This window comes from Saccostrea cucullata, unplaced genomic scaffold (genome assembly GCF_032062105.1).
Source record: "Saccostrea cucullata isolate Sc308-1 unplaced genomic scaffold, CSIRO_AGI_Scuc_v1 ctg25, whole genome shotgun sequence".
Lineage (NCBI taxonomy): Eukaryota > Metazoa > Mollusca > Bivalvia > Ostreida > Ostreidae > Saccostrea > Saccostrea cuccullata.
Genome location: NW_026937967.1, coordinates 725,940 through 798,028, shown reverse-complemented (window position 1 = coordinate 798,028; position 72,089 = coordinate 725,940). Strand labels below are relative to the sequence as shown.

General features: G+C 32.5%; 3 protein-coding genes, 1 long non-coding RNA gene and 1 pseudogene across 5 annotated transcripts in view; 1 reads left to right on the top strand and 4 right to left on the bottom strand.

Moving 5' to 3' along the window:
- The window catches only part of LOC134249164 (transcriptional regulator ATRX homolog), a 15,549-nt gene extending 1,648 nt beyond the window's left edge, over positions 1-13,901 (bottom strand). Inside the window, exons 1-6 of the mRNA XM_062731539.1 lie at positions 13,745-13,901; positions 13,415-13,593; positions 8,789-8,907; positions 8,123-8,360; positions 7,604-7,720; positions 210-362 (exon numbers count right to left, since the gene is read on the bottom strand). Coding sequence (XP_062587523.1) covers positions 210-362; positions 7,604-7,720; positions 8,123-8,348 — 496 coding nt within the window. The 5' untranslated portion in view covers positions 8,349-8,360; positions 8,789-8,907; positions 13,415-13,593; positions 13,745-13,901. The remainder of the gene's footprint in view (positions 1-209; positions 363-7,603; positions 7,721-8,122; positions 8,361-8,788; positions 8,908-13,414; positions 13,594-13,744) is intronic.
- Positions 13,902-14,338: 437 nt separating this feature from the next.
- On the bottom strand, positions 14,339-16,176 carry LOC134249180 (uncharacterized). The gene is made up of 4 exons (XM_062731555.1): positions 15,887-16,176; positions 15,331-15,504; positions 15,119-15,205; positions 14,339-14,528 (listed from the first exon to the last, which is right to left on the bottom strand). Exons 1-4 carry the CDS (start codon positions 16,174-16,176, stop codon positions 14,339-14,341), a joined length of 741 nt encoding a protein of 246 aa, XP_062587539.1.
- Positions 16,177-23,633: 7,457 nt separating this feature from the next.
- On the top strand, positions 23,634-24,909 carry LOC134249196 (uncharacterized; annotated as a pseudogene).
- A 32,159-nt stretch (positions 24,910-57,068) lies between these two features.
- On the bottom strand, positions 57,069-61,736 carry LOC134249162 (uncharacterized). 2 transcript variants are annotated; one of them, XR_009988229.1, is made up of 4 exons: positions 61,339-61,736; positions 60,131-60,274; positions 59,290-59,370; positions 57,069-58,750 (listed from the first exon to the last, which is right to left on the bottom strand). It is a non-coding gene; the product is annotated as an uncharacterized LOC134249162 (long non-coding RNA). The 2 variants fall into 2 exon arrangements; XR_009988228.1 differs by having other exon boundaries at positions 60,131-60,256; positions 61,323-61,732.
- A 1,625-nt stretch (positions 61,737-63,361) lies between these two features.
- LOC134249179 (uncharacterized) lies at positions 63,362-71,685 on the bottom strand. Its single transcript, XM_062731554.1, has 4 exons — positions 71,533-71,685; positions 70,171-70,500; positions 64,690-64,927; positions 63,362-63,850 (listed from the first exon to the last, which is right to left on the bottom strand). Exons 1-4 carry the CDS (start codon positions 71,683-71,685, stop codon positions 63,396-63,398), a joined length of 1,176 nt encoding a protein of 391 aa, XP_062587538.1. The 3' UTR covers positions 63,362-63,395.
- Positions 71,686-72,089: the final 404 nt, after the last annotated feature.

Below are 72,089 nucleotides of genomic sequence, written 5' to 3'. Positions count from 1 at the left end.
TTCATTCAGGCACATGTTGTGAAGTAGAGAAAATGTTATTTCAATAGTTTTATTTTGTTTTGTTGAAATTTGCTCATGAAAGAAAAAAATTGCATATGAAAATCTTAAAATAGCAAAGACTATCCAGTCATCAAAAGACTTATTGTTCATTTGAATGTTCTGGTAAACATGATGAATGAATACAAAACTAAACACATTTTCTGACTTACCACGACCTTTCTTGGGAGATTTTGGGGATGGTCCTCCATTTTCTGACTCTGCATCTTTTGAATTCTCTCCTTCCTTTGAATTCATCCTTTCTTTCACCTCTATGTTTTCATCTCCCCCACTTTCTGTCTTTCTGTTTAATTTAGGAGGTCTTCCTGCGAAACCATGATTATTCAGAAATACAAGAGGCCCAAGGGCCTTGAATCGCTCTTCTGATAAATTGTACAATCTATCACTTCTATTAGAAGCCTCCAACTCTATTAGTATCATAAGACCCAAAATGCATCAACTTACAAAGTTTGATAATATTTAGCCAGTTAGATTGAATATATTATAATATAATTATAAAATACCATAAGTACGTCACAGTGACCTACCTTTTGATTGAAATTTTCTGAGGACTCAAGATACATTAATTGACAAAGACTGATGATTCTAATTAAATAAGTACTTGAGATATGCAAAAGTAGGTCACCGTGACCTACTTCTTGTTGGACATTCAATGAAACCCTAATATGCCTCAACTGACAAAGTTTGATGATTCCAAGCCAATAAGTACCAGATATAATTAAATATAGCCATAAAATGTCAAAAGTAGGTTACAGTGACCTACTTTTTGGTCGACGTTCTCCGAACACCCAAGGTGCCTAGACTGACAAAGTTTAATGATTCTAACCTCATATGTACCTGAGATATTCAAAAGTAGGTCACCGTGACCTACTTTTTGGTCGACATTCTCCGAAAACCCAAGATGCCTCAACTGACAAATTTTGATGATTCTTAGCCAATAAATGCCTGAGATACCTAAATATAGCCATAAAATATCAAAAGTAGGTCACTGTGACCTATTTTTTGGTCGACAATCTCCGAAAACCCAAGATGCATCAACTGACAAAGTTTGATGATTTTAGGTTAATAAGTACCAGAGATACTTAATTATAGCCACAAAATGTCAAAAGTAGGTCACCATGACCTACTTTTTGATCGTCACTCTCCGAAAACCCAAGATGCATCAACTCACAAAGTTTGATGATTCTAAGCCAATAAGTACCGGAGAAACTTAAATAAAGCCATAAAATGTCAAAAGTAGGTCACCGTGACCTATTTTTTGGTCGCCACTCTCCGAAAACTAAGTATGCATTGACTCACAAAGTTTGATGATTCTAAGCCAAAAAATACATAAGATACTTAAATATAGCCATAAAATGTCGAAAGTAGGTCACCGTGACCTACATTTTGGTCGACATTTTTCCAAGATCCAAGATGCATCAAATGACCAAGTTTGATGATCCTACGTCTGAAGGTAATCAAAATATGCGTTTTAAACAATTTGAAAACAAATGTCGGCAAAATTCAAAAAGTAGGTCACAGTGAACTACTTTTTCATAAATATGTTGTAAGGTCCCAAGATGCATCAAAGTACAAGATTTGATGATTCTAAACTCCCAGTTTCTGAAATGATGGGATTTAATGTTTTTAAAAAGATAAGTCATAAAGTTCAAAAAGTAGGTCACGGTGACCTACTTTTAAGTTGACATTGTTTGAGGACCCAAGATGCATCAACTGACAAAGTTTGATGATCATAGGCCTTAAAGTGTCCAAAATATGCCTTCAAATCAATTTGAAAACAAATTCCCGCAAAATTTAAAAAGTAGGTCACCGTCACCTACTTTTGAGCTAACATGATGTGAAGTCATAAGATGCATCAACTTACAAAATTTGATGATCCTAGTCCTTATAGTAAGCAAAATATACACGTTTTTATTAACTGTAAATTTAGATCAACTCTGAAGTGACCTTGAGACCACGCCCTTTGCCCCAGGGTAATTCCCCGTGCAAATTTTAATCTTCGACATATCCTGATCCTTGTCTGTAAGTTTGGTGAAAATCTGCCTGGTGGTTATGGAGATGAAGATTTTTTAGCAACCAGAACTTTTGGTTTTGTTTTCCTGATTATCTCCCCTTGTTTAAGATAGGATTCTTCTCTGGTTTCTGACTAGATGAAACACTCAAGTATATTTGCTTATATGTATTATATATTGAGGTGTAAGGAAATTAAAAGATCATATTTTTCTTTCCTCATCACAATTGTACCACTTTAAATAGAAATGGTAAACTGTATTTGAAAACTAGCAGGGACTATAGTGGCGTATGAAAATATCTTCTTTTCTGCCTCTCAAAATTATAATAGAACAATGAATTTAGTTATAATTTTTACACAATCGAAGTCTTGGAGAAATTTTCAAATGTAAGTTAGATTAATAATGAGGGACTAAACTTTCAAAATATATCAAATAAATATGATTTTTCTAAAAAAACTAGAACTTTATCAGCTTTTAAACGCTTCCTATCAAAGTGCAGATTTGAGCCAAAAATCCATAAAAAGTATTTTTTCTCTCTTAGTAAACGATCAAAACTTTTTGTTTTTGTATCATTTTGTAAATTTATGAGACTACTTTATTATATGTGAAAATAAGAAAAAGTTAAATATAGGAAGCATATGAAAATAACTAATATATCCTAAAAAATTAAGAAAAACAGAGAAAATTCGGATTAGCCAATATCCAGTTAAGTTAATTTATTTGTGTAAATTTGGATCATTCTCTATAAGGCCGTTTTGCGGCCTACAATGACTTCAAATTTTCAGAGAGTATTTTTTTCCTTGAAAGATTGCATGAATCACTAGGCTTATGTTCCAATTTAATAATAAATATTGGTTGGTTAATGATACTTTAGTATTTTTAATGATATGGAGTCATAAAGTAAGGTACTATCGGTCCGTATAAGCATTAGAGTAATGGGAAAACTCAAGAGGGTGGCTGTGTTAGATAACTCCTACGCATGTCTTAACCACCTTTAACCAACACCAAAATTTGCATGTAAATTTCTTATAAATATAAAAAGTAACTACCAAATTATGAATTTGGTTAAAGGTGTTTATGACATCTAAATAAAAACTTTTCACTTCATTTTTACGATATTTGCAGAAAAAAGCCAACTACTGACAATGAAGGATATCAGCTAATGTAGATTATTTCTTTTTATAAACTTTTGGTTAGAGTACAATTTTCTGTTGATTTACTAAGATTAATATCATCCATGCATATTTACAAAAAAATGTGAACTTCTTACTTAAAAATCTAAAAATCAAAGGACTGTTAAGACTGGATGTCATGAAATTCCAAGTGGAGACGTTTCTTTGAAATGTCTGAAAAAAAAATTAAGAAATAAAAACATTTTATAGAATATTTGATGTGAATATGAGTTATTTTTTATATTTATGATGATAGTTTAGTACATCTATATTTGCTACTTCCTTGAATTTCGTTATGAGTATTCCATATATTCTTTGTATTTCCTTATTGAGTACTGTATATGTTCTAGAAATGATGAAAGCAATCTTTGTTGAAGCGGTAACATGCATTTATTATTTGTGTTATAGACACTTTTCGTATGGGTACACACATAATTTTTATATGGACCCTTCCGTACGAGTTTCATGTGATCCATAATTTGTTAAATAGGTCTTAATATTGAAAGGACTCAATCTATTCATCACACTTCTTTGATAGCATCGATATAAGCTGTCTTAGAAAATAAACTGGTAGAGAGGAGAGGGATTCATAAATGTAATATGTCATTGATAATGAATGTTGCTTTACCCTATTTAAGGATTTTTCAACCAGATAAAGAGATCATCCACTTAAGGTCAAGTAATTATGCATAATTGCATTACTAACCAACGTCCAACGCGGGACAGGACCTTTTTTTTTTTTTTTTTTTTTTTAACAAAAAAAGATAATATCCAAAAGACTGATGGCATTTACTTTAAAAGCTATTAAAGACTTAGGCAGGGAACTGTAACTATCCGTGTTCAACAAGTTTTTGACGCTGCACTGGGAAAGAGACTGAATTTAATCTACAGGTTTCAAGAGTGCGAAAGGAGCATCAAACCCTTAAGGTCCATTTTGTACCTGGGATGTTGTAGAACTCTTAATTCAGATACTAGTTTATACGAATAACTTCAGAATCTGATATGCATACTGTAGTTGAAGGAACTGCTAAAATTCTGCTCCATCATTTTATGTTGTGCCATAAGACACGAGGGGGGGGTCTCAACTTTTGTACATGTAAATACATACAGTTTAGATGGCATTTTTAATTGAATATATCGTGGAACACGTGAAATTAAATAAAAGCAAAGCCATTTTACGACGCTATTTCATATTACTTAGAGATATATGTTTTAATGCAACCACTCTGAGTTAAATAAATTGACTATTTACATGTATATGGATAGTCAACTTGTACTTGCATTGATATTCTTATGCTGTTAATTCTTATTTTTTGCAAAAGTTAAATTTTTTTCTGAATTACAACTTCAGTTTTATTTAATCGCAATCAAAATCCATTCAGTGCTTTCAACATTTGATACATAACTTTTAGAGTTCAATAGAAACTTAAAAACCCCATTTCTAACATGGTTATTTTATGCTAAAAATAAGTACCACATCTATAGAAATGATATACAATTACAAAATAATTATATATGATATAATATTTTTCAAAAAAATTGCAAATCAAACTTTTTTCAGCACCACACAGTGTGAATTTCGTAAAGATTATCGTTCAAAATATCCAAAATTTGGATGCATCGGAATTCTTGTCATAAAAATATCTTGAACCTTAAATTTAAAAAAGTCTTCGAATTTATTACTTAGGTCTGATGTATTTCCGACATAAATAAACAATTTTTGATTATTTACATTGAGAAACATGCATCGAAACTTGATTTAAATAGACGCACCCTCAATTTTTCTGTAACTGACAGCCATTTTTTATCCCTAAATCACGTGACCTAGATGATAAATGTTGGAAAACAAAAATCAAAATCATAAACTAAAATGATTATAGTTATATAAAATCACATTTTAAAGCAATTTTATCGTAGGCCGGAAAATGGCCTTATAGAGAATGAACCTTTGGTAATATCATGCTATATACCCGATATAGTAATATGTTTTTATGCAAAAAGAACAATCATTAAACTTTTGAAATAGAAGTAGGTATCACATGATTGGCAACAGTTATTTTTTATTCTTATTGTCAAGGAAAAAGATAATGACCTTGACCTGACCTTGTCTTTAATATAAAACGGTCAAATTTAATTTCATTGATAATATCACTTACTGGTATTGTCTTCTTAATTCTGTGAAAATCACAGGAAGAAACAAGACCTTTCAGTTAAAACTGAAAGGCGGCTTTCAGTAACTTTTCAGTGGCCATTCAGCCACTGAATGGCACATACATTTCAGTGACCTTTCAGTTGCCTTTCAGTCACATTTCAGATACCTTTCAGTCACCATTCAGCGGACACATTTCAGTCAACTTTCAGTGGCCTTTCCATCAACTTTCAGTGACCTTTCCATCAACTTTCAGTGACCTTTCTGTCAACTTTCAGTGACCTTTACGTCAACTTTTAGTAACCTTTCCGTCGACTTTTAGTGACCTTTCTGCCAACTTTCAGTGACCTTTCTGCCGTCTTTCAGTGACCTTTCCACCACCTTTCAGTGATATTTAAATCGCAATTTAGTAATTTTTTCACTAGCGTATTATTTTATAATCAGATATTTTATCTTAACAAGGAAGCCATATTTTAAATAAAGATTTATTATTCAATCTTACTTGTGTTTTTTTTTTTTTACTTATCGTGATCAAATTCGGGTACCTTAAAATATGTCTAGGTAATTATTATTGATAATTACAAGAATAAATAAATCTTTTATACATGCCTCTTGTAAAAAAAAAAATAGATATAAAGGAGATTTTAGCTTTCTAATGATATGCTTTAAAAAAATCATTCTACTAAGTTTTAGATAGAGAATTTACAATGATCTTAAATCTTTGACACAGGAACAGGTGCCCGTCTCTGATAGCTGTCATCATCCTTATAGGAGATGTGTAATTAATTTGTCTATCCCCAAAATAAAATATGTGAGACTTATTCAAAATGATTTTTAATTGAATATTTCTAGTTACATTAAGAAAATAAATTCTTCAAGTGATAAAAAATGATGATCCGATAACCGATTCAAAATTTAAACAAATGCATAACATTCTATACTGCTTATACGTGTATTTTTTCATGGAAATAAATAGTTCTGATCAATGAGACAGAATTAATATTATTTAAAACATTTCTGGAAGATCGCAAGTATTACTGATCAATTTGTCATTGTCAAAACTGCAGGATATTTAGTTTTACAAAGACATTATTTTAAATTAATTTTTAATTAGAAGAATAAACACATCGTTTATACATGCCTCTTGTAGAAAAAAAAATATATAGGAGATTTTAGCTTTCTAAATGATATTGCTCATTCTACTAAGTTTCTAGCTAGAGAATTTACAACGATCTTAAATCTTTGACACAGTAACAGGTGCCCGTCTCTGATAATTGTCATTATCCCGATAGGAGATGTGTAATTAATTAGTCTGTCCCAAAAATCCGCGCAACTAACATAGAATATACAAAAGATATACAAGATATATACACATCGCAGCTCCTCGACACAACAGGTGAACTGATTGTTCCATCGATTTCAATAAATTAATTGATTTTAAATCTTCATTTGTCAGTAAGAAGTAATAGCGCAATTGATAAAGTCGCGGATACCTACGCAGGAGACCCGGGTTCGATTCTGGGCATGGGAGCAATTTTTTTTTCTTGTATTAATTTTTTCCTATTTTTTTTTATTCGGAATTAGATACATTTAATGCTATTATACCAAGAAAAAGTGAAATAAAATTTTTAGGTTAAAAAATAAGCCGATTATTCAATAAAATGATTCAACTGAATGATCACGGAAAGGTCACTGAAATGTATGTGCCATTCAGTCGACTGAATGGTAACTGAATGATCACGGAAAGGTCACGGGAAAGGGTCTTTTCAGTGACCTTTCAGTGACCATTCAGTGGCCATTCAGTTACCATTCATTCGACTGAATGGTGGATTTTCATCCTGTGAATTTCATTAATTTTTAAATATTAGAAATATGAGAAGAATCCTACCTTAAGGGTCCCAACCCTTAATTTAATAAAAATGGTAGCCCTTAGGCCAAGGACACCCTGTGACAAATTTGGTACTGATTGGTCAAGGGGTTCTTTAGTTATGGCCCATATTCTAAAAAGTTTATGCACACCGCACAAATGGCCATAGCATTAGCTCTTTGAGCCTTTGGCTCAGAAGAGCTAAAAAGTCTAAGAATCTCATTCTTTACATAATACAACTGCAACAAAACACATTTATTTATAAAAATTTCATGTCTTGCTGATGATTGCATGATAATTATTTCATAAATAGATAAACAAAACTAAATATCTTCCTCTTACTTACCACGACCTCTCTTGAGAGATTTTGGGGATGGTCCTTCATTTTTGGAATCCCTGTCTTGTAAACATTCTTCATCATTTATGTCTTCATCTCCATCTTTGTGCAATTTAGGTGGTCTTCCTGTAAGTATTTTTCAGAAATGAATCCCTGTTAAACAATTTAAAAGACATTCACTGGTTTACATACACTGTATCTCAATCTTTCATTTCTCAAAAAAATATTTTAAAACTACGAGAAAAAGTTCAAAAAAAGAAGAAATACAGTACATGTATAAGTAGAAAGTAGAAATTCTATCAAGATGCAAATTTAGCCATTTGTTCTTAGAAAATGGTAGTTTATTTATAGCTAGAAATGATTTTAGTGATTTTTATATGATCAGTCAAGAGGCTATGACAACAAAATGGCAATTAATTTTTAGAAATATTCAATTTTAACAATCTCAGCACCCTTGCTACATTGTAATAATGCCAAAATTAAATCATCACTACAAATTATGGTAAAACTGAAATGTTGTTGACTTACCACGACCTCTCTTGAGAGGTTTCTGGGATGTACTTTCATTTTCTGATTCTCCCTCTTTGTCTTCCAATCTCGTCTTTTTACTGACAGACAGACTGGTAGTTTTATTGGTTGTATCAGGGTCTACTTCTTCCTCTTCCTCCTCATCACTTGAGAAAGCAGAAGTGTACCTCTTCCTTTTTCCAGGCTTGTTTACATCTCGAGGGGAGCTCCAAGTGCCTCTTTTCATTGGTTTTTGTTTCTATTAACACAAACATTTAACAATTGAATTATTATTTTTTGAAACATGTTTTCTTATAACTGCAACAGAGTATGAAACAAATTGAGTAATATGCTTTAGCTATCACAAGTAAATGGATACATAGACAGACACCCATGCCATTATACACATGTACTTTCATTTGTATTTTTAAAAAAATCCTTTATTTATAACACAAAATCACTTCGGCAATAGTTCAGTGTTGAAAATGTAATCGTGGTATTTTCCTTTAATTTTATAGTTTCAAATTTAGATTTTGAATATCTCAAGTTGAAAGCTGAAAATGTGTATGATAATTAAATACATGTACTCACTTAATACAAAAGAATAAATTCTGAATTATTTCAAAAGTTCTCACTAATTTGAAATTTTGACTTCAGTCTGTCTCAGATAATGCCTATGAGACTTACTTTTATTTTGAGGTTATTCTCATCTGAGATATCCCAGTCTGTGTCCTCTTTGTCCTCTGCCTCAGATCCACTGTCCCAGCTATCACTGGAGTCCTCAATGCAGTCCTCAACGTCGGAATCTACAGACAAGTCATCAAGAGCAGTTACTGTTAAACATGGTCAAACTTTGATAAATCAAAAACTGATATCTCAAATATAATGAATATCTTGAAAAGATTTAGAAGTCCCCAATCACTTATTCTTTAATAAGTATTTTACCCTCAATGTCTCTTATCCTCAGATATCTCAAAATATTTCTCTGTCCAATCGAGTTTGAGAAAATGAGGTTCGACTGTATATACGAGGGTTGATCCAAAAGTAATGTCACAGTGTCCATATCTTTCATATTTGGCATCATATTATCAAATACATGTACAATATACCAAAAGATGCAAAATACAAATCAAATTAACATAGATATTTTCATTTAATGAGGTTTATTTGAGTTTATTTTATATATGTTCAAAACATAGAGCATAGGGGGTGTCGCCACTTCAAAACTGAATGTCACATTTTAAAGTGTATTTTTTCTTAGAATGAAAAAGACAAACACATTAAAAAGATTCTAAAAAAGCACCTAATCTCCCAATATTTTTAAAGACACTATTCACGTCATTTTCTAGTCTTTAATTGAAAATTAATTGACGGCATTGATATTTGTGATCATAAACTTTGTTGCTTTACTCTGTTTAATTGAACAAAGGGATTGTCAAAATGAGAAAAAAAGCTTGACGAGTTGTAATGCATTTTTTCTTCAAAATATGGGAATCATCACTAGCGACAATTAAGTTAATTAATCAGACTCACAGAATAAAGAATGTAACAGAGACTTCTTTATTAAGTTAACTTTATAGATAGTTTTGGCAATTTTGGGCGGGTGATGGGTCATTAAATGATCAGCAGAGGACAAGAAGACCGAAAGATAGGAGATCGGATGGAAATGTTCAGTGGTGTCTGACACTGTGAAAAAAGACAGTCAGATAGAGTGACATGTGAATTTTCAAGTTTGTCTTATGCTACTGTTCAAAAAAATTTGACAGAGGGCTAAATTATGAAAAGAGTGATTGTATAATGGTACCAAGAATTCTTAAAGAAAGTGAAATTGATGAAATTGTTTGCGAATCACAAATATGTTTAAATGAAAGAGGAAACTATTAAAAACATGAGGGCGCGTATCCGTCATATGACATCATACATGTATTTAGGTCCTGCGACTACCATAAACACTCATTGTTTAAAATCCGATATTTTGGAAAGTATACATCATATTCCTTTGAATTTTTCAGGTCTGATTTGAAATAAATAAAGCTTCCATGATGTATAATTTTGTTGTTTTACGTCAATTTATAGCAATTTTATCAAAGCTGTGACATTACTTTTGGATCAACCCTCATATAACATTGATTTTGGAAACATTAAAGATCTTCAACTTTTTATAATTGTCCTTTATAAATTATCTATTGTGAACATAACTTATTACAATGTATTCATATTTTCAGTACCTTGTTTATCTACTTTGGACTTCACTGCTCTTCTCTGTGGACTGGCAGGACTTTTATTCACTATATGGGGTCTACCCCTTCCTCTTTTCATCTTCCTTGGAGACTTCCTAGTGCCCTTTTTAACTGGTTCTTGTATCTATTTTAAATAAATATTTTGAAGAATTAAGAGGGTTTTAACCTAATTTCATTACAATTTTCATAGTGTGATAATAATTCAACATTAATAACGATATTCAATCACAATAAGATCCCCTCTACACCAAAATATTACCTTTGCTCAAACCCAACTGTTTGAATACTCAAACTTTATTTTTAATTGAATTGTTACAACTTTTGAAAGAACGACAAAAAAAGCCTGTCCATTTCTTGACAACAGATTTATTTTTTCATATTATAGTTTATTCTTATTAGCTTGAACTATTTTTGTGTTATTCTTTGGTCATGTAGTCTATTTTAATTTGACATTTCTGAATTTGAATTGCTGCTTATCTGACATTTTTTTTTAAATTCTATATTTCTTTTGTAATTTCAAGAATTCTTAATGTGTTTAACCATTAAAAAAAAAAATAATAACACAAAGGTAAACCTTTCATTTCAGGGTGAAGGAGTGGTGGTGCATGGCAGGGTATCACACTAGTACCACACTGTTTTCAGAATTTACATTGTGACACGATAGCGGTGTTTTTCTTTGAAGTTTACTGTTCTGTATTAGCAATACAGAACGGGACTGTGGTGGGCGGAGCTACTTTCCGTTCTGTATTAGCCCTGTATACAGTATTGTATTTGCCAACTATTCTGTATCTAAAATACAGCACGGTCTAAAAATAAATCTGATTCAATTTAGCAAAGCTAGCACGTGCACATAATAAATACTGATGTTTTCCTATAATTAATTTTTAAGAAATACCCGGTATTTTCCTGAGAATGTAGAATGTCAAAATTTCTCAATCAATTTCTAAAAACTTATTCCACACAGAATCTACACGTAATTTCGATCGAAAGTAAAAAAAAAATCGCAATAACGGAAAACATCCTCTGTACCTAATTTTGAACAATCCACACGAAACGGAAAATTCGCTATCACGGAAAAAATCCTTCTCGCTGACGACAGCCACACGTCTGTTTCACTTCGTTTTTAATGTCGCAATTCAATTTGAAAATGAAAATCCCTGACATCAAAGTCCATCGAAGAATTTTCTGTAAATCCTGTTTTTGTAAATCTAGTTAAACCGGGATTTTAAGACCCCTGAAATAAATTATGATAAATCTCCATCTACAATTATAACAATAGATCACAACAATTACGGTTAAATCCTCCAATTCATCCATTAAGACTGACTATCACTCGATTACGTCTACCCCGTTAAATTGTCAAAACAAATCTGACCGAATTTTACGTTTTCCGTGGAAATATATATACTGCGGATGCGTACTCCCCGTCAGGGCCTCATCTACAGTGGATGCTGCAAAGTAATAAAGTGGGCGGAGCTATTTTTGATTGATCGTGTCACAAATCATTTAGAGAACTCGACAGGTTCTGTATCGTAGATACAAATTTGGGGGCGGAGACTCGTGCTTTCGCACTCGTCTGCCCCCAAATTTGTATCTACGATACAGAACCTGTCGAGTTCTCTAAATAATACTTTAAGTTCAAATCATACAGCTGATATCTACAACATATCATTTATTTTCTTGCTAGCTAGGTGAGGACAGATTATTATTTAAAATTTCAACATTTTTAGGACAGATTTTTTTTTCTATCAAATTCTTACACAGTTCTGTTGTGAGATATCCCAGTCTGTGTCCTCTTTGTCCTCTGCCTCAGATCCACTGTCCCAGCTGTCACTGGAGTCCTCATCATCAGATTCTACAGAACGTTAGCAATCTACACTTTATACAAGACTTTTTTGATACATCTACATATAAATTTCTAATGGAAAATTTGATTTTTGGACCAATTCATTTAAAACTTTGAAAAACTGAAGGGCCAAAATTCAAAATTTACAATCTTAATGGCACATCTAGTACATGAAAAGACCAATCATGCAAAAAGAATTTTTCGTTTGCAAGTGAGTTAAGGCTACGTATGACGGTTTCTATGCAAAATAATTAATTAAGACCCATAATTGCTATACATACCGCAAAGAAAATGTGAAGACTTGTTTTCTAATACATTCTTGGTACCCACGATATGCGATTGCCAGTACACATTATGACGTCATATTATGACTTCATCGACCTTTACTACACAAGTTTATAAGAAACATCAACAAAATTGCCTCGGCGCAAGGGCATACCTTAAGGTATAAAGAGAAGCAGAATATTCCAAGGAATTAAGATATTACTGCACAAATGTCGACACTGCAATTGTTTAGTTACTATTCGTAAGTTCTAATTGAAACAGGGTAAAAATGCACAGTCCAGTGTAAGTTTAGTAAAATTTTTATCAATTGAAGAAGAGCATAGGATTTGTGCAGCAATTTTATTAATTTTAAGAATATTCTCCTTAATATTATACATTATTTATTTTAAATGAAATAGGATATGCCCTTGCGCTGACGTTGTTTTTTGATGTGTTTTATTACCTTGAATGGGAAAGAACTATGACGTCATAATATGATGTCATAATGTGCACTTGCATTAACTGTGGGTACTAAGTATGTATTAGAAAATCAATTTGAACTTTCTCTGTGAAATACCGTAAATCTGGAAATTTTTACATCGATTTTATTTTGCGAATTCGGATCAAAATGCTGTTGATTAATTTTTACGTTTCAAAATTTTGCGAATGACCACTGCTTTGTTTACATTTTCTTATTTGTGATTTATTTTTAAGAAAAATATTTTTGCGAATGCAATGCACTCGCAAATTTGCTAAAAATTTATCTACAGCAAAAATTTCCAGATTTACGGTATACAATTTATGCATTTTTATTAGCTCATTTGCACAGAAAAGCCCATATTTAGCTTTAACTCACGTTGTTTTTAAACCTGTAAGGGAAAGTTTAAATGTACAACAAGTAACATCAGTAATATTCCCAGTCTTAAAAAAGTGATGGGGAAAAATATAAAATGTAAACAGTACCTTTGCTATTTGCTGCTGAATTTAATGGACTTTTCCTTCGACTGCGTGACACTTTGTCCACTGAGCGAGGTCTTCCCCTTCCCCTTTTCCTGTGAGACAGATTTTCCTCCTCAGAGTCCTCAATTGTCTCATATTCCTTCAGTTCTACCTCATCAGATGCCCCACTTTTTTCTTTATTCCTTCCACAGAAATAAAACTTTTTATTGCAGAGCATGCATCAAAATATAAAAGATTAGAAAACGAATTTTTGTAAGAATTAGCATTTACTTTTCGGTCTTTTTTATACCACATCTTTTAGTCAATGACCTGTCAACTTGGGGTTTCTTATACCTATTTGACTTTTCAGTTTGTGGGGGACGTCCTCTGCCCCTGCCGTGTACTGTTATCTTCTTTGGCTTCTTGTCCGTTTTTCGGGGACGTCCACGACTTCTTTTTATCTGAATGTCCTCCTCATCCACTTCCTCCAATTCTTCTAATTCCACATCCTTTTTCACATCCTTTTTCGTTGGTGATAACAAATTTATGCTGCAATAACATTTTAAACTTCATCTCAACAAAATTCTAATTGTTATGTTTATTTTTTTCAAAGAACTTAATAAATAATAACTGTAAACAATTCTCCAAATTCTTGCTTTGTTTAATTGAACAAAACATTAGCAAGACGGATATTGAGTGATTTATCCAAAAAATGGTGTTTATTATTTTTAGCGAGAAGTAATTTTAACAGATATATAATATCAAGAAAGATAACTATTACAACCAATACAGAATAAATTGTTAGCAATATCCAATTTTAGCAATCAGAATCCTTGATATTAATAATGCCAAAATTGAATCCATGTTAAAAATTCTGCTTATATGGTATACAAGTACATGGAAGTATTTTGTATATGTTTTTATATTTGTACATTCAAAAATTTTATGTTACCTGTTCAAAGAATCCTTTGCAGATTTGGGGGGACGGCCACGCCCTCTGCCAGGTACTCTTATAACTTCTGGCTTTTTGTCCATTTTGGGGGGACGTCCTCTACCTCTTTTTGGATTAACGCTCATCTCCCCCTCTTCTTTCTCTTCCTCTGGTGATTCTTGTTTATTAATTGTTGGCAATAACATGCTATAAAATATAATTTTATTCAAAGGAGAATGATGATAAAGGACACATTTCTTAGTCTTTGGATAGACAATTATGTCACTTCTCAAAAATATCTGTACACACACTCAGTGGGATAATATTAGTTATCCAGGTTCAATCAACGGAGTACGGGGATTTACCCCGGGTTTCATTTCATACACCCTGAGGCCGAAGGGTGTATGAAATACAACCCGGGGAAATCCCTGTACACCCTTGATTGGACTGGATAACAAATTTATTTCCTATGTACCCATAAAAAATTCTTTTTAACATCAGAGTCTAATGAACTGTGTCTCAGTCTATCGATAAGATAAATACATACTACAGTGCATCATGATGTCATGCTATTTGGCTTTTATCATAGAGAAAGTATGCATTGTGATGTCACGTTTTATTTACCCCCCCCCCACACACACACACAAAAGTTGGGTGCACAGAAATTTACACCAGACTCTGTAACCAATCAAAGCTTGTGTTACAAGCTACATAGGAAATAAGTTGACTTATAACGATGTTCACTGAACCAAGAATTTACACACATTCTCTCTATATGTACATAAACTGTATCAGACCTGCTTGGTGAGTGACTGTTAGAAGGACTTCTGCTACTTGGAATGACTTCATCCTCTGAATCATTTGCTGCTGATGTCATGTTTAGACTGCCAATTTAATTTAATTAAAGCATACAGACTTCCCATTTTTATTTACAGGTACATATATCAGAATCTTAGTTGATTAGACAAATTAAGATCATTTACTTTACATAAATCTCATTATTACACACCTATTTGATGTTGTAGATTTTGGTGGGCGCCCATGCCCTCTGCCTGGTACTTTGATTTTTTCTGGCTCCCTGTTCCTTTTTGGAGGACGTCCTCTACCTTTCTTTAGTTTTAAGTCCCTCTCCATTTCTTCTGTTGATTCTTCTTTTTCTTCCTCTAACAACTTCAGGCCCATACTGCAATTTTTACATTTTTTACAGATACACATGTATCTTATATACATTTATCTTGTATACATGTATGCACTTTTGAGTTTTCCCTCTGGTTTTATTTAGATATTTTATTTACATTTTATGGCGTCATCATCCATCACCATTAAAAACAAATTTACTACCTTGTTTTTTTTTTTATCACAGAAAAGTGACATGACATGTATGAAGAGCATTATATATTAAGGTTCAAACTTCTTTAAGTACAAAGTCTTATTCATGCACTTCTACATTACTCCTATTTGACTCTAATGCAACAAAAACTTGAGGGGGGGGGGGGGGGCTTTCAATTAACATTTCAACATTTAATAGCTATGTTCATGCTCTTAAAACTTTAATTTTACTTCACCTTCTTTCTGTGTTACATTTTGGAGGACGTCCACGACCTCTGCCATTCTGTTGAACCCCTTCATCAGATTTCTCTTCTTTGTATACATCATCTGATTCGGTTGTTATATTAGCTAACTTCTCTGGACTGTCAATTTTAGGAGGACGTCCAGGCCCTCTGCCAGGTACTTTGATTTTCTCAGGCTTGTCCATCTTGCGGGGGCGTCCACGTCCTCTTTTTGGATTAACATCCTCTGTGTTTTCCTCAACAACTGCCTGCACTTTTCTTTCATCTTGTGATAATAAGTCCATGCTGCAATGAAAAAAATATAAAGTTTTAACTGTCATTTGACACCTTTTCAGTTACACCAATGTCTTTTGAAATGATAATTTCATACATGCAGATTCATAATCTTCCTGTTATAAAGGAGAGAAGAATAATGCAAAAGACCAGACAGATAATCTGTAACCGGGACCCCCTGAATCCCCAGTCAGGTGCTTAAAATGATTACCACATGGGCCCAGGAGGTGCCCATGCCTGAACAACGGAACTGTAAAGCACTAAATTTTATCTTAAAATTTAAATGCCTGCAGAGGTGGCAGTATCATCATTGACTGATGGTGGCCACAGACTGGTTGACATAGAAGTATCTGACCACTGGCATTCGAACCTGCCTGACCACATGCAGAATGCTGCATCCGGCAATACATCCCTTTCTCACTTCTTACAGGGTCTTCAATCCCAAAGGCAACAAAAGGCTCTTCCATGGGCAGTCTTCAATATGTCACGTCAGGAGCTTGACAAAGCACCAAATGTAACAAGCGAGGAGAAAATGATGGCTAAACCAGGAATTGATCCCAGGACTTCTGAATCTGACACTATTCTCTTGGTCTACCTACTGAACAGCCGATATCCAAGGTGCAAACCGTTACCCTATCATAAACAGAATTTATCTTCAAAATGTACATTTAGTGATTTAGTGGAAAATGAATGATCAAGACATAGGCCTATAATAAGTCATCATACATGACATGTACACTGGTACAGATGTAGACACACACAGCACCACCGTCATTTCACCCGTACGAAATCTAATGACTGAATAACTCAGGGTTAAGTAAAATGGCCTTACTTAAATTGACATCTAATGACTGAATTACTCAGGGTTAAGTAAAATGGCCTTACTTAAATTGTTTAATCCTTGTTAAAACGTGTCTATTTAGGTGTACATTTGGTCATTACCTCTGCATAGTCCAATATTAACCTGACCAGTGTTAGCCTAGCTGGGCTCGCATGGCTTTTGTTTTCAAATACGGGCATTTATCATTCTAAAAGAGAAAAATAGACGTTATGGACGATACCAATCCGGTAACCTTGTGCAGCGTGCAGAATCTGAGACCACGGAAATATTTTTTTTTACCCATAGTATAATAATATTATTTAAAGCTATATTTGTTTTATTAATAGATTATGGGTTAAAAATTTAAGTCCTTATTTCCTAAACAAGTGCTTGGTATACAGACACGTAGTCGAACACTTGCGGATTTAGATGGGGGGTGGGGGGGGGGGGGGGCTAGCCACAGGTGCTCGTGGACAAGATTAATTATCCCTAACCCATATCAAAAAAAAAAAATTCTGATTTTTTTCTTCATTTCTAATCTCTGACAATTCAATCTATATGTTTCTATTTTAAAATCACATAAATATATCAATCATATGCAATTTCTATTCACAGTCGTTTCACGTATATGTATATATTTTTTAATATTGAAAGGTTAAGGGGGGGGGGGTAGGGATAATCCTGTCCACGAGCACCTGTGGGCCTAGCTAAAGGGAACACCTCCCTCTTTTGTGTCCAAATAAACAAAAAAAAATCAGTTTTTTTTGTGTAACTGGGGGGCCTATCCCGACCTCAAACGGGTCCCCTTTTCAGGTTCCTGCATGGATCCCCCATTGTAAATGCATGGTTTATTAATTGGTGATGCATCGGAAATTAACATGATTAAGGGGAGCAACTTCAGTTTTTAAATCCAAAAATATTCCTCACTGTTAAATCTTTACGTGGAAGAGGGCACTGCAGTGATGGTATATCTATTCTCTTATACAAATACAAATACAAATACTTTATTGGCACAAACACAATTACAATAATTGGCAAAGGCCCACTGAACAACATTAAATAATGTTTACATATTTTTTCAAGAATTGTCAAGTAATTGACTTCTAAGATCAAAACAGTCTCTGATAAATTTAACAGTAACTTTCAAGACTTTTTGTATATTATTGTTTATACATAATTGTAGCATATATTTCTCCTTGCTAAGATTAATATTTTTCTTTGTTATGTTATAAATATTACTAAAGAATGCGTTTCTTAGCTTAGAGTAAGAATTACAGTGAAAAAGAAAATGTATTTCATCCTCAATCACACCAGTATTACAAACATTACAATATCTTTCATTTCTTGATGTGGAAATATATCTACCACTTTCTATTGCAAGTTTATGTGCGCTTAGTCTAATTTTACTAAGAGAGGATCTCTCAGATCTTTTTTTGAGTAAATCAACATAAGGACTTCTTTTTCCTGAGTATACTTTCTTGAAAAGATCAAGTTTTTCTGAACCAAAGATTTTTGATGTTTGCTCTTGAGTGCACTGATCTATGATTCTTTGTTTAATGTTTGGTAAAAGGTGTTGGATGGAACCTGTATATTTTGTAATGTTAGAGAATCCAAGATTATCAAGAATAGAAAATAATTTCTTAGTCCAAGAATTACAGTTAATTGTGGATTGGTAAAGTTTAAAGGCCAAAGAATCAGAAGTTTTCAGGTGATTCCAATATTTGATACTTGAGAGGGAAATTTTGGACCAAAGTGGTAGTCTTTTAAGTTCTGCTAAACAACCAGCATTGGATGTTTTGCAGTGCACTCCAAGGATGTTTGACTTCCGCTTCCGGCGAAGCAGCATCTTCAGAAAATTTTGCTGAGAGTAAAAATTAAATCATCAGGTATCTACGTTTGAAAACACAACATTTTTTATGTTGATCATGTTTTAAGTATAGTTTGATATCGGATGCTGGATAATTACGCTGCAAATTGAACATTGAACAGTCATGGCAACATCACGCATCCACAAACTTCCGTCAAAATTTGACGAATGTCTTACAGGAGACGACATCGATAATGTCGTGAATTCCGACGACAATACTGATGCAAAGATACATTTGCAATGTGACGGTAAGATAAATAACATTACCTTCAAAGTTGAAGTTGAAAATATCGATATTTGGAAACAAAGTATCATTCTGTTCTTTGGTGAAACGAGGGCGAACTTGATAAACAACAATCGTGTGGTCAAAGTCAAGTATGACGACAAAAACTTCGTGAAATTCAGCTTTTATAATACAGGGAGTGTCAATATACAAGGAGCGACATGCTCAAGTTTCCATGATGCATATTTCTCAAAGTTGGATATGTTTGTAAAAGAACAGATTAACAAAGCCCTGAGCCACGACACAGCCAATACACAAGACATTTCTAAGACGGCGAGTGACACATACATTGACAGTGAACATGAACTAGCTACATTGAACAATTCAGAAACTGAATTAAAAGCAGCATTTGAAAGTGAAACAATCGGTACAGACTTCTCGCAATCCACTCCAATCAAAAAATCAGGTCAGGCTCTTAAATAACACCTAAAGAAAAAGTACAGCAGCATAGTAAAACTATAGAAATGAAATTCAACGAAGTCCACAACATGCTATCAGTAATTGATAACACTCTCAAATCATTTGCTGAAAAACTTTCTCAACTGAACTTGGTCAAAGGCCAAATCTCGCGAATACCAGAATTGTCCCAGTCACTTTTTTGTGGACCATCTGAACACGCATAAGAAAAAGCTTCATGAACAATTAGACTCTATTGACTCCAAAGTCAAACACTGCAACTCTGCTATTGATTCATTACATGTGAAGACCAATGTCCTGGATAATCAATTGAAAGAAATTATAGGGTTACAAGAAGGGCAAACAGTATCAATTGAAACTCTTCAGTCACAGATCACAAACCTGCAAGACCGCATTGAACAGCTTGAAGTGTCAAAAACATCTTGGCTTGCCTCTGACTATAATGCAAACCATCTCAGTGAACATTCTGTTCCCAGGGTAAACACAAGCCCAACACGACATGAACAAGAACCAAAACCAATGCAGCCAACCAACTATGATAAACCTACAGATCATTCGACTGTAAATCCTTCCCCTGAGGGTAAAACACTGTCCAACACATCAGACAAAAAATTGCCTATAACTGGTGAGGCCATGAACAGCACTACAGACTGTGACATCCTCATCCTAAGTGATTCTATACTTAGAAAAATTCAACCCAAACGATTTACACCCGAAGGAAAGACTGTAATACGATTCATAAGAGGAGGAGCAAAATTGTGTTCAGATTTCGTCAAGAAGCACAGTCACAAATTCAACCCCAAATCAGTGTTGATTCACATAGGAACGAGGGATCTCGCTAACGGCAATGTGAAAAAAGAAGATTTTAAGCACCTTTTAGAATTGTGCACATCATCATGGAGGAATTCGAAAATATTTCTGCTTCCAATACTATACAGAAAAGATATTGAAAACAGTATGGTGGATGGGGCAAACTATGAAATTCATACTGCCACTTGTCTCTATCCCAGCGTGAAAATGGTGGACCCATTTGAACCCACAGATGATATGTTCCATGACAACATCCATTTAAACTTCAAAAAAGGCCTACCGGCCATTGTGAAGCACCTGAAAGTTGCTCTAAACATCACACGGGAGAGGGGGAATAACCAACACAAGCCCGCCCCAAATTCGGGAGAAAGAACCGCAAAATATAACAAATTCAACAGACGAATGAACACGTTCGCACATGCGAGTGGCCCCACATCTCCCAGCCAACCAAACATTATGCCATGGTTTTACCCACCAATGAATCCCTGGAACCCACCTTGGTCAATCCCTCAATTCCATCGTTGACATATCATATGTCCTCTGCGCCTGTAAAATTATCTTTAATACTTACATTATTAGGGAAACTGTTTATTTTATATCAGAATACTGTTATATTATTAACTTTCATTGATCATGTTGTCTAAGATATCATACTGCTTCAGAAATGATGTTTCATTTAATACTTTTATATTTGTAATTTTTAGTACGCTTTTAGATATGGTTTTCAACTTTGACATCTAACTGATCTATGTGCACTAGACTTTGCTTCAATCTACAGTTACTAATGTAGTTAATACTACCATTTATCCATTTTATTGTTTAGTGTAATTCTTAGACCACATAATTGTATACTTTACTGATGTATTACTTAATAAGTATAATGTGGTTACTATTATACGAATATTTCTTAAATTCGTAATCTTAGAAGACATGCTTATATGTCGATAAAATCATCTTTATATATATATATATATATATATATATATATATATATATGTACTATAATTTCAAAATGAGTAATCCAGTATCCTTTATCTCTAATATTACACCATGAAAAAATATTCCAAACATGTTGCAAATAATTCAAATTTTTTGAAGTTGGGTATGTGGAACATAGAGGGCCTTTCAAGTGAAAAAATCCAAGACCCTCTATTTCAAGAGCAGTTGTCACAATTTCACATAGCTAGCCTAGTTGAAACCTGGTTAGGTGAAACAAATCAAGGCAGTGCATTTCCCAATCACATTTTAATTCACTCAAGCTCTAGAAAAAAACATAAAAAGGCAAGACGATATTCCGGTGGAATACATATTTATGCAAAACCTACAATTATAAGTGGTATTATACCAATTAACAATAGTCATCCAGATATTTTATGGATCAAACTTGATCAAAGTTTCTTTAGATTACAAAGAGATATTTATCTTGCAGTAGTTTATATATCTCCCCAATATTCTAATGGCAATGTGAATGACATTGAACAAATATATTCAGTTTTACTAAGTGACATAGTAAAATATAGTAGAAATGGTGACATAATAGTTCAAGGTGACTTCAATGCCTACACCAATACCCAACCTGATTTTGTTATATTTGATTCTGAACGTATTAATTCAGATGATGTTCTTTATCAACCAGATAAACTTTTGTCAAGAAATAATCTTGACCACAAGCACATTAACAATAGTGGCAAAAATCTTCTGAACCTTTGTAAAGAATCAGGTTTACGAATCTTAAACGGTAGAACAGCAGGTGATCTAACAGGTCGACCCACCTGTATAACCTATAATGGTTGCAGTCTAGTTGATTATTGTCTTGTATCAAAAGACTTTCTAAATTCAATTGGTTATTTTGAAGTACTAGATTTTACTTCCCTATCAAACCATTGTCCAATTAGTTGTGCAATATTCGACAGCTTCTGTTCAGAACCAAACTCAAATAACTCGAATAATTTAAAACCAGTTCCTGGAAAGTTTTTGTGGAATAATGATGCAATAGAATCCTACACTAAAAATATTCACAGCAATCTATTCCAAATTAAATTTTCAGAATTTTTGAGGGATGAATTTTCTGATAGTGATTCCATTTCAAAAGCCTTCAGCTCAATACTTGTTGAATGTGCAAAAATATCGACTAAACTTATTAAGAGAGGACCTAGGCATAAAACTCGTAAAAATAAGAAAAAACCGTGGTTCTCACAGTCATGTTCTGATCTGAGAATTACAGTAAAAAATTATGAAAAACTTGTAAACAAGAACCCTTTTAATGGAGAATATAGGAAAATGTTCTATACATGCAAGGCAAAATACAGAAGATTATGTAAATTTGAGGAGCAAAATTACAGAAACACAATATGTAATGACATTAACAACAATATTAATAAAAATCCAAAGTCATTCTGGAAATTACTCAATAAATTAGATAAAATCAATACTGGACAAATTTCATCTCATGATGTTCACCCTGAGGAATTTTATCAGTTTTTTAAAAAACTTAACAAAGCTGACAACAATCGCAATAATTTTCATAAAAGTATAATAGATAAATTTCATGTCTTGAAAGAAAAACTACATCATAACCATTTCCTTGAACCAGAAATTACTGTCGCTGAAATAAGGAATGCTCTTAAATCCCTGAAAAATGGAAAGAGTTCTTCTATAGATATGATATCAAATGAAATGTTAAAAAATGGGGGATCTGTAATGCTGAAACCTCTTGAAAAATTATTTAACTTTATACTTAATTCTGGTATATTCCCAAAAAGTTGGAATGAGAGCTACTTAGTTTTACTGTATAAGTCGGGTAATAGGCTTGATCCTAATAACTACCGAGGTATATCAATTACTTCAAATCTAGGAAAACTTTTCAACAGAATAATACATACTAGGCTACTTGAATTTGTAAACTCTGCATCACTGATAAGTGAAAACCAAATTGGTTTCAAGGAAAATTGTAGAACATCAGACCATTTATTCTCAATAAAAACAATAATTGATCACTACAAAAACAAAAAGGTTTATGCTGCTTTTATTGATCTTAGAAAAGCATTTGACACTGTATGGAGATTAGGTTTATTTTATAAACTTCTTGAATGTAATATTTCCCAAAAAATGTTCAATATTTTATTTTCAATGTAAAGTAATACAATGAGTAGAATCAAATTTTCTCATGGATTAAGTGATGTATTCAATTCTGAGTGTGGTGTCAAACAAGGGGATGTCTTAAGCCCCACACTTTTTAATGTTTTTATTGATGGTATTGTCCATGACTTAAAAATGGAAATTGTGATCCTGTACAAGTAAACAATATTCATGTAAATTGTCTGTTATATGCTGATGATATTGTAATCTTCTCAGAAAGCAAAAGCGGTTTACAAACCAGTCTTGATATTCTCAGTAACTATTGCTCAAATTGGAAACTTCAAGTTAATGTAGATAAATCTAAAGTTATGATATTTAACTCAAATGGCAAGCCTCAAGGAAATGAATTTAGTTTTAATGGTAATGCAATACAAATTGTACCAAGATACTGCTATTTAGGTATTATGATGAAATGTAATAGGAAGTTTAATTTAGCAACAGCTGTGCTTATTGAAAAGGCCAGAAAAGCATGTTTTAAAATGAAAAGAATTATTGGATTTGATAACCCATGTAAACTTTTAGAAAAACTCTTTGATGCTATTGTACTTCCAGTTCTTCTCTATTGTAGTGAAATATGGGGAGTGGATCTCTCATCCAAAGATATTTCAAATGTTGAAAATTTTCACTTAAAATTCATTAAAGACATCCTTGGAGTGCACTGCAAAACATCCAATGCTGGTTGTTTAGCAGAACTTAAAAGACTACCACTTTGGTCCAAAATTTCCCTCTCAAGTATCAAATATTGGAATCACCTGAAAACTTCTGATTCTTTGGCCTTTAAACTTTACCAATCCACAATTAACTGTAATTCTTGGACTAAGAAATTATTTTCTATTCTGATAATCTTGGATTCTCTAACATTACAAAATATACAGGTTCCATCCAACACCTTTTACCAAACATTAAACAAAGAATCATTGATCAGTGCACTCAAGAGCAAACATCAAAAATCTTTGGTTCAGAAAAACTTGATCTTTTCAAGAAAGTATACTCAGGAAAAAGAAGTCCTTATGTTGATTTACTCAAAAAAAGATCTGAGAGATCCTCTCTTAGTAAAATTAGACTAAGCGCACATAAACTTGCGATAGAAAGTGGTAGATATATTTCCACGTCAAGAAATGAAAGATATTGTAATGTTTGTAATACTGGTGTGATTGAGGATACATTTTCTTTTTCACTGTAATTCTTACTCTAAGCTAAGAAACGCATTCTTTAGTAATATTTATAACATAACAAAGAAAAATATTAATCTTAGCAATGAGAAATATATGCTACAATTATATATAAACAGTAATATACAAAAAGTCTTGAAAGTTACTGTTAAATTTATCAGAGACTGTTTTGATCTTAGAAGTCAATTACTTGACAATTCTTGAAAAAATATGTAAACATTATTTAATGTTGTTCAGTGGGCCTTTGCCAATAATTGTAATTGTGTTTGTGCCAATAAAGTATTTGTATTTGTATTTGTATTGTTACCATGTTTACATTGCATATTCCAAGTTAGATATATTGCTATCAATTAAGCTCCTAAAATACAATCAATTACCTTAAATTACTCATTCCCTATCCCCGTCTCTCTCTTTCTCTCTCTCTCACTAAATTTTTCTCTTACTACATTCTCTCCTTCTTCTCCCCAATTTCTGCACTAGATTCCATCTGGCTCTCTTACTATTCTCATCACTTCTGTCTCACACTGCACATTCTCTCTATCTCCTAGCTGTCTCACCACCAATTTAAATAACTCCTCTCTCCATTTTCTCTCTCCTCACTCTCTCGTACTCCCCACTTTGTCTCATGGATCACTCTCCATTCTTTCTTAATAAATGTTCCTCTCTCTATCTTCTTATACTCATCACTCTTTCTTTTTCTCACTTACTTTCCCATCTCCTTCTAACTCCCATGTATCCCTCCCCCACTCCTTCTCACCCCCTCCACTCTCTCTCTCTCACTCTATCCGTTATTAGGAGGGAGGAGATGCGTAGGATTTGTTTGATTTTGACTATACTGTTAGATTTTATTAACAAAAAAAGCTCTATTGAGAGAGGAGAAAGTAATGAACTCCGGTGTAGCCGTTTTGGAGTTTATTCGCAAAATTATATTAATATATACAAATTAATAGATACACCATTGGATACAAAGTTATTCAACTTACTAAATTCTTTTTATAGCCTTTTCAAACAAAAGATATGTACATTAACATTAAAAATTCAATCTTTTACACATGTGAATAAGTATATATGATTTTTTCAGACAATCATAGCAGGTTTAGAATCTTCCAGATTTTGTATTTGCAATACAAAAAATGCTAACATCATATTCATGATATTTGTGAAATTAATTAATTAATAATTAACATTTTACACTGTACATTTAAGAGTATATATATATTGTTAACCAGTGTTTATTTTCTCAACTCATATAAAAGGTTATTTTCAGTTTGTCCATGCACATATACATCATAGTCTCAACCGAAGTCACACGGTTCCAAGTCTTCAGTACATTTGGCTGTGGTTTGCGACGATGCATTTGGAAGAAGCTATACATGTCTCCTCCTTGGAATTGCTTCGATGTATATGTATCTTCCCAGATTAACGAAAATTCTATTTACAAAATCGCCTTAATTGCATGGGAATTTTTTTTAAAAAAAGTCTCAGCTATATATAATTGTCATCTTAAGTTGTATGAATTCCTCAGTCCGCATACATTGCCCTCCCATACACCAGAAATGTACAATACACGTGTATCATTATATTAAAAGCAAATCTTCCTCAAGAATATTTGTGGTAAATTAAAAGATTTAGAGGTATTTGTAAAAAAAAAACAACCTTTCTTTGCTTCCATGATTGAGCTAGAGTTTTTTGGATCTTGAGAACGTCTTATTATTAGAAAGAGAGATATGTCCAGACTGATGATATCCAACAAGGCTCTGACTTCGAAGGTTTCAGTAGCAGGTTTCCGAAGAAGCCGGCGCTTCTACAGTATATATACATAATATGTACATATTCTTTGTGATATCGTTTTGAGTGATATCGGAAAGCGTGTATAATATCATCAAGTCTCTGTTTGACTTTTACTGTCCTCTCTCTCGAATTTTAATTCTGCATCACCCTTTGAAAGCAGCGGATGCGTGCTTGTGTTTAGTCCACCATCTTCTTGCGTACAACTTTTCGGAGGATTGTCCATAGAGGATGCATCACTTTCGGCATCTTCGTCGGGAATTATTGGCCCCATTCTATTTTTATCTCGTTTGTTTGACTTTTTACGTCTCCTGACGAGCTTTATGAAAAGTACAACGAGCATTAAACACAGTAAGAGTACCAGAATTGTCACAAATATAGGTATCCACTCACTATCGGTTGATTCTTCTGTAAAGTTCATCTCTAATCCTTCCACAGAGACATTCTTGGTATTGTTTTCGAAAAGGGTGGTCAAAAGGATTGACGTAGAATGTGATGTTGTTGAAGCTTGCGAAGCTGTTTTTCTACCGATGACTATAGCCATGGTTATGTAGAGACGTACTTTGAATTCCTAAAACATTAACATGATGTTTTAAAGACAAACCTTTTACTAACTGTTTTTGAATTTCTATAGATTTTTTAGCATCACAACAAAGTTTGTTTATTTAAATCAGACTGGAGATAAACAGATTCTTTTATGGGGGTGAAATAAATATATTCCTCTAGTAGACTGTAAACTTGTACCTTATACAGTGACGACGCATCGCAGCATCGTTTTTGAAAAATGTGCTGCTGGAGACTTTTTTTCCTTGCCTACCTGAAAAAGTTGAGGAGCAAAAAAAAAAAAAAAAAGAGAGGGGACATTGACCAAACTCGAAAATCCTATTTCGGTGGGGGGGGGGGGCATAATTAATTAATTAATTAATTTATTTATTAAAATCTAAATTACCGAAAGATACTTTCTATGTAAAAAAAAAAAAAGAAAGAAAGAAAGAAAGTGTTTAAAATATGCATAAAAGTCATACGACACCTTCCTTAAAATGTTTAACTCTTCTCAAGAATTTGTCATTGAAGTCTAGTTAAACTTAGTCTACCTAAACAAGTTTCCTCACCAAAAATTAGGGTACCTTACCAGGCATTTGGACAAGATACCAGAGTGTGTTATTTCTTATATATCCCATTTGGGTAATCATCTAAATAGCATATATCAAAATTTTTGGTGTACTTAATTATATTTAAAAACATTGAAAACAATGTAAAAAAAATCACAAGAGAATGACAAATATGCATAATTATTTATATAATATCAATTAATAAATACAAAAGATATATTTGAGGAACTCGGGTGTCGGCTGACCTTAATCAATTTTAATTTCCAGCAATCGATATTGTAAAATTTTATTTGCCGAGATAAAAAAGTAAGTATAAAGATTTCTGATGCTAAAAATACTAAATACTCCTATAAATATCGGGGGAAAATTGGAAACTAAAAATAGACATATACGATTTTTACTACATCAAAACCATGTTTCCTCATGCATATTGTATATCATATAAATATTTTCGAAGGATTATTGTTTAACATAAGAGATCATAATCGTATATTGCTTTTAGAACATGTAAACTTCATACTTCTCTGTCGGGGGCATTTAAAAACTATATACAGTTATGAGCTGAGTACGTACGTACGTATGAATTGATTTCAGAAATGCATATTAATTTATATACACATAAGAGTATATAAATGTAATAAACATTGCGTCAATCGTAAATATATAATCTAGAGCAAAATGAGTACAAAAAGTAAACAAACCTTGATTATAATGCAGCGAGAAAAATCTTGCTTGTCTAGATCTCAATGCATAAAAAAAGTTTTAATTTTTTCTAAAAACCCAATATCTATTCTTAGGTAAGGAGATGTATTTTTAGGCACACGTACGTACCACTTGGAAAATTATAAGGAGCGGCTCCATGTAAACTTTGCCTAACGACAAAATCATCCAACATAAGTACTAGCTTTAATTTTGTTTAAGTTTTATATGTTTGAGGTACGATTAATCTCATTTTTTACATTTTGCTTTAGAAAATACGTACGTCGCATATCATGTAATTATCAGGCACGAAGCAACGGGGGGGGGGGCCTGCCCCCCCCCCCCCCCACTTTTTTTGCCAAGAATAGTTTTACTATTGAAAATGTTCATTGAAAGGGAGGTTGCACCCCCCCCCTTTATACTAAAGTAAAGTAATATAAAGGAAGTATAGTATTGTAACCTAAAAAAATGGATATGGAAATGGATATGGAAAGGAAGTTGTTAGTGAAAAAAGTTTGCCCCCCCCCCCCTCTCACGAAACAGGATTTTCGACTTTGGGCAATTTTTAATTTTTTTTTTTTTGCTTGTCAACTTTTTCAGGTAAGTAAAAAAAAATTTCTGTGGCTGCCCCCCTTTCAAAATCGATGCTACGTGCCCGATTATATCGGAAGTTTACGCGTACACATAACTAATAGTTTCATGTCAATATTTAATTATATATGTTGCATCTTGTTTTAAAACATGTCTACCTGATTTTATGGCATGTTGATATAAAAAAACAAGATGTGTCTGTGAAACACTATGCACCCGGCGGCAACAAAATAAAGTTTTAAGAAAGCTATTTCTAGAATATAGGTCACAATCAAGGTCACAAGGTCATTGGTGTCATTTGAAAGAACTTAATTAGTGAAGTATGCATACCAAATATGAAGTACGGTTTGGTATGGGGGGTATGCCACAATGGACAATTTTGCTAACTATAGTGGCTTATCTTTATAAAAAGCATAACATTTGTATTCTTTGATTTTTGAAGTGCTCAATATGAATTTCTCGTCTGCATATTATATATTTGATGCTTAGCTGGCAAGAACATGTTTTGTGTGCTAACAAATTCTAAACTGAGCAAATTGTAATTGTACCTTGACCTATGGAGAGAACGATCATAGGAATTTAAGCCTGCTGTTCAATTAATTCAAAGAATATATTTTAAACTAACTGAGCAAAACTACTGACAATTATCTTGTTACAAAAATATCAACATTCAACATTTCACAAATTCTATAATATTCGATACAATTAACTTACTTGCAATTAACAACATGATCGAATATTGACTGACATATCATATACAAATTTCAAGACAATTTTTTATATTTATGTTTTTTTTTATATTCGTGTAACTCAGTTTACATGATCAAGATAAGGAGTGTGACCGGTGATGAGATGCTTACACCTCCATGGAGCTTGATCCCAACTATCATAATCAACATGCTATATAACATAACTTTGAAGCATAATAGCTGTTTTTTGTATTCACCTTTTGCGAAACCCGAAAAGGTTTTTATCCACAGTATCATAACAATACAATGTAACACAAATATATAAGAAAAAAAGTCATTCAAAATTGATCAAAAAAGAAAATGCTGCATATTAAAAGTACTCAGTGGGTTATTTTAAACAAGTCTTTGTTAACAAATAAATCATTATCACGCTGCAATACCAATATCATAACCTTTCTTAGTAATTGGCATTATTATAAAACCCTTTTTTCATTGACTAAAGTAAAGTTTTCTTTATAGTTATTAAAGCAAAATGGTTGGGAGACTGCTTCGATTCTGTTTTCTTTCAAACGTCTTCTGTATTGCATTTAAGTAAAATGTTCCCGGTGCTAATGTCTTTCTTTTTCGCAAGACGTTTACGTTTTATAATAACCAGCACAAACACAAAGACGGTGACAACAGCTATCGCTATAATGACAAGGAGAACTGGAAGGTATGGAAACGTCTCCGAAGCTCTGAATTCACTTCCGGGTACAATGTTTGCCGCTGTTGACGCATTTAAAGATTCAGAAATTTTACCAAAAAAATTTAGTACACTGTTAGGTGAAGTTAGTTCTGTTCTTGTATCCTCTTCCGTTGTTAAAGGCACAGAAGGCGTTTCTTTCCCAATAAAATACAAGCCCATTTTGACTGAAAAGAAAATTAAATAAAAGATAAAAATAATTTGTCAGACATTACATTAAAAACCAGATGAAGACTAATCATGATCCAGTTTTTTTTTTAGACGTATATCTCCTTTATACATTATTTATAATGATATTCCATGACATGTTTGCCTGAAATCAGCCCAGTGGTTCTGAAGAAATAAAACAAATTGTACAATTAACAGACAGACAGATGGACGAATCGACAGATGAACTTAAAAGGGCTTCAGTCTTTGACTCAGATGAATTCAAATTTAGATATTTATTATAATTTTAAACTGCTCATTAATAGTGAAATACCTGGGTATCAAAATTTCAGTTGTTTCAAGAATACAAAAGGAGATCGGTTGCATTTTAAATCAATAGCTTGAATTTAATAAACCTTTATTTCCTTCTAAACAAACCAAATATATCAATATAAATATCAAATGGAGCATTAAATAGATAAAGTACAAAGTCGACTGCTATTTTTAAAATCCTTGTCTTACGGCAAATTGCATGTTAACCGTACCAAATATACTCAAGAGTTTATGCTATATCGATTAATGGGAAGAAAATATTTAATAATATAATAACAGCGATTTTCGTTTAGATATACATATGTAGTCTTTTTATTAATATTCCCGAAATATTTTTGTAAATATTCAATAAGAATTTACTACTGATATATTATGAAAAACAACATATGAATTTACATAATATATATGTATATTATACAGTAAGTACTGCAATAAAGATTAAATAATACTTACTTTGGTATTTCTATTTTATTTTCTTCCAAATGATACTCTTCCTTGCAAAGTCTCATTCATGTATATATGCCACAAAGTTTGCGAAAAATCTATTGATATCATATCACGTGCATGCTACAGTGCATGATGGATCATATTTAAAAAATAATAATGGCTCCTATGCATTTGACGTACGGCAAAGAAATTCAAGGTGAATACATGTATTCTTTCTGTATATATATGGAATCGTTTAACTTAAAATAAAAAATAATATAATAAAAAAGAATCACAATTTTTATTTTTACTTTTTCGTTTTTAATTATCAAAACTTGATGCATTGATTGATACCAATTTTTGAATGATTTTTGAATGGAATAACATAATAAATACTTTGATTACAAAGAAATCTTGAGTGCTCTTTTAATTGTTTCTATACAAAATTTGGCACTCATTTTAACATGGAAAACGAGGAGCCTTGTTGATTTGAAATATATTGCTAACTTCTGAAAATAACTCTTTGTGATAAAATCTCAATCTGGCTAAAAAAAAAAAAGGTTCGTTAAACTGTGAGAAAACGATTTTTAGAATTCTTGAATTTTCTCATCCTGTCAATAAGTACATTAAAATTTTTCTGGGGAAAAACCTACATACCTGCCGACCCTTCTTTTTCACCTTAGTTTAGCATAACTTTCTTTTTTAGCATCAAGCTAATTCAGAGAGTCTATGTTCCCTGCTGTTAAAGGAAAAAAGAGCATGTGCTGATCTAGAGGGGTGGGAGTGGGGGTCGAAGGTGATGGGATGGGGAAACGGACACTTTAAGATGAAGGCGGGGGAGGGGGTACGGATTTACTGAATTAAAATTAACTGCAAAAACTCATAAGCTTTTCAGATACAGCTCTGAAACGAACGTTTTTATACACAGACATAATGTGTTTTTTACCTTTACCTTTGACCTCAACATCAATAGGAATTTTCTTAAGGTCATAGGGAGTTGTGGTATAAAATATCATTGCAAAAGCTCAAAGTTTTTCTTGAGATATCGTGCGGAAACGAAAGTGTTACAAATATTATAGACAGAAACACAGCTAGACGGACAGACAGACCCAAATTAATATCTCCTAATTTCATTGAAAACGAGGAACAAAAAATTGATACGATGGGCGATATACCAAGTATTATATTGGATTCTTTGACAAGTTTATCAAAAAGTTACATTTATATATAAATTATTTATAAAAACTAATAACCCATTTCTTGTCTCATTGAGTTCTTGTCTCAATGTCATTACAAATTACAATATCTTCAAATTCAAACTTTTATCGACTGTAAAATCAACAAAAAATGAAGTTGTCTATGCATTTTGTAATATGATGTGTAACGTGTATCTCCTTGATGATTATACAATGAAGCATTAGTAATCAAAATTAAATTATTTAAATAAAATATAATTTATAGTGATTAAAATTCCCACGTTTTTCACAGATATGCCTGCATGCCGATACATATTGAAGGTTATATTATTTCGATACAGTACATTATTGAACATCGATGCGTATCGATTTATTGATGCAGCCCTAAAATTGAAAGAGGACAAACTTACAAGATTATTAACATGGTCTTGTATTTTAAATTCTTATTTGCCGTGCGGCAGATGACAAAAATAGTTAATTGCACATCCCCATAATACATTATGTTTGCACTTACTGTAGGTAACTTGCCTTACGACATACTAAATATAACAGTGATTATTCTGCTTGAACTTTAAAGAAACTTTTTCTATTTGCCGTACGACAAGTGATGTGATAGCTCCTTCATTCCCCTATTTTATATTCAGAAGAAATTATTACTTCCCCCTTATTACTTGCCTTATGACCAGAACATTTACCCCAAGAAGAAAATTCCTTCAAATCCCAGTTCAAGTCTCCTATAAAAGACAAAATAATTTTTTTTACTTACTCCAATTACATGCACCTCTCTGAATGTATTTTTTCGACTCGCATGCTACATGTACATGTAAATGTCTTACTTTTCATAGGACTCAAAGTCGGAAAAGAATAAAAAGTTGCGATTTTTAGTTATTTTAAACTCTTATTATACTAGTATCTAAATAATGACTAAATAATTAAATAAGAAGCAACTCTCACAAAAATAAAATAAATAAACAAACAAAATAAAACAAACAAACAAACAAACAAAAAATTAAAAAACAAACAAAACAAAATAATAAAAACATTTCTATGCTCATTTCTTTTAAAAGTTGTTATCAAAATAATATGTACTTTTGAAATACATGATAATACAATTTCTTGCTGAAGATGCTGAATAATTAATTAAATGAAATTATAGAAGGTTAAAGTTAATCATATTTTAATTATATAATTGGTATTGACAAAAGACTATTACGATGCAATAATATTTACTTAGGATAGGAGTTCCATGCCCAAACTCACAAAAAAGATTTAATGGTTGACATGGTAACACAGTACTAGTGTAACCATACAAATTTTTTTGCTAAGTTTCAGATACTGTAATCATAAATAAAAATATCAAAATCGGAGACTGGTAAATATAAATCGACAAGAAAATATTGTGACTAGTAGACTTAAATAAACTAAATATTAGTTAACAATGAGGTGAGGAACTTATTAAAATGATTTAACAAGAGGCGCATGACTTGAGTTACTATGACATTTTTAATTTTATGTTCATGTACTGACAACTCTGGCATTGGGAACGTCACCGCGAAGCTCAAAATTTACTTCCGGGCCCAATGTCTGCCACTGTAGACGCATTAGAAAATTGAGACATATTACTAAAACATTTAGCATATTAATAGCGGGAGTTAGTTCTTTTCTTGTATCATCTTTCTCTGTTAAAGGCACAAAACGTGTTTCTTTCCCGACAAAATACAGGCTTATTGTAACTGAAAATAGAATTAAGTAAAAGATAGCATATGCATTGGTCATGCATTTCATTAAAAATCAAATGCAGAGATATTATGATCAAACCGTTTGTGAGAAGTAATTTTCCTTTACACAATGATATCTCAAGACATGTTTACCTGAAATCATCGTAGTGGTTCTGAGTATTTTACCTCGGAAAGAACTAACCTTGTTCATTTAAAGTATATTGCCATATTCTGAAAAAGAAAATCTTCATACATTACATGTATCTTTTTCATGATAGCATTATTGATCATTTTTAATTATAGTAACAACTGATTTACGAAATTATAACCTTTGGTGATTGACATTTCCACGTTTTTCACACAACAAAAGAAAATGTTTCTGCATACCCGATACTTATTTGAAGTCATACAATGTATTTACCAGTTTCGATACGATACATTCTTGAATATCGATACGTATCGGTATTGTTACAGCCCTAGAAATGAGAGAGGGTAAACTAATGACTCATTTTACCTCTAAATTGGATTATGGCAACGCATTGCTATACGGGTTGAGCTCGAGCTACCTATCAAGACTACAAAGAATTCAAAACACTGCGGCGAGAATAATAACTAGGACCAAGAAACAAGATCACATCACCCCAGTTCTGATTTCTTTGCATTGGTTGCCAGTTGAATTCCGCATCCAGTATAAAGTATTAATGACAGTATTTAAAGCACTGCAAGGAATGTCACCGGCATATATAAAAGACCTCGTTAATTTGTATTTTCCTGCGAGATCATTGCGTTCAGAGAATTCCAGATGTTTAGTTCAACCTCGTGCTCGAACCAAGTTTATTAAATGTCGTTTTGATGTTAGCGCAGCTGCAATATGGAACATCTATCAGTTATGAGACATGAACAAAATCTGAACAGTTTTAAAAAGTGTCTAAAGACTCATCTCTTTAAAATGGCTTTTTATCATTGACTTATAAAATAATTTTAATATTACTGAAATTTTTATGTTCCTGTCTAGGCACACTTTATGGACTCTCTTTCATTTTTTGTAATACTATTTTATGATTTGTGGCTATTTATCTCAATTTAATAATGTATATAGTTGTTCCTACTTTAATAATTTTAGGGGCTATTTTTTAAATAATTTTTATAATTGTTTTCATTATGTTCTAATTATTGTATATTTTTATCTTTATTTTTAATGTTTAAGCGCTTTAGAGTAATTTTAATTATATTTAGCGCTATACAAATTTTATAATAATAATAATAATAAACTATAAATACTTAAACATGGCAATTGTATTTGCCGTACGGCAAATAATAAGATACACGGTACTTACTGCGCATCCCCATGATACATTATGTTTGCACTTACTGTACATAACTTGCCTTACGACCAATTAAATGTATCATTGATTGTTCTGCTTGAATTAAAAACAATTCTGTTTGCCATACGGAAAGTTAAGTGTTAGTTCCTGTGCATTCCCTTGTTACATTTTCAAAATAATTGCTTCACTTTCCTCTCATTACTTGCAATGTGACAACGACATTTAACCCTATCATAAAATTCCTTTGAACCCCAGTCCAAATCTTCTATAAACGACAAAATAATTTTGTTTTATTTCCTACCATTACATCTCTGATTGTATATTTTCGGCTTGCACGCTTCATGACATGAAAATGTCTTGCTTGTCATGGTTACAGTCGGAAAAGAATCAAAGGCTGGGATTTTTCGTTATTTCAAACTTTTATGTTACTTGTCCCTTCAAATGACTAAGAAAGTGAAAGAGAGTTAAATAAGCCGCTTTCGTAAAAAAAACCCTAATTTCCCCTTAAAAAAACAAACAAACTAGAATATTTTGCTATTTATTTTGAAAGTGGTTATCATCATTATGTACTTTTGAAATACACTGTTCATAAACAATTTCTTGCTAAAAATGTTCAATAATTAATCAAATAAAAATTACATAATGTTTAAGTCAATCATATTTTAATTTAATAATTGGAATGGACATTAGATTATTATAATGCAATAATATTTATTAAGGATAGGAGTTGCATGCCCAAACTCATAAAAGAAATTTAATGGTCGACTTGGTAACACAGTATTAGTGTAGCTAAACAAAATTTGTTGCTACGTTTCGGATAAAGGCTAGTAACTGTAATCAGAAATAAAAACCTCAGAATTGAAGATTGGTATATATTAATCGACAAGAAAATATTGTGACTATATAAATAAACCTAATATAGTTAACAATTAGGTGAGGAAGTTATTCAAATGATTAAACAAGAGGCCCATCGCCTGAGTAACTTTGGCGGTTCTAATTTTATACTTATGTTCTGACAACTCTAGTATTGATATTAAACATTTTTTATCACAAAAACCTGTAATGAGCGACCAAATTGAAATTGCAGTCTATAAGTACGCTGACTCCTAAAGTTCATTCGAATTCATTTATTACTCACAAAAAACAAGCAATTGAGATACAGTATATGATTAAGTCGTTTTAAGTCAGCTTTGGCACTGGTTCTATGGGACTTGGAATGATAATTGGAAAAAATGTAATATTACTCTCTTGGAATTTTACCCAATAGTGTTAGCTCTTAAAGTTTGGAGTCATATTTTTAACAACAAATGCATTTACTTTTACACAGACAATTATGCCCTTGTGCATATCATTAACAAGCAATCGTCTAAGGATAAAAGTATAATGTATTTGGTTAGAGAGTAGTGCTAATTTGTTTGCAGTCTAACATTTTGTTTAAAGCTAGGCATCTGGGTACCAAGGAAAATATTCTATGTGATTGCTTGTCTCGTTTGAAGGTGCAGCAGTTCCATCAACTTGCTCCTTGGATGGACAAAGAACCAACGGTGATTATAATTGCAACATTACCTCCTTAGAACCAGTCTTGAGGAACCTGTTGACTTCAACATTGGCACCAGCTTCCACTCAAGCATATAAACGGGCATGGTCTATTTATAGAAATTTTGCAAACAAATTTGATATGAGTAATCATCTTCCGTTGTCTCAGGAAACTTTGGCTTTGTTTATCTCTTATTTATTTGCTGAAGGTTATGCAGCCTCCTCTATCGTGTCATTTATTTCATCAATAGCATATATACATAAAATTAATAATTTGCCTGACAATACATCATGCTTTCTCATTCAGAAACTATTAAGTTCCTGTCGCAAATCAAGACCTTCAATGGATATTCGTTTACCAATAACCATATAGTTCTGCATAAAATTTGTGATGCTTTAGAACATACAATATCGAAAATATATAAAAGGGCATTATTTCAAACAATGTTTTTATTGGCTTTTCACGGCTTCCTCAAATAGGAGAGATAACATCAGTTGGCACTGCTAATAAGGTTTTACAAGTTTCACAGATTACTTTTCAAAAAAGTAAAGTTTTGATTCACTTTCAAAATTATAAACATTCTGATGGTAAAGTTTTTACATCTTACAATTAATTCTTGCAACTCTTTAAAATATTGTCCAGTGGTTAGAACACTACATTAAGATGAGAGGGAGGACCGATGGGCCCCTTTTTTGCTACCCCCAAAACACTGCAGTCACAAAAAATTTTCAAACATATTAAAGCAAAGTCTCATGTTTTGTAATTTGGATGTCAATAGATTGAAAGGACATTCCTTTCGAATCGGAATGGCCTTTACTGTGCAACGCGAGGGATGAGCGATAGTCAGATTAGATTCCTGGGTAGATGGAAAATTTAAATATTATATAAGACATGTGACACCATGTTGATATATGCTTGATTGGAAGTGGATCCTCGGAGCAAATTTGTTTTGTTATTTGTGTAAATATCTCGACTTTGAAGTGATTTTCAAGAGTATTAACGTATGGGGGCAAATTCATCCATGGACAATAGTGCCTAAGTCATTTGTTAATACTTAGGCTGGTAGGTGACAAGATCGCGTGCATATAAACATTTAAAATGGTGCGGAAGCTTACAGTGTGAAATATTTTCCAATATGGGGGCATATTTTCCCTTTTATCTAAAACATTGCTCGAACAGTCCTAAATGAATACCACATACATGTGAACAAAAAAAAGCGAATAAGATGATGATTTGCGACTATAAATATGTTTAATCCCTTATCGGACATTCTACATAGTGATTCGTTAATACTTGGGACCCACAGACATAATACACAAGGAATAGTAAACTCATTTGGTTGTGATGGGGGCATATGTTTATCCCTCATAAGACACTTGTGAATTCAAATTGTTGTTTTATTGCATTTCGGGACATATGTTTATTCCCATGTTTGTAAATTTTACTCACTTTTGGTATGATTTATGTTTGAGGTGTGTTGCCATTTAATTTTCCTTTATGGTGAACTTAGCATAATAGGTCAAGTCAGTGGCGTTTTAAGAATTTCATGATTTTTCTGTTAAATCTAAGTGGTAATTACTGTAAATTTGGATTATCTCCCTTTACAAAATTGGTTTTATTTCTCATCTTGATATCTTGTGTCTGCTAAAAATTATATGTCATTATTAATAATACTTTTGAGAATTTCAAAATTATTAAACGTCACAAAGGTGGCAACACACGACAAACTTTTTACAGACTTTTTATCATTGAAGGAGGATAAGATAAGGTGTTCATTTGAAAGGATTATGGAAAGAAATTAACCAGTTGATGGGTAACCGGGGTATCAAAATACTTATTGCATTAAAATAAATAAATTTAAGTTTACTTAAAAATTTTTATTGTAATCAATAAGTGTCCTCCTTGAATGTGAAAGTCTAAATACTGTAAGCTGTGCTTTGTAATGTAATTTTGTTAATGTCTTACCGTGGTAGGAGAGGCAGAGATTGACCAATCAAAATCTGACCAATTAAAATCTAACAAATGATTTACCATGCGGTCGTTACTCTGCCTTTTCTCCCAGTATACATCCTTGGAGGACGGACAAAATTTGTTTCAAAGTTTGTTATTTACCTCCTGCCGCCCCGCCTCCGCCATTTCTTTGTTGTTTAAATTTATGTTTTAGCGTTTTCAGACCCATTTTCAGGATTTTTCTGTTAAATCTAAGTGGTAATTACTGTAAATTTGGATTATCTCCCTTTACAAAATTGGTTTTATTTCTCATCTTGATATCTTGTGTCTGCTAAAAATTATATGTCATTATTAATAATAAACATTTTTTTGAATTTCAAACAAATTATTAAACGTCACAAAGGTGGCAACACACGACAAACTGTTTTACAGACTTTTTACTCATTGAAGGAGTTCATTCAAATTCATTTGAAAGGATTACAAAAAATTAACCAGTTGAGAAACAGTATATGAAAATACTTATTGCATTAAAATAAAAAAATATATGATACTATACTGGTAACATGCACAAATAAAAAGTTTATGCAAATGCATAAAGTATATAGCAACAAACGTACATTGAGAACAAGACGGAGTGGAGTTAAGACATTGTTTATCTTTAGTTATTACGAATATACAAAAGATTTTTTAAAGATTTTATAATTTGTGGTTCTCGATATTTCAGTATAATGGATTAAATTTCATAATCCTAATATATACTTTTATGCACTTTAATAAATTGACAGAATTTTTTTTAATAAAAATAGTGAATCTCGCATGAAAACATGATTACGGTAGGTTCTTCATGCTCAATGTACACCATATTATCCAGCATTCACAGTATTATTAAATTTGTGCTTTGAGTGTGTAAATGATTCTTCTTTATACTGGTTTACATTCCGTAGAATGAAGTTAAATTCTTCTAATGATTCTTTTTCCTTTAAACCTCTTCTGCATTATTATTAAGTAAGATATTCTCCGTTCTAATGTCTTTCTTTTTCGCAAGACGTTTACGTTTTGTAATAACCAGCACAAACACAAAGACGGTGACGACAGCTATCGCCATAATGACAAGGATAACTGGAAGGTAGGGAAACGTCTCCGAATCCCTGAATTCACTTCCGGGTCCAATGTTTGCCGCTGTTGAAGATTCAAAAACATTATCAAAAATATTAAACACATTGATAGGGAGAGTTGGCTCTGTACTTGCATCCTCTTCCTCTGTTAAAGGCACAGAAATCGTTCCTCTCCCTACGAAATGCAGGCCCATTGTAACTGAAAATAAAATTAAAGATAAAATAATTTGTCAGACATTACATTAAAAAAAAAAAATTAATGCAGACTAATCATGATCAAGCTGTTTTTGAGAAGTAAATCTCATTTATACAACATTTACAATGATGTTCCATATCATGTTTGCCTGAAATCAGCCCAGTTGTTCTGAACAAATTAAACAAATTGACAAGTACAATTATAACAGACAGACAGATGGACGGAGTTGACAGATTAACTTAAAAAGGTTTCAGTCTTTGACTCAGAGAATCTGAAATTCAGACATTTAATTATAATTTTAAACTGCTCATTGAGATTGAAATATCATTTCAGTTGCTTCAAGAATACAAAAGAGATCTGTTGCATTTTTAAATCAAAGCCTGAATTTGATAAACCTTTATTTCCTTCTAAATAACCCAAATATGTCAACATTACTATCAAATGGAGCATTAACTACATAACGTACACAGTCGACTGATATTTTTAAAATCCTTGTCTTACGGCAAATTGCATGTAAACCGTTCCAAATATACTCAAGCGTTTATGCTATATTGATTAATGGGAAGGAAATCTTTAATGTGTAATCACAGCGATTTTCGTTTATATATACATATATGTAGTCTTTTTATTGATATTCCCGAATTAGTTTTGTAAATATTCAATAAGAATTTACTACTGGTATTTCGCAGAAAAACAACATATGAATTTAAGTTATATAATTTACGTATATTAGGCCAAAATAAAATTATAGTTTGTTTGGAATTGCCTCCCGCCTCATTGAAATGCCCACTCCTGAAAAAATTTTATTGACAAAAGTAGTTTTTTTTAAATTTAATCAATTTTTTTTTGAATTTAAGTTATATAATTTAAAATTAGTATTTTTGTTCTGATTTTTATTAAAAAATTTACTTCAAAAAAAAAAAATTCATTACCCTGCAATAAAGATTTTTTTAAATAATACTTACTTACTGGATTATTTCTATGTGGTATTTCTATCCTCTTTACTTCCAAATGATACCCTTGCTTGCAAAGTCTCATTCATGTATATATGCCGCAAAGTTTGCGAACAATCTATTGATATCATATCACGTGCATGCTACAGTGCATGACGAATCATATTGAAAAGAAAAATAATAATCCAATGCATTTGACTTACGGCAAAGGAATTCAAGGTGAAGATTCTTACTGTATATATATGGTGAAGATTCTTACTGTATATATATGGAATAGTTTAACTTAAAATAAAAAACAACAATTAAAAAAATTACAATTTAATGCAAGGTAATTTACTGTCAATATCAAATTCTGTCATTTGATCAGTCATAGTAATGATGCTGTTATAATCGTAGACTCCTTTTCATTTTTAATTATCAAAACTTGATGCATTGATTGATACCAATTTTTGAATGATTTTTGAATTGAATAACAAAATAAATACCTTTAAAAAGAAATCGTGAGTGCTCTTTTAATTGGTGCTATGTACATTTCTGATACGTCTCCTCATAAACCCTTGTACGGTGTTCATAGAAATCAAAATTTTGGATTTCATTTTCACAGGAAAACGCCCTTGTTTTTTGTAAATATATTTGTTAACTTCTTCACTCTTTAATCTCGGAAATGAAAAAATAACTTTAACATTCAATTCTATGAATAACATCAATTTTCTAAATATGTGATTAAAATCTATATTGAAGCTTCGTTGAAACTGTTAAAATAACTCAATTATTGCTTCTAAATTCTTGAAAAAACTTTTATTTAATTTTTTTTAACACGTGTATTTTTTTCTGATATTACATTAAAATTTTCTGGAAATTCTAGGAAAAAAACCTACCTATCTGCCGACCCTTCTTTTTCACCTTCAGTTGAGCAGAACTTTATTTATTAGCAACAAGCTAATTCAGTGAATCTGTGTTCCCTGTTTAAGGAAAAAAAGAGCATATGCGGATCTAGAGGGGTGGGAGTGGGGGGGGGGGTCGAAGGGTGAACGGACACTTTAAAATGAAGGCGGGGGGGAGGCTACGAAGTTATTGAATCAAAATTAATTGCAAAAAGTTAAAAACTTTTCAGATATCGCTCTGAAACGAACGTTTTATACACAGACAATTTTTTGCCTTCACCTTTTAACTCAAAATCAATCGGAATTTTCTTAAGGCCATAGGGAGTTGTGGTATAAAATATCATTGCAAAAGCTCAAAGCTTTTCTTGAGATATCGTGTGGAAACGAAAGTGTTACAAATAGACAGAAACACAGACGGACGGACGGACACACAAACCAAAATTAATATCCCCTACTTTGTTTGAAAACGAGGAACAAAAATCGATCGAAGTATTTTACAATGCGATATATTATATTGGATTCTTTGACAAGTCTATCAAAAAGTTACATGTATAAATCATTTATAAAAGCTGATAACCCATTTCGAAGATTTTGTCTCACTGTCATTACTTTCACTGTCTTCAAATTCATACTTTTAACGACTGTAAAATCAACATAATGTTGCCTATGCATTTTGTAATATTTATCCGTGATGCGTTACGTGTATCTCATTGATGATTATAAAATGTAGCATTATTAATCAAAATTTTAATTATATTCATAACAATAAAACTTTTAATGATTGAAATCCCAATGTTTTTCAGAGGAAATATACGTATTGAAAGTTATATTATTTCGATACAGTACATTATTGAAGATCGATGCGTATCGATTTATTGATACAGCCCTAAAATTGAGATAGGGCAAACTAACAATATTATTAACATGGTCTTGTATTTTAAATTCTTATTTGCAGATGACAAAAATAGTTAACTGCACATCCCAATATGATCCGTTGTGTTTGTACTTACTGTAAATAACTTGCCTTACGACAAATTAAATATATCAGTGGTATTCTGCTTGAACTTAAAAAAAAAAATCTATTTGACGTACGGCAAGTGATGTGATAGTTCCTGTGCATTCCCCTGTTACATATTCAGAATAATTGCTCTACTTTCCTCTCATAACTTGCCTTATGACCAGAACATTTAAGCAAAGCAAAAAATTCCTTTGAATCCCACTTCACTCTCCTATAAAAGACGAAATAATTTTGTTTTACTTCCTCCAATTACCTCTCGAATGTATATTTTCGGCTTGTATGCTACATGTATATGTAAATGTCTTGCTTGCCATGGTCACAGTCGGAAAAGAATATAAAAATGGGATTTTTAGGTATTTCAAACTTTTATTATACTAGCATCTTAAAAATGACTAAGAAAGCGAAAGAAATTCAAATAAACCACTATCACCCCCCTTCAAAAAAACTTCCTATGCCCCCCCCCCCAAAACAAATTTAGAAGATATGTCTTATTATTCTAAAAGTGGTTATCATATGTACGTTTGAAAAACATATACAATTTCTTGCTACAGATACTCAATAATTAATGAATGTTAAAGTCAATCATATTTTAATTAATATATAATTGGAATGGACATAAGATTATTATGATGAAATAATATTTACTTAGGATACGAGTTACATGCCCAAACACACAAAAAAGATTTAATGGTTGACATGGTAACACAGTACTAGTGTAGCCATACAAAATTTGTTGTTAAGTTTCAGACAATATACATAATATAAACTGAATACATTTAACAATGAGGCGAGGATCAAATAATCTAACAAAGGTCCTTTAGATTTTATAAACAAACATTTTATTAAAAAAATGCCATATATAAAAACATCAAAATTTAAGACTTGCAAATATAAATCGACAAGAAAATATTGTGACTACATAATAAATAAACTGAATATAGGTAACAATGAGGTGAGGAAATCACTCAAATGATTTAACAAGAGACCCATCACTTGAGTAACTTTGTCTTTTTTAATTTTATATTCATGTACTCACAACTCTAGTATTGACATTAACCATATTTTTTAAATCACAAAAAACTATAATGAACTGACTAAATTGAAATTGCAGTCTATAAGTACGCCGACTCCTAAAGTGCATTCAAATTCATTTATTACTCACAAAAACAAGCAATGGAGATACAGTATATGATTAAGTCGTTTTAAGCCAGCTGTGAAAAAATATATGATACCATACTTGTACCATGCACAAATAAGAAGTTCATGCAAGTACATAAATTATATTTATGTAGCAACAAATGTACATTGAGTACAGGATGGAATGGAGTTAAGACATTGTTTATTTAGAAATTACAAATATACAAAAGATTTTTTTTTATTTTAAAGATTTATAATTTGTGATTCTCAATATTTCAGTAAACTTAAATGTATTTGGCACTAAGTGCCAATATAATGTACATTTTCAGTATCATGAATTTAATTTCATATTCCTTTATGGGCCTTAATCACTTTACAGAATTTATTTTAAAAATAAAAATAGTGACTCGCACAGGAAAGCATGATTGCGGTAAGTTCTGCATGCTCAATGTACACCATGCTATCCAGCATTCACAGTTTTTTAAAAATCAAAATTGTGCTTGCAGTGTGTAAATGATTCTTCCTGATACTGGTTTACATTCTAGAATGAAGTTACGTTCGTCTGTTGATGTGTTTCCTTTAAAACCTCTTCTGCATTATTATTTAGTAAGGTATTCTTCGTTCTAATGTCTTTGTTTTTCGCAAGACGTTCACGTTTTATCATAACCATCACAAGTACAAAGACTGTGACCAAAGCTATCGCTATAAGGACAAGGATAACTGGAAGGTAGGGGAACGTCTCCGAAGCTTTGATTTCACTTCCGGGTCCAATGTTTGCCGTTGTTGAAGATTCAAAAACATTTAACACATTGATAAGGAGAGTTGGCTCTGTACTTGCATCCTCTTCCTCTGTTAAAGGCACAGAAATCGTTCCTCTCCCTACGAAATGCAGACCCATTATAACTGAAAATAAAATGAAATAAAAGATATCATTGGTCAGATATTACATTAAAAACCAAATACAGACTAATCATGATCAGTCTGTTTTTGAGAAGTAAGTTTCCTTTACTCAGTAATATCCTATGTCATGTTTGCCTTAAATGGTTTGGAAATGCCCAGTGGTTTGGAAAAAATTACGGAAATTGTACAGTTAACAGACAGACAGATGTACGGACTCGACAGATAAACTTAACATTAAAAGACTCAGAAGAATTCAAATTGAGACGTTTATTAAAATAGTAAACTGTTCATTGAGATTGAAATATAGAAATTTCAGTTGTTTCAAGAAAGCAAAAGGAGATCAGTTGCATTTTTTAAATCAATAGCTCGAAATTGATAACACTTAATTTTCTTCTAAACAAACCAAATATATGTCAACTTAAATAAGAAATGGAGCATAAAATATATAACGTACGAAGTCGAGTGATATTGTTAAAATCCTTGTCTTACGACAAGTTGTATGTTAACTGTTCCAAATATACCAGGCATGTATGCTAAATCGATTAATGGGAAGAAAATATTTAATATATAATCAAAGCAATTTTCGTTTAGATACAGTCTTTTATTAATACTCCCGAAGTATTTTTATTAATTTATGAAAAATTCAATGAGAACTTACTACTAGTATTTCGCAGAGAAGCGACATATAAATTTACGATATATACTAGTATACGTATATTATACCTAAGTTTGTTACTGCAATGAAGATTAAAAGATTAAATGAAGATTAAGTAATACTTACTATGGTATTTCTATCCTCTTTACTTCCAAATGGTACCCTTCCTTGCAAAGTCTTATTCATACAAATATACCACAAAGTTTGTGAACAGTCTATTGATATCATATCACGTGCATGCTACATTGCACGATGAATCATATTAAATAAAATAATGACGGTTCCGTTTGTCTTACGGCAAAGAAATCCAAATTGGAAATCCTTTCTGTATATGTATGGAATAGTTTAACTAAAAAGAAAAATAACAATTTAAAAAAAAAATATCACAATTTAATAAAAGATAATGTCATTTGATCAGTCATAATAATACTGTAGATACCGGTATAATAATAAATTCCTTTTCTTTTTTTTTAAATATCAAAACTTTAGGCATTGATTGATACCAATTTTAAATGTTTTTATGCCCCCGTAAACGAAGTTTCGGGGGTAAATAGTTTTTGTCGTGTCCGCCCGTCTGTCTAGCTGTGTGTCTGTCTGTTAGTCTGTCTCTCTCTCTGTCTGTTTGTCCGCAAAAACGTTAATTTGCTCATAACTTTTGATTATAGCCGCACTTTCTAAAGAAAGTTAGGGTATATTGTTGTTACTCATGTCCGTCCGTCCGTCTGTCACGCTCTTCTTCCCTGAACTCCTCATACATTTTACACAGTAGTCTAATCATCTTTTGGGAGATGGTTGGTGGTGTCATGTAGATGTGCAGTAAGTTTTCGGAATTTTGATTTTGCCCCAGGGGGTCAAATGGGGGTCGAAAAATGACGTTTTTTATGCAATAAGCCCCGCCTTCTCTGAACTCCTACTACATTTTACACAGTAGCCTAATCATCTTTTGCTTGATGGTGTCATGTAGATGTACAGTTAGGTTTCGGAATTTTCATTTTGCCCCGGGGGGGTCAAATGGGGGTCGAAAAATGACAATTTTTATGCTAAATGAACTGTCTTCCCTGAACTACTCCTATATTTTACTCAGTAGCTTAATCGTCTTTTGGGAGATGGTTGGTGGTGTCATATAGATGTGCAGTAAGGTTTCGGAATTTTGAGTTTTGCACCGGGGGGGTCAAATGGGGGTCAAAAAATGACATTTTTTATGCAAAAAGCTCCGTCTTCCTTAATCTCTCCCTACATTTTATCCAGTAGCCTAATCATCTTTTGGGATATAGTTGATGGCGTCATGTAGATGTGCAGTTAGGTTTCAGAATTTTCATTTTGCCCTGGGGGTCAAATGGGGGTCGAAAAATGATGTTTATTATGCAAAAAGTACCGTCTTCCCTGAATTCCTCCTACATTTTACTCAGTAGACTAGTCATCTTTTGGGAGATCGTTGGTGGTGTCATGTAGATGTGCAGTAAGGTTTCAGAATTTTGATTTTGCCACCGGGGGGGGGGGGGGGGGGGGGGGCAAATGGGGGTCGAAAAATGAAGTTTTTCATGCAAAATACCCCGTCTTCCCTGAACTCCTCCTATATTTTACACAGAAACCAGGAAAGCTAAAGGAGCCAAAAACCTATGATTCACAAGTATTTGGAAAGGGTTACAGTTTCTGAAAAGCTGTTTTTTTTCATGCATTTTTTTGAGAAGCTGAAAATGTATGACATGTATCCATGTTGAAAAAACTGCACATTTCAGATAAAAGTATTTATCCATAATTGACAATGTTCGAATCCGAACATTCCAATATAGCATACTTCCATGTATATTCAATTAGTATGCATTTCCTCCGTTCATGTAATTAACCATTCTTAACATCCTGAGTCCTCCATCTTATACATATTCATACATGACACAGAAACAATAAGTTATGTTGCACTCTGCCACCACTGTGACTTTATTAGTTACCCAAATTTTAATTACATAAAATGATAAAATGATGTAAATCTCATTAAATGGTTATGTAATCATAACCTAATTAAAATTTGATATACAATTATGAATATTTGATTATTACCCCAATAATATTTTAATGAATATTAATTAATAATTCCCATTAATTTTCCCATTAATGATGTAAATGATTACATAGTTTTAAAGCAACCTATACCTTGTGGTCTGAAACCGCAATACAGAAACAAATAAAATATGGGTTTATTCATTAAAAAAGGAAGGTGGAGGGGTGGAGGTGGATAAAATTCGTAGAAAAATTTCCAGTGAGTTAATTGTTTGGCGTCCTGAAAGAAAAGCACCTTCAGTTTCCCGCGAAACGATTCTATTGGTTCTATCTATCCGCACTCACATAGCTTACCAAATAAGAAGATGCTATTGAAATTAAGCTGGAGTGTATCGCAAGAGCGATAACTCCAGCATTTGAGAAAGAAATACATTATCAATATACATAAAGTATTTTAAGGAACCTTAAAATTCTTATGATTGAAAATAGTTAATAAAGGTGATTTGAGTAGCAAAATAAAACTAAACTGGTATAACTAATTCAAATGCAGAGTTTAGTCAATTTTTATATACACTTTTAACCTTTTCAACTTTAATAATAATTATTTTAAATCGTTTATATCATCATTTCTGATTCAAGGAAGAACTTAAGAGATATGACCAGAAGAATATATCTGTTGAATATAAAACATGTACATGTATACTGTTTTCTTTTCTGTATTTTGTTTATTTGTAACGGTTGTGAAAACATATCTATCGGGAATTTTTCTCTCATATGGAGACACCACTCCTAAAAAAATAACAAGACAAGATGTGTTTGTGATGCCCAGTGTGGCACCTTTTAGCGAAAGTTGAAGTTTCTCAAATGTAAGTCAAACTCCAAGGTCAAAGGGTCAAAATTGTTGGTAGCACAAGGAAATTCTTGTCTCATGTACATGTGAAATAAGAGAGAAATACCTAGTACTTCCTGTTTAAAAGTATTTGCCAAGGTTAAAGTTTTTTTTAAGTGGAGCAAACTCTGGGGTCAAGGGAAAAAATATTTATACCTGTTGAAAGTTCACAATGAATACACTTTTAAATCATGAAAGCCCTAGCACCAAGTTTAAAGTTTGGTATTTTTCTTGTAAAATTGGGTCAAACTCCAAGGTCAAGAGATTTAGATGTACAACATTGGTGGTACCCAAATTAAAGGTCTTGTCACAAGGAATTTTAATACCTATGAAATGTGGAAGCCATGTGTATAGCCCAACTTAGAAGAAACAGACATAATAAAAACACATATTTAATATTAGAGTCAAATGGAAAAAAAGTCTACTACTTTGGAATCACAAGATCATTTATTATTTCAGATAAGGGGAGTGACTAGGGACATGCCCCCCTCTGGAATTTGCAAAGTTATTTAAGTAGGACTTTACACTGAAGCAAATAAATTTGACTTTGGATAACCCCCCCCCCCCCAAAAAAAAAAAACATGAACCCCACCATCATTGTTTTTATTTTGTTTATTTGTTTTTTATTTGCTTCTCAGGATATTCTGGGCTGGATTTTTTTTATGGACTGAGGTGTGCACCCCCCCCCCCCGAAAAAAAATTCTGGATCTGCGCCTGTATACTGAATGTCACGTCGGCAACGGGAGATAACTTCACAATGTGAAATTCGTCTACTGTGGCATTGGATGATCTTTGCCTTTTTGAACTTCAACCTAACCATTTGCATCCGGGTTATTTTAACGCAATCTATACTAACACTTGTACTTACCGACTGTCATAGGTCCTGTCAACTTCATGAAATATAATCCAATTAAAACACAAAATGATTTTAACTGATACACCATCGGCATGTGCTATCTCATTCGGCAAACCTTTGCTGATTCCGTCACCTTAATTAGATGAAGTACGAATCGACCGAGGTGTGCCGAGTGGTGATATCTAAAAATATGATAATGGGTGAAGCAAACCCAATGTGACGCAGACATTTTCAAAAAGGAGTTCACACATAAACATGTCTAGTACAAGAACAAATCTTAAACTATCATTAATAATAAACAATGTTTTGACATAACTTTACCATCTAGGCCTTTAAAAAACGTGTGTGTGTGAGAGGGTGTTTGTGTGTTTGTGTGTGTGTGAGTTGGGGGGGGGGTGGCCATTGACAAATTGATTGGGTTGTATTTTCATGTTTTTTTTGCCTTACCAAATACCAAAAAACAGTTTGCACATTTTGATAAATTCATCATAAACGCTTTTTAAATAATATTTTATGTTGTTGAGAAAGTAAATTTAAAAAAGTAAATTAAAGTTCCAATTATGGGCAAAATATTTCTCAGAAACTAATTTACATCGTTAAATAAATTGTGTTATTTCAGTCTGGTGATGAATTAAGTGTACGAAATATATATAAGAGGCTCATAGGCCACACGGTCACCTGAAAATTTTATGCTCAATTTGATGAATACATGTACTGTGATAATTAAAGAATTGTATTTTGATGTTTTCTTTGGAAAGCGCAATATAAAGGAGTGTGTATTTAGAGGCAAACACCCTAGTGCGGGTATTACTGTCTCATGACAGCATCTAGTTTACTGGAGCTATGACCTTTATATTTTACATGTGTATTTCTTGTACTCCTTGGGTACCATCAAATTTGACCTCTTGACCTTGTAGTTTGACCTACTTTTACACAAAAATTCTGAACTTTTACTTTGGTCATATTTTTTGAGCAGTAGATACCAGGACATTTATACTTCACATATGTATTCCTTGTGGAAAGACCTTTCATTAGATATACCAACAACCTTTTGACCTTGACCTATGAGATTTCTGTACTTATGAAAAACTTAGCCATAACATTTGAACGGTAAAGGATAGGGACTTCATACTTAATATTTGTAATCCTTGTGAGAAGACCCTTCATTGGATTCCAAGAACTTTGACACTTTGACATTGGCCTTGGAGTTTGACCAATTAACTTTTGAAAAGCAAACCTTGACCATAACTTTTAAAGGGTTAGGGCTAGTGCTCTCATCTTTAATACATATTGAACATTCTTTTACATATTTAATCCTTGTGACAAGACCTTTTATGTAATAGCAAGACCTTTGACCCTTTGATCTTGACCTTGGAGTTTGACCTATTTTCAAAAAAAAAATTTAACCTTGGCCATTACATTTGAAAGGTTAGGGCTAGGCTTCCATTCTTCACATATGTATTTTTTGTGCCAAAACCTTTCATTGAATACCAATTACCTTGATCTTTTGACCATGACCTCGGAGTTTTTCGTACTTATGAAGAAACTTTAACCTTAGCCTACTTTCATGTTTCACAATTCTTTTTCCAGTGAGAATAAACTACTTTTGGTACCAATATATTAAATTTGCATTTATGAAAAGTTTAATCTTCGCTATGTTGCCATACGGGGGCATCAGTGTTTCACAAACAAATCTTGTTTGAATGGAAATAACTGATACTGATAACTTTTTTGATCATAAAGAAATAGTGAGTGTTCTTTCAATTGGTGCTATATACACATATTGTTTTCTTTACAAAATTTGACAAATTTTAACATTATGACAAAATCTTACAAATTTTACAACAGTTTACATGGAAAACGAGTAGCCTTGTTTATTTGATATACATTGCTAACTTCTGAAAATTACTCTTCGTTTTTTTATCCTTAATTGACCGAAAACATAAAACCTTAATCGTATATTTGTCTGAATGTTTAGCCTTATCCGTTTCTCTACCTGGCTAGAAAAAATCCCGTGAAAACTGTCAGAAAACGATTTTTCTAAATTCTAAATTGAATTGCAAAAGCTCAAAGCATTTCTCGAGATATCGCGCAGAAACGAAAGTGTTACAAATACCAGTAGACAGAAAAACAAAAGGACTTTAATTATTATCCCCACTTTCATTGAACACGAGGAACAAAAATTGATATGATCAAAGTATATTATAATGCAATAGGCGATATATTATATTGGATTCTTTGACAAGTCTATCAAAAAAGCTAAAAACCATTTATAAAAACTAATAACTTATTTCGAAGTTCTTGTCTATGCATTTTGTAATATTTATCCTAGAATTGTTAAGTGATGATTATACAATGTGGCATTATTAATCAAAATTGTAATTTTATTAATAAAAATATAACCTTTGGTGATTGAAATTGAGTATTAAGAAAATATGCCTGCATGCCAGATACGTATTGAAAGTTATATTATTTTGATACGATACATTATTGAACATCGATGCGAATCGATTTATTGATATTTATTGATACGGCCCTAAGGTTGAGAGAGGGCAACTAACAATATTATAAACACAACAGCTCTAGTAATTTTTATTTGACGTACGGCATATGACAAAAATAGGTACAGCTCATCCCCATGAAACATTATGTTTGCACTTACTGTAGATAACTTGCCTTACGACAAATTAAATATATCAGTGAACATTCTGCTTGAACTTTAAAGATTTTTTTCTATTTGCCGTACGGCAAGTGATGTGATAGTTCTTAAGCATGCCCTTGTTCCATATTCAGAATAATAGCTCTACTTTCCCCTTATAACTTGCCTTATGACCAGAACATTTACAATCCTACTAATGTGTTCGGAACCTTTTATTTTTCGGTGTTCTGCAAATTATAAAACCCGATGAGTTCAAAGTAGCTCTGGCAGTGGCTCTGGCGAGAGTTAGCGAGACTTCAGCGAGATAGGTTAAATTATTCACGGAAATGAAGCTAGGAAGTGACTAGCACGTGGAGGAATGGTAAACGGAAAAGTTATGTTGCGTTTCAGTTTTCACCACCCTTTAATTATCAGCTGATAATGTCTGTAGAAATGTACTTCAATCAATCGATCTCTTTTATTATCGTTTTACTAACTGCGTGACAGTTTGCTTGATAGGGCGTGCTAAAATTTTGTATGCTGATTATCATTTTACTCATCGATTGGATGTTTGATTTCAATGGAATCAATGATAATTTGCATATGAAACACAGAACACAGGAATACCACTGACCATACTGACCAATCGCATTGAATAAACAACAATTACATGTGAACGGACAAAGCAAATTTTACTTCCTATAATGATGATATTGATAGAGCTACGTACATAGTACAACAGAAGCAGAGTAGCCTTACTAATTACATTTTTTAAATTTTCTTAGACTTGTTTAAAAACCCATCCGGTCAAATCGCAACAAATATTTTACATGCTTTTTTGAGGACAGAAAACGGGCTTTGACTGACCACGTGTTGCCGCTGACTACAAATGCCGCACTGGGAAACAATCATTCAATGTGATTGGCCAGTATTATCAAGGTATTGTTGTATTCCGATTTTCATATGCAAATTAGTATTGATTTCATTGATCCAATCGATGAGTAAAATGATAACCAGCACACAAAATTTTAGCACGCCCCATCAAGCAAACTGTCACGCTGTTTGTAAAATAATAATACATTCATTCAAACTTAAATAAGTATTCTCTTAGTATGATACAATTTTCTGCAGTCATGAATTAAAATTTCTTTTTGGACAAATATTTTTGCATGGGAACCGGGACTATATTTTTGGCGTCAGATAAGCAAATGAGGCACCAGCATGATTTTGACTGACCAATCAGCTGAATGAGTATTGCATTGTGGGTTACTACGAATACTACAGGAATTTTACGCTTGGAAAAAAAGGAAAATCTTATGGAAATGAAAAGCATTTTTAAAAATATTATTTTCATGCTCATAATGTGAAAAATTCCATTTGTTAAATAAACAGCGGAAGTCTAGGTTTCTGAAAGTCATACTGCAAAAGCGATTTGCGTCTGTATTAATTCCTTTGTTGTACTATCGGTGAATACAATTGCCAGGTGAATTTCCTGGCCGAACTCGTGATCAAACGTAAACAAAGTTTTGTCCATTTAAATGCATAAGAGATGCTGCTCGTTTTATTTACCCTTGAAGTGCTGGTGTTCTGAACTAGACACAAACAACATTTTTTCCATTTAGCAATGGATTAAAAAAGCCCGTAACATCTTTCATAGTTTCTTATCTTTGTAGTTTGTTCGTAAGAACATTTTTTTTATTTTGCAGTCCATTAACATGATCATAGATTGACCTGAACTATGTGTTCGAAGTAAAATGTTAACATGTTTTTGGCGTAAACGTTGCTATTCATTCATTGGTCATTTGTTCGTGGCAAGATCCTCTGTGCGCATTTATTACCATTTTACAAACAGCGTGACAGTTTGCTTGATGGGGCGTGCTAAAATTTTGTGTGCTGGGGGTCGTAACATAAAAAGTACTTAAGTCTAAGACCATACTTAAGTAAGACATAAGTACATTATTTGACTTAAGTCCGTATCATAAAGGATGCTAAGAAATACAAATCTTAGCAAAACTTAGGTGATCAACATAGGTGACTTAAGTGCGTGTTATACATAACATGAACACATTATACGTAAAACTGTTAAAATTTAACGATGAATATTGTACTTATTTCATTTGTTATTAATTAATAAGATAATCTAATACCTCTTCAAGTCAATAGATAGCAATTATGTCTTGCGTACAGGTATATAGCAATTTAAACATATACATGAACACTGTAAAAAAAATAACTAGTTAATGTCACGAAGAAAACTAGTAGATTCACTGTCCATACAATCACTACCTTGATAGTAGGTTTACCAGATATTGGTATATTGACTAGATAAGATTAATAAATTTAGGAATTGATAAGTAACTTTCACTAGGTATCTAAGTATCTATACGACCCCCGCTCCACAACTCACTATCTTAACCAGTAAACTGAAAGTTTACTAATCACGACCAACGCTTTACGAAACACACTAGTTAAATTCACTAGGTTTTTCTTTCAGTGAAGCAAAATAACCCTAAAGGATATGTGTGTACATTAGTTATGATTGAAAATCAATGACAGGTTAACTTGGCCGGTAATCACAGAGAAAATGAGAGTAGTATTCAGAGGTCTGTGAATAAAGACACAATTAAACACTATTCACATTAGATATTAGAAGTTAAGTTCGAATACACAATTATTACACGAATGGCGTCTGCTTAAATATTTCTACAAAGTGGAAGGAAAAGGAACGATGCTCTGAGGGAGTAGAAGGCTGTAAATATGGGGTCATCATCCATGTTCTTAGTGGATATGCTGAATCACCCAAGAGCCATCCTTCGCTAATTTCACCTATATAAAATATTCATGCATCTAATAACATTTTAAAATTGTATGATGTAGAGTAAGCAGTTAAGGAACCCCACCCCCCACATACACACACATATTTTCAAACTTAACATTTTAATTTTTTATTTTTTCATATCTTAATCATGATATTAAATTTGGTAATGTTTTAAGAGAAAAATGAGTTGAAAAAAATGGAGCATAACACTACAAACCTCTTTGAGGAAGGGGTTTCGCCCACCCCCCTTTTTTGTTCGATTTCCCTAGTACAACCCCATTTGAGTTTAAACAAGAATGTGATATTCATAAAATTATTATCATGAAATACTATAGTATTATGCTCGTCATATGAAAACTAGAAAAGTCTATTGAAAGATGTTTTGGTGTGTGGAAGGGCCGTTTTCGCTGTCTTGATAAAACTGGAGGTCCTCTGTTATTTTATCCTTCGAATGCATGCAAGGTATAAACAAATAACTTTATGAAAATATCAAATGTATATTTTTAAAACCAATAATATGTTTTGATATACAATATTAAATGTTCCCTCCACTTTAAGGTGATAGTTGCGACAGCGGTTTTGCACAATATGTGCATCAATGACAGGATACAGTTGCCATTATCTTCCGTAAAGGAAAGCAAGCCCCGGTGAAAAAGAACGTGACGGAATATTTAAAGACTAAAAGTCCCTTAGGACAATTGTGACAATAGTCAGGCGTGATTAAAGAAGTAAAAAATATTCAGTCTGTCAGTAAATATCACACTTACATGTAATAACCAACGCTACATTATGAACTTTTACACTGTATAATATTTTAATTATGACTTAGCTAAGATCTTGCTTAGTTCGCTTTATGTTACGGTATAAGACATACTTAAGTATTACTTATATAGGTCCTAAAAATGTACTTAACGCGTACTTAAGACCGTACTTAAGTCAAAAACTTAGCATGCTTTATGTTACGACCCCCTGGTTATCATTTTACTCATCGATTGGATCAATGAAATCAATACTAATTTGCATTTGAAACTCGGAATACAACAATAGCCTGATAATACTGGCCAATCGCATTGAATGATTGTTTACCAGTACGGCATTTGTAGTCAGCAGCAACACGTGGTCAGCCAAAGCCCGTTTTCTGTCCTCAAAAAAGCATGTATTATATTTGTGAGTTTTTAAATACGTATAAGAAAATTTAAAGAATGGAATTAGTAAGGCTACTCTGCTTCTGTTCTACTATATATGTACGTTGCTCTATCAATATCATCATTATAGGAAGTAAAACTTGCTTTGTCCGTTCACATGTTATTGTTGTTTATTCAACGCGATTGGTCAGTATTGTTAGTGGTATTGCTGTGTCCTGTGTTTCATATGCAAATTATTATTGATTCCATTGAAATCAAACATCCAATCAATGAGTAAAATGATAATCAGCATACAAAATTTTAGCACGCCCTATCAAGCAAACTGTCACGCTGTTAGTAAAACGATAATATAACAATAGCCATATAAGGCAAACAAATGTTTGTCAGTGTTGATGATAATGCATATTTTTTACCAGCGAATCGGTCACTAGTGAGCTCAAATTTTCGCCGAAAAGTATAAGATATATTGTTATTTTAACACCCCTTCCTTTAGCCACCCTTTTTCTGTTGAAAATCGTGAGTCTTTCAGAAAGGTCTATAAACATTTATTACAGGACATGTTTTCAAAAGAAACAGGCTATAGCACTATCATGTTTACTGCCAATTTTATTTATAAAACCGGTTCTACCCTATAACCTTTGAATAGATTAACCTAAACCACGTGTCATGAATTTAAATCACAATAACATTAGTAGGGGTGATTTACCCAAGGAGAAAATTCCTTTAAGGTAGAGATTGATAGCTTGTCAACAAAAAAACTACCCATTGAATTTTTCTGAATTTTTTATATGTTTCTGTTGAGTCCTTGTTCTAAATCATATCAAAAATTCAGGGCAGGTCATCGGGCTAGTTTTAGAGAAATTTGACAATTTTAATATAGCCTTCATCAACCACCGAAGAGCTGAAAAAGCAGGGTAAAATAATATAAGAATATGATATGAAAAGGGCTGTAAATTTTTTATTGGTATATCAATTATCATTTGTCTTATATGAATTCAAACATCTGTCTGTATTGATTAATATTTGACATCAATCTTAAATTTATCAAGCATTGTTAGCGAAAAACAGAGTTACAATTACCAAGATGCATGGTCAAATTAGGTTAAAATATTGCCTATTCCTTGCACAAAGTCTCACACTTCTGCTTCCACTGTGAAAAAATTACCCATCAAATTTCTTTTTTTATTGCATATTATAGTTAGCCTATAAGTGTCTTAAATTTTAGAAAAAAATCATACTACATAATGGGATTTAAATTCAACCTGGAACAAGTTTATTATCTTACACCCTACCCTACCCCCTTCCTTTAGAAGGTTGCAATTTTGAAGAATATGGTGACTAAGAGAGATTATCAAGAATTTATCAAAATATTTCACAGAAAATGAGTAAATTCTTTGTAATATTCTTCTAAATTACATTTTGCATCACAAAAACAATTTATACATGTACACCTAGACACATGTTGCCCTGGTTGACCTTTTTGCACTTATATTAAAAAAGATAAGAAGTTTTCCTTATATCGTTCAAATTGACTTTGATAGATAGAATTAATCAAAATATTTCAAAGAAAATGAGTAAAATTCCAAGTAATATTCTTCTAAATTACATTCTATATCACAGAAAACAATTTATACAGGTACACCTGGACACATGTTGCCCTGCTTGACCTTTTTGCACTTATATTAAAAAAGATAAGAACTTTCCTTGATATCGTTCAAATTGACTTTGTAGATTTATTATACATATGATTCTTGGATGAATTATCAATGACAATATGTTTTGACCAATTCTGTGCTTAAGTAAACTGGTTTTATTATCTTCCTTTGACAACAATAGAATGATTAATTTGACTTTTCTTTCAACAATTCCTTTTTTATTCCAAATACATGTACAACATAAATAAGAAAACCAAGTGATAATGAAGTTTTGAACACAGAATCAATCCACGGCATGTTATCCTTGTTTTAAAAATATTCAGATAAAAATGTGTTATGTATTACACTGTTAAATGAAGACTGCCTGGTCATCAGTTGTCAGATATTAATACACTAAAGCATGGTAAAAAAAAAAATGCTAAATACATGGTAAAAAGTGTGGGAAAATTGGGTGATTTGGTTATCATTACATATATACAAAAATAGTGTAATAATTTACAAAAAAAAAAACAAAAAAAAAAAAAAACAAACATTTTATTAGAGGTAATAATTTGTAACTTTAAAGTATAGATTTTGCAAACAGATTCATGAAAGTTAGAGGAATCCCACCATAAACTGTATGTGATACTGTACAATTTTTAAACTCATGATGTAGTTCAAAAAAATAAAGTGAATACATTCAGTACATGTACTGTAATAGGATAAACTTGCTATTTTGCTTTTTGTCTTATTGGCTAACAAAGATCAATGTAAACATGTAATCATTTTTAATTGCCATCGTATGCAGCCAGTTGCGTCATGTTCAAGGATCCTGACAATTCAGTTGTTTTTATGTCAATACAACAAAGGTGTTCTTTCACAAGGATCTGCAGTAAGCGAAATTCACTCTGTATATTCAGATTTTGAAGCACGTCTTATGGTGTGATATGTCCGTTCCTCTTTACCGTCTCCTTCTGGTAGTTCTTTTTCTGAAAAGAACAAAATATTTTAATACAATAAGAATGAAAATACATGTTTCACTTCTTTCTTACACTGCAAACATAGTATGACTATGTCTATATGAATATAAGACACTTTTGGGATACCTTTTTTATATAATATCATGAATTTTTTAAATTAAATGCATATAAAGTCAGCCTCATTAATCTGGGCACTTTTGCTCCCAAGGAAATTATTTGGATTAATGAATTGTCTTAATTAAACAAAGTGGTATATAAGGATAAAGATCAAATTTTAGTTTCTAAATGTAGGCCACACTCTAAGGCCAAGACCATGGGGTTAAAGGAAAAAAAAATAAGCATGAAATACAAAGACTCAGCACAAACTGTTCAAGAGTTAATACCAAAGGATCAAGTTTATGTGGAAATAAAAAACTACATGTACCAGTCAGTGACACACCAAAGCATATACAACTAGCAACCTAACTATTATATGTGGAATTAAAATACATGTACTTTTCTTTTTACATCTTATTCCATTGTTTTAATTCAGTTTTGCCCCTAATTACCTTATTGATATAAATCCAATATTCTTTTGTAACACTGCAGATGACACTTGATTAGCCAAGGATCCTATATTTCCATGGGATCTGTAACATGATGAAAACAAAATAAAGTACCGGTAAATAGCTTGATCTATTTTTTCAAAAAAATGTAGAATTTATTAACAATTTTGATTTTTTTTGCAAATTTAGCTATGATAATGTGAAGAGGTTAATATTGTTAAAAAAACCATGTCAATTACAAGATTTTTATCAATACTGACTTCTTCATATCATCATACCAATTCTTTGGTGCTTTAGTTGAAACAATTTCATTCAAGTTAGAAAACATTTTAAATTTTAAAATTTTTTTGGTTATTCAGTTATATTTACATTCGCCGTGTTTTTCTACTAAGCCAACTGTGAAATTGATTTGAAAACCATTTTTGTGTATACTCACGCGTAGAAATATACACGGAGAAACGTGCGTTAATGTGACATCACAATGACACTGCAGCAACGTTAGTAAAAATGCAACAATATAGGGCAGGGAGAAAGTCAAATATTGAGTATATTTTAGTTGCTTCCAAACATGTAAAATGTAAATATAAGGAATGTTTTTAAGTTTTGTGTGAATTATTGGTGTGAGAATCACACAGACTTGCACGTAGGCATATTTTTCATGAAGCGCTAGCGCGCTTCATGAAATATGCCTACGTGACAAGTCTGTGTGATTCACACACCAATAACTCACACAAAACTTATTATAAAAACATTCCTTAATTGAATTCAATTTACAACATGACTTTTTATATGTTTATACACAAATATTAAACCATACGTGTATTTAAGTCAATAGAACACCTACATGTAAGTAGTGATGCAGGGATCCCCGGTTAGATTCTCAGTCCAGCCATACATGTTCCTCGTTTCCTGACACACAAGTATGCCACTTTATGTTCAGTTTGCTGTAGCAGATCTGGCTTGAACTTTCCTGAAATATTAATATGATCTTTGAGAAATTATTGACTTAAGAAAATGCTTCTTTATGTATACAATAATACTGTATGTACTTTATGGTGTTTAAATTAAAAATACAAGGACTAAAAATCATAAATTTCAATTTTTTATACATGTACATGTGTATTATAAAACACCTCCTTTTTACCACCCCCTTGAAAAAAATTTCTGGATTTTCCCTGATACATGTGCAAGTGTAATTTGAAAGAAAAAATACAAAGCAATGGCTATTTTTGTAGTTAATGTAAAAGGCACCCTTGATATTCCTCTTTCCAGGTGACACTTGATTTGGTCACATTATTTCAGCAAAGAAAGCTGAATACACTGTGTAGTTCATAGCTTGCTTCACCTGTAGTATTAAATATTTCTTTTATAATCTATGAATATGATATCTGTTTATAATCAGGGCCCTTTTGAGCATAAAACAAATACATACATAAATTTATTACAGGTACATAAATATTACATAAGGCTAAAAAAATAGTCTTGTTTCCTGCTACCTGACTGACCCTACTTTTTTGTCATTTGATCCTAAAGTTGTTTCTTTTTTTTCAATGCAACTTTTTACAATTTGCTTGTTATTTCAAAAAGACAAAAGATTTGCAAGTTATAAAATATCCACTATCAATTATAAAAGGGGTTATGATAATTAAAAAGCATCTGCCATCGAAAGCAGAGAAAGTTTATACATTTCTGCATTTGAATAATTTAAGCAAAATATGTTTTTCCATTTCTTGATCTGAGTAACTAAACCACCTCGTGTGTTAGGCGCATCAATCCAGCCTTTATCATGTTCTGACACCCGAAATGCCTGGTTTTATTCTTCTATTCTAGAAGTTACAGTCTGGTCATGCAATAAGTTTAAACTTTTAGCTAAATAAAACTACTTTAGGAAGGAAAAAATCTATGAAGGTTATTAGTAATAGAAGCTTAATATACTGATTGTACCAGACCTGTGCGTAAACAAACAAGCACCATATAGGGGAATGCAGACCGCCATATAGTCATGATCGATATATTATAAAGTCGTAAATATTCACCTTATGTATCTGACACGGACACAGCATACAAAAAATCTGTTCTGCAAAAATTTTACTTCTTCCGTCATACCAATTAACATCTGTAGAGTCATGGTCTTTAAAATGTCTATACAGAAAACAACATCAGGCATAGATCGATGCTGGTGTACCCACGTGGTGCTGCAGCGGACACTGGACAAGGAGTAGTTTCACCAAAATTATGTTCATGTTCGGCTTCAGTCTCACTTCTATTTTGATTCTCATGAAGATGCTTCAATTTCGAGAACCGTAAAGATTTAATACGTATGGTAACTTTGTCTTCTAAGTCGAGGAAATTTCTCGATCGCTTCGTCGGCCATCTTGTAACATAGACAATAATGTGTAAATGGAGACTTTTATTTGACGGCGTTCCGGAATCCGGAAAAAAAAGCACGTGCAAATATGCGAATTCTTTCTATCACGCGATTGCTATCGGTCTCTACCTTAAATCCCAGTTCATGTCTCCTAAAAAAGACAAAATAATTTTGTTTTACTTCCTCCCATTACATGTACCTCTCTGAATGTATATTTTCGATTCGCATGTACATGTAAATGTCTTGCTTTTCATAGTCACAGGCAGAAAGGAATAAAAAGTTGAGATTTTTGGCTGTTTTAACCTGTTATTATACTAGTATCTTAAAATTAACTAGGAGAGGGAAAGAAAGTTAAATAAGAAGCAACTCTCACCAAGAAAACAAAACAAAACAAACAAACAAACAAACAAATATTAAAAACAAACAAAACCAAAAAAAAAAAACAAAAAAAAAAACCATTCCTATCCTCCCTCTAAAAACATTTAGAATATATCCTAATTATTTTAAATGTGGTTATCATATGTACTTTTGAAATACATATACAATTTTTTGCTGAAGATGCTCAATAATTAATTAAATAAAATTACAGAATGTTAAAGTCAATCATATTTTAATAATTATATAAGTGGAATGAACATAAGATTATTATGATGAAATAATATTTACTTAGGATATGAGTTACATGCCCAAACTCACGAAAAAAAGATTTAATGATTGAGATGGTAACACATCAATAGTGTAGCCATGCAAGATTTGTTGCTGAGTTTCAGATACTATAATCATAAATATAACATCAAAATTGAAGACTGGCAAATATAAATTAACAAAAAAAAAATTGAACTACATAAATAAACTGAATATAGTTAACAATGAGATGAGGAAATTATTCAAGTTCTTTCAATTAAAACCAAGGCCTATAACCTTGTGACCTTGATTGTGACCTATATGCTAAAAATAGCTTTTTGGAACCTTCGCAGTAACTTTTGAACCATATAGAAGATAGAGGCTTCATATTTAGTATACATACTCCCCTAAGTTCTTTCAAATGACACGAAGCTCAATGAAGTTCGAGAACTTTGTTACCTTGACTGTGACCTATATGCTAAAAATAACATTTTGAACATTTGTCATAACTTTTAAACCATAGGAGCTCATTGTGTTTCAACCCTATCACTCGGGTCAAGCAGTTCTTGAGCTTTTGTAAAGATGCCTTTGAATTTCAACTAATAAACTGTTACTTTTATTTAAATAATCAATGCAGTGTAAGTTTTGTTGAAATTGGTCCAGTGGTTATGGAGATGTTCAAAATGCGAAGAGTTTACATTTAACGCACATCTGACGACAGACGGACGCCAGACATTCTTCGATCAGAAAAGCTGAATTGAGTCTTTGCTTCAAAGTACTCTGAAAGTATGCTACATTGCAGTGTATACTAGTTGACGATTTCGGAGAACACACGATACGATTGTTTCTGTGTATTACAAGTCTTAATTAAAATTATCTGTTGTATTTTGTAATTTATTTAATTTTCCGAAGAAGAGCTGTACATTATCGGTGCTATGCATGTATTTGTATATTTAATAATGGATGTAGATGTCCAGTCTTATGTACTTCGTGTAATATTATACATGTATACCCTATCCAAGAATTTTAAATTAATGGAAATTGTGGAATTTACAGAAATATAAAAAAAAATATTTATTCAAATTTATGGAATTTACAGAAATATAAAAAAAAATATTTAAAAGACAAGTGGGTATTGTTCTGAAGTAGGAACAACACTGAGATCATAAGGATGGTCTATATTATAGTAAACAACATTATAAGCGTCTGTTATTCCAACGAAATCGATTCCGTCGTTTTCTGCCGCCGTTAGAGCCACTGTGCTAGTAGGTAGTGCTATCCATGGGTTGATAGGATTCCCGTTTTGATTTGTTTCTGATGTGTCATTTATTTGCATAAGCCATTCGTGCGGTGAATGGTTGCTGTAGAACCATAAGCCACTCCCCATATTTTGGTAACCAAAGAAGTCATGGCTTCCTAGTGTTTCTCGAACAACAGCCCATGTTAGATCTGATGGGACAAAGATAGCCATAGATCCTTTGATGTCCTCGAAGTATTGTCTCTTGTTTTTGGGATATCCGACCGCTGGGACCAAATCAGCGGACGATATTGTCCATCGAAAGAAGTTTGGATCTAAAAAAAACAAAATAAGAAAACAAATAAACAAAACACCAGCTATCTATTAAAAAGCATCTTCATAAATTGATGTCGAAAGAATTACACCATTATATATGAAAAAAATTCTTATTTTGCATGCAATTTTTATTATCTTTCCACTTGATAAGCACGAGTTATATAATGATGGGGTTATCCGTCTGATCGTCCAACAGTCTGTACGTCCGACTGTTACGCTTTGGGATACCCATCTCTCATCTGCAACTCCTCTTCTATCATGTCTATCATTGAATGACATTTAATGAGACTTTCACAGAATTTTTGTTCGATACTACCATTATTATGACTTCATAATTTTCATTTTTGATAGGACACATATTTTAGGATTTCCCATTGCAAAATTTGGACACTTCCATTCTTTCTATAATACCGAGCGGTACCCATCTCCTATCCGCAACTCCTCCTTTCCCATTGTATAAAAATTTATTGATCTGTACTTTCATAGATTCCTTATTACATACAGCCGTTTTGCATATCTATATCTATCGCCTGCCTTCCATGCGAGGTAAACAAACAAATTCACACTTTGGTGTTGCATGGAACAACATAATCGAATTATGGTGACCAAATTTGTTCCTCTATCAAAGAAACGTTCAGGCGTATTTTAGAGATCTTAGTAGAATAGATTTAAAGTCCTTGTTGTCGTGAATGAGGCAGGATAACCTCCTCAGTCTCGAAATGTTGTTTGAAATATAAATGCCTCTGCTTACCCCTCAGCTTTTATCTTTCAAACAACATTTCTCGCTCGACCTCGGAGGTTATCTTGCAACATTCACGAAAACGCGGATTTTTTCTACCTGCATATACATCTATGTAACTCTTCTGCACGGTAAGCACTGCGCTCCATTGGCTAACATCTGGGAGGTCTCCAAATCCCTTAAACATTGATGCGATTGACACAGACTTGCAGGAACCAATTTTCAGGAAATCCTTATTGTCGTAAATATACACAGCCTCTGTTGTAATCACAGCTAAGTCGCGCTGAGACGTCGTTGTGCACATATTTTGTACATTATCTACCATGTCAATGATTACCTGCAATAATTAAACATTTAGGAATAAAAACGTTGTACGTAAATGCATGTGAAAATGACGTCACTATGTAGATCACTTGTGACAATAAATGGTTGTCTCAGTCGAACTTGTTCAACGAACGACTGTAAAATTTGGTATATCTTTATTCTCTTTAGAGAAGTGGACAGGCTTTCGCCTCCATCCACTTCTCTTCGCAGGCCTTCATGTTGTTATTCTGGAAACGGTATAATTGTAGAACCGGAGACGGCCTACACTTCACCTAATATTTCGTCTAAAATATGTCTGATTATACGTAACAGACGTATCATATTGACAATCTCAACATAAATAAACTTAACTGTCACAAGAAAACAAGCCTTAACCAGAGACATATAAGAGAGGGACTGCTGACTCATTTTCGCGCCAAATTATCTTCATGTTTTCGCAGCGCCCTCACCGGGAGGCATAGAAAGACTTCCGGTCGTATTAGCTCCAGTGTTTTCTTCGCAGACTTTGGGGTAAATATTGCTAATATATTGTATATTTTATTATTTGTAGCCTGTGCGCCAATTATAATTTATATAAGGTAGATATCTATGAAGTATTTTGGCAGCTATAAAGAGAAATTAAAAAGATAACACGTATAACATGAACCATGCATAAAGATGTTTACAGCATGTCGTTGTCGGTCCAGTATTATTAAATCTGAATAAAAATGTTCTCTTGTTGAAGAGTTGCTCCTTTTATCTTCATAAATATTGTAAACTCAGGCCCTTAAGAACCGGTGAGCAAGTGGGGAAAATTACCAAGTATACAGGCACGTTTCATTTTCAAAGAGGGGGATGTACGTGTATGACATTCAGAAAAATTATCTGGAGAAAAACTTGGAGACAAGCACATAAAAAAGAGAAGGAAATTGTCAGACCAATCTGCAGAAAAATACTATTTTGTGTAGGAGGGGCCGGTTGGGAGGGAAAACTTTTATCATTTTGCTTCACAGTGTTATTTACATCAAAATTTGCATCAGGATCAGTATCAAATACATGAAATACATTGATTTACTGACTGAATGATAATCTTAATATGCTCTTTGCGAGGGGATGCTCCGCCTTGCAGTGCCCTTGTTTCATGGAGATTGTTTTTTTTTTTTTTTACTGCTTTTGTAGTGTTTTTTTTTAAATATACTAAACAATGAACAATTATTATCCCAGGTTTTACAGGTGTATTTCATGGGGCTATTAAATTCTTTTCTTCATTGATTTTGCCTTTTTCATATTTTCAGAGTAACAGTACCTCTCTTGATTGATTCTACAAGATTCTGAAGTTGTTTTCCCAAAAGACCTTGACCTGCTTAATAAGGATGTTTATGTGAGATCAAAGGATGAATAAGACAACAAATAGTTGTTCAGTATTAAATCTGTAAAGCTTAAAATTGTGTTGCAGCGTCAAATACGTACAGCCACGCTCAAAACGGCACTGAAACAGACATTGACATGTTGTGTGGTTTTTCAACAATACTGCAAATGAATAAGAAATAATATCAGAAAATATGTTTTTTCTGAGCCATCTCTCTCCAGGGCATTTGTAAAAAAAAATTTAAGACTTCCAAGAATTTAATTAATGAATATCCTTTCCAAATACTTTCCCACTCCTTGGACTGTAAATTCTGAGTAAAGAAATGTGTGATGAACATATCAAATTTCAATGTGATATGCATTTAAACTGAAATATACTACATGTACAAGGCCTAAATGCATGACAATAAATCTAACTTAAACTTAGCCAATGCATATTTTTGTATTTTTTCAATACCTAGTTTTTAGGCTCAAGTGAGCTTTTCTGATCATATTTTGTCCGTTGTCTGTCCATCTAAACTTTTCACATTTTCAACTTCTTCTCAAGTACCTCTGGGGCAATTTTAACCAAACTTAGTACAAAGCATCCTTGAGTGAAGGAGATTTTGAATTGTTAAAATAAAGGGCCAAGTCCCCTACCAAGGGGAGATAATCAAGAAGAGACAAAAATAGGGTGGGGTCTTGAAAAAAAATTCTTTTTAAAAACCACAGGGCCAGAAAGTAAAAACTTATGTAGAAGCATCCTGGGATAATGTAGATTCTAAATTATTCAAATCATGACCCCCCCCCCCCCCGGTTTGGGCGGGGCCACACTAAGGAATCAAAGTTTTACCTAGAAATATATAGAAAAAACTTGAAAAATCTTCTTCTCAAGTCGAAGAACCACTGGGCCAGAAAACCTGAAACTTATGTGGAAGCATCCTGGGGGTAGTGCAATTTCTATATTATTCAATCATGACCCTCTGAAGGTAGAGTTACAATAGGGAAGCCAAGTTATACATAGAAATATATAAGAAAAAATTTTACAATTTTTTTTCTCTATAACCACTGAGCCAGAAAACGTATTTGAAAGAATTCTGGTGTAGTGTAGATTCTAAATTGTTCAATTTATGACCCTCGGGGGTAGAATGGGGCCATGATTTAGAATCCAAGTTTATATGGATATATAAAAGCACCAATATAATATATAATATATAAATGCAATATATATAAGCACTAGTCTAGTAGTTAAACAAAGTTTTAAAAACCAGTAAATCATATAATGTATGAGTTGCTGGACTAGATTACATGTTACAATCTATGTCTGCTTTCAGGATGTGTATAACTGTATTTTGTTTTGTTTTTTAATGCCAAATTAATGTAGATCTGTATGTAGTTAAAAAAATCAAAAACATAATAATATATATTTATTTTTCTATACAGCAATATAATACACTAAAAAACGTTAATTTCGGCATTATAAAAAAATTATTTAATGAAAGCATAAAAACAAACAACATAATGTCATACACCAACCTGAAACCCAACACAGCTGTAACACCTATCTATTTATTAAAAACCACGTAATTAATACATGCAACTACAAATCCAACATTGCAAACAAATGAGCTCGTCATAATTGGTCTTATCCTATACTATAAAATACATTTTACAGTGTATTTTTAGTGTATACTTTTATAAGACAGACTCAACAAATGCAACTCGAGACGGGGTTAGATGGATATCATCTATTTACTGTATATATAAATTTGTTCTCAATTCTTTGTCGTCATACAAACGAAAGTATCTAATCCTCTTACGATTAATGCCACAAGTAAATTTTGCTTATAATTGAAGTTCTAGCGATGTTTCCTACCCATTCTTATGATGAAACGCCATACTGTTTATAGTTTCTATGCCTCCCGGTGAGGGCGCTGCGAAAATCGGAAGATGAATTTCCATTCGGAACTCGAATTTTTGAAACGACGTGAAAAGTCTAGAGGTGCTCCAAAAGAGTCAGCAGTTTCTCTCTTGTATGTCTCTGCCTTAACATATCAACTATCCATATTTACAAGTTCTCATTCCCGGATTCAAACTCCTGGTTTTCTATCATGGCTTATTCGAAAAATCAGAAAATGCAAAGACCTCCAATTTACGGTTTGAAAAATAGTTGAATATCTTAACAATAATATAATTATTAAATACCTAAGATATCGTTTACTTAAGATTTTAAACATGTTAGATATGGAAAAAAAGGAGGCACTCATTCTCTATCCACCTTGAATAAACGTCTCTCCCGAGAAAGAAGATTTGGGTTTAATGGTCGCCATGCTCATTTTTGGAAAGGATATTTTTATCAACCCATTTTGTTGCCGACATTTGACCATTTCTGACAAATGGAACTGTTCTTGTTATAAAAATTAATTTGCATGGAAAGAAATATAATTATAACTCAGAAAACTGAAGTCTTTCAGCTTTTGTGACAGAACGCTACGGAGGGGTCACGTGACCTCCTATATCACGTGATTCGCGCATGAGCAGGAAGATGACAGATGTGCATTAAAATTGGAGAGGACTTATTTAAAATATACTTAACACTGAATCCAAATATTGTTTCTTCTGTGGAAGTTATTCAATTAGATCGCGAACTTTTTGATCACCCCTCGTACTACAGTAACATAATTAGTGTATATACATACATGTATATATAACATTCTGTTGCACTACCACTCTTTTAAACAACACACTACTATTGCGCTTACACAATTTTACACAACAGTCTGTCGCGCTGTCTCACAACTCGATAATGCAACTTTGCATGACTTGTTTATTAGCGCAAATGTGAGTTCTGTATTATTGCGACTGCGTGTCGTTCGAAGTTGTATTTAGCGTGACAGCGTGTTGTTCGATGTTGAAATACAGCAACGGCGAGTTGCGCAAACTTTTGTTAGCGTGGCGGCATGTTTTCAATGATGCGTTAGCGCGATGGTGCTTTGTATGTTAGAGCGACGACGTGTTGTGCAAACTTGTGTTACTTGTACTTGTAGCGTGACAGTGTGTATTTCAATGATATGTAAGCGCGACGGCGTGTTTTCCTTCAAACGCGCTGTTGAGCTTAAATTTGCAAATGGCCGTAACTCACACTCTCTGCACAGGGCGACTCTCAATATTAATATTTTAATGGAGTTTGCTAGATTTTATAACAATATTTAACCTTAAGAATGACTTCTAAATGCAAGCATTCATTTTTTGCAGCCGAAATACAAGTAAGTATGTTCGAAATTTAAAAAAAGTTCTAGCCAAATCTCTACTTTACATCAATTTAGAGCTTTGTGGTAATTCTTCGAAATTGATTGATTGATTGCATGCATGTTGTTTAATGTCCCTCTACACAATTTTTCACTTATATTTAGATATAATATTTAGAGAGAGAACTTCTTTTTTTTTTTTTTTTTTTTTTTTTAAGCAAAATAATTAATTGCACCAAAAGATTTAATTGATTATAAGTTAGCGCTAAAATGCATATATATGAGCTAATATTTACATTTCCATTGTCTTTGTCCGAGATAAAATTACACATTGAAAATGTACTTTATTTTCCCATCAATGTATTGGCACGAGTCCCCCCCCCCCAAAAAAAAAGACACGTGCAGGGCGGAACAAACAGCTAGACAGAAGCAGGGCTTGGAGCACGTAGATTGGCGGATTCAAAACTTGTAAATATAAGGAATAACTGTCAGATTTTTTAATTTCATGATGATGATCAATCGATTGGCTTGTGTGATAATTTAATGCCTTCGGGGTTTATGCAAATTATCACGCAACCCAATCGATTGATCACATCATGAAATCGAAAAATAAGACAGTTATTCCTTAAATTATTCCTATGGTGTAACATTTCATATACTTATCTGTAGCTCAAACACTTACTGGAAATGTAGAAGTTGTTACTTGTGGAGTCAGTGAAGGGGTCGGTATATAGGGAGTTGAAGTCACAGTGCCAGTACTTGATTGTAGGTTCATTGCTGTTCCCGGTAAAGTTACTGATGGCGTGACTACTAGAGCGGTTGTTGACGTCAAAGGATACCTGTCTGCCACCTTCATATAACACATCGAAGAATCGCTAACCATTACGTAAGGAACCGATCCTTCCTCGGATACCAGTTTACAAAGTCCTTGCTGAGTGGTCTCCATGTTTTTGCATTCGTAAGATACCGCAAAGCAACCTCCAGTGTTCAAACATATGCGTGCGCATCCAATCTATATTCACATGTAGAAACGCAAAAATCAATTTAGAATATTGTCAATATTCAGTTGATGCGTATTAGTTTCACATAACATTTTTTCAAGTTCCCAATTTTGAGGTTGACTATTAATCCAAATTTATCTCAGCTTTTCTAACTTGTTGGCACTTCCAATTTAATCTTGGCTTTTCAAACTTTTAAATTGTCAATTCCAAGTTTGATCTAGGATTTTCAACTTTTTGTTTCTTTTTTCCCACATTATTTAATATTATTAATCTTTTTTTGCGAACTTAATTCACTGAAACAAATTGGTGATTTTTTTCCCTTTGCTTTACCCTGACATGACATTTTTAGTATAACTTTCAACTCTTAAGCCCTTGAATTTCTCTCGGTCTAGCTAATAATATAATGTAGCAACTTCATATAATAATAATTTTTTTTTCAGTGTAGGTGGACTAATATCAAACTTGTTTTAGGTGTTTCATTATATTATTATAAGGAAATCGTATACTAGGTATTTACAGTCACTGTGTAGCAATATACAAAGCAACATTGGTCCAATTCACTTCAAAGTATACAAATACGAATAAAACAGGTAAAGCTGGGGAAAAAGTTGGAAAAGCCAGTCTTATGAATACGAGTAAGGTTGAAAAGGCCAAATTAGAAATAAGCCAATCCTGAGAAAAATCTTTAAATATTATATACCATATCATTTTTTTGCCTCAAAAAATTTAACAAGATTTTGATAATTATGTTTATCCCACTGAGAGTAGGTCTAATATTTTATTTGAAAAACAATTCCCTTTCTCTTGGGATACTGTTAATTATAGTTCAATTTAGCCAAATAGTTCGGAGAAAAGTAAAACAAGCAAAATATAATAGACAGAGGGATGAACAAGTACTCCTAGTAAGAAAGATGACGGTCAACGGGTGATCAGAAAAGCTGACTATATGTATAGTCCTGGAATTATCCTCTTTACCAACGTTTTCCTCAAAATAATTTTCTTTTACAACTTATATTTGATGGATGCATATGCGTTTCACTAACCCCAGAATATGTGGTGACACTTCCGATTTCATGATTTGTGATAGCTTCTCCTTCTATTCGTGAGTTGAGATGAATGTACCGGAAACACTCCACGCATTCCAAATGAAAAAGGAAATAACTCCAAAATGTTAATATAAGACGTCTTTTCACCATATTAATACGCTTTTTAAAAAGTAGGTATCAATATGTGTTAACCATAGTATATTGAAAATGAAGTTTGAATATTGCCTTGGATATAAATGATTTTGCCATCGCAAAGTCATGATCGAAATCGATGAAGGCTGGATTGAATCTGTATAATGTCCAGCGTTAACCTTTTATAAGCAATTTACAATTGGAAAGCCATTAATTCAGACAATAGCCGATAATTCAACCCATATAGAAAATCGTGTTTACATTTTATTCTAATTAAACATGAAAACGAATGATACAAACTATCTCCTTTATTGTCTATGGAATCAAAACGTTCACGGATAACAGGTTTCCATTACTATTGTAATTTAAGTTATTGACCAAATCTACGATGAAAAACCACTTTCATGGTTTGAATAGCAAAT

Bases quoted from the DNA above. Each gene is read 5' to 3' on its own strand.
- LOC134249180 (XM_062731555.1), bottom strand. From the start codon at position 16,176: ATGGACTTATTATCACAAGATGAAAGAAAAGTGCAGGCAGTTGTTGAG. The intron at 15,505-15,886 runs GTGAAGTAAAAT...TAAAAATTGCAG, and splicing joins AAATGTAACACAGAAAGAAG to TATGGGCCTGAAGTTGTTAG. The intron at 15,206-15,330 runs GTGTGTAATAAT...TTAAATTGGCAG, and splicing joins AAATCTACAACATCAAATAG to TCTAAACATGACATCAGCAG.
- LOC134249179 (XM_062731554.1), bottom strand. From the start codon at position 71,685: ATGGTGAAAAGACGTCTTATATTAACATTTTGGAGTTATTTCCTTTTT. The intron at 64,928-70,170 runs GTAAGTGTTTGA...TAATTATTGCAG, and splicing joins TAACAACTTCTACATTTCCA to GTAATCATTGACATGGTAGA. The intron at 63,851-64,689 runs GTAGAAAAAATC...TGTTTTTTTTAG, and splicing joins TTACATAGATGTATATGCAG to ATCCAAACTTCTTTCGATGG.